The sequence below is a fragment of the Rutidosis leptorrhynchoides genome, chromosome 5 (genome assembly GCF_046630445.1).
Source record: "Rutidosis leptorrhynchoides isolate AG116_Rl617_1_P2 chromosome 5, CSIRO_AGI_Rlap_v1, whole genome shotgun sequence".
NCBI lineage: Eukaryota > Viridiplantae > Streptophyta > Magnoliopsida > Asterales > Asteraceae > Rutidosis > Rutidosis leptorrhynchoides.
Genome location: NC_092337.1, coordinates 79,687,031 through 79,759,119, shown reverse-complemented (window position 1 = coordinate 79,759,119; position 72,089 = coordinate 79,687,031). Strand labels below are relative to the sequence as shown.

Genomic DNA, 72,089 nt, shown 5'->3' with positions numbered 1-72,089 from the left:
TTATTGTAGTTGTTGTTAGGACGTTTGTTGAAGTTGTTGTTGCGATTGATGTTGCGGTTGTTGGGATAGTTATTGCGATTGTGGTTGTGATTGTTGTTATTGTATTGGTGACTCTTGTCATTGGTTTCTTCCCACTTTCTCTTGACTTGTTTCATGTTAGCCTCTTCAGTCATCTGCTCTTTAATCCTTCCTTCGATCTGGTTCACTAATTTGTGAGCCATTCGACCTGCCTTTTGTATGGAGGCGGGCTCGTGTGAGCTCACATCTTCTTGAATCCTTTCCGGTAACCCTTTTACAAATGCGTCGATCTTCTCTTCTTCATCTTCGAACGTTCTGGGGCACAATAGGCACAATTCGGTGAATCGTCGTTCGTACGTGGTGATATCGAAACCTTGCATTCGTAATCCTCTAAGCTCTACCTTGAGCTTGTTGACCTCGTTTCTGGGACGATACTGCTCGTTCATCAATTGCTTAAATGCTAACCACGGTAGTGCGTAAGCAGCATCTTGTCCTACCTGCTCGAGATAGGTATTCCACCATGTTAGCGCCGTACCTGTGAAGGTATGCGTAGCGTACTTTACTTTGTCTTCTTCAGTACATTTACTTATGGCAAACACCGATTCAACCTTCTCTGTCCACCGTTTCAATCCAATTGGACCCTCGGTTCCATCAAATTCCAAAGGTTTGCAGGCAGTGAATTCTTTGTAGGAGCATCCTACACGATTTCTTGTGAAATTAGTTCCACTGCTAGATCCAGAGTTATTGTTATTTTTCATCGCAGCCTGTACTGCGGCTATGTTTGCTGCAAGGAAAACACGGAAGTCTTCCTCGCTCATGTTCAAATTCTGACGAGTCGCCGATGCCATTTCCTTCAAAAATAGCCCAAAAGAATTAAGTTAATCATATAGAATTTTAAGAGTAGTCAATAGTATTTCGTAGCATAGTATGAACTTATTTATAAAAGCTTTTTCTTCATATTAGCATTTTATAGTTTTTAATTCGGGTACTACCTACCCGTTAAGTTCATACTTAGTAGCTAATATACAATTCAACTACTACAATTCGATATGAAAAACTGATTATAATAATATATCACATACAAATATTCTTCAAACTTACAACTTCGCTATATTACATATAACATGAAATATAGTACACTTTGATACAGGACAGTTTTGAAGATAAATCTAGTTAATACGCAAGTTGTTCAGCAAAGGAAATAAAGACACGTAATTCATAAGTCCAGAAACAAGTCATGCATTCTGGTTTTACTAAGACTACTTCCCATCCTTGGTCTTGTGGAAAATAACCGTTATGACCATTGGCTAGCCAGCATGTTGTAATGTCGTCAAAAGGACGAGGGGTTCGTAATGTCCAACAGCCCTAATAATCTAAAAACCTTGTTTCTCACCCCAACTACTGAATCCGTCACTTGTGGGAAGGTTTTATTTAAAAGTTGCAATCCGATGTTCTTTTTCTCACTTTGGTAAGAAGCGAACATCACTAACCCGTAAGCATAACATGCTTCTTTATGTTGCATGTTAGAAGCTCTTTCTAATTCACGAAATCTTATGTTGGGATATGTTGAGTCAAAATAGGTTCTTAACCCGTAGCGTAAAATTGCATTTGGATTCCTCGCATTTAACGCTTTAAAGAAAACACGGCGTAACTTACGGTCTCCCCAATATGATATACCCCACCTATCAAAGGAAAGCCTTTTATAAACTAAGGCATTTCTGGAAAGTCTTTCAAATGTTTGACAAGTTAATTTTTCCATAATTAATTGTGCTGATGAATTCTGACCGACTCTAGACAAGATTTCCTCAATCATATCCTCTGGTAGATCTTCTAAAATATTCGGTTGTCTACCCTTAACTTCCATTTTGTTTTTATACTGTAAAATAGACAAGGATTAGATTCGTAAAAGTTAATTAACAAACAATACTAGCAATTTTTACATAGAACATAAAAGTACAAACACACTACAATACATATAATACACAACATGATTACAACCCTCTAATCTGAATCACCGGTTTCTTCTTCTTCGGACTTGGTTCGTTTTCCTAATTTTCTAGGAATATATGGTGTTCTTCTAATACGAGCCGTCGTTTTCCATAATGGTTTAGAAAAACCTGGTGGTTTAGAGGTTCCCGAGTCATTGTTACATTTTAGGAAATACGGATGTTGCCGATACATATATAGTTTATCGGGGTTGGAATCGGGTTTCTCTATTTTTATACCTTTTCCCTTATTATTTTCTTTCGCTTTATTAAATTGGGTCGAGGTAATTTCTATAACATCATCGGAATCCTCATCGGGATCCGATTCATCAGAAAATTGGTAATCTTCCCAATATTTTGCTTCCTCGGTGGAAACACCATTGACCATTATTAACTTTGGTCCATTGGTTGAGGATTTTCTTTTATTTAATCGAATTACTGTAGGTATCAATATTTCTTCCTCCGAAACCTCTTCTTCTTCCAGTTCCTCCTCTTCCGGTTCCTCCTCTTCCGGTTCCTCTTCTTTCGATTCCTCCTCTTCCAGTTCCTCCTCTTCCGATTCCTCCTCTTCCGGTTCTTCTTCGGGAATTTGTGAATCTTCCCAAAATATATTCGACTCTTCATTATTATTAAGTGAATCGATGGGATTTGTACTAGTGGTAGACATCTATCACACAATATCAAACACATTAAGAGGTTAATATATCACATAATATTTACATGTTAATAATATATAGTTTCCAACAAAAGTGTTAAGCAATCGTTTTTAAAGAAAACACGGTCGAAGTCCAGACTCACTAATGTATCCTAACAAACTCGATAAGACACACTAATGCAAATTTCTGGTTCTCTAAGACCAACGCTCGGATACCAACTGAAATATCCCGTTCATATCGATTATAAACGTTCCATATTAATTGATTTCGTTGCGAGGTTTTGACCTCTATATGAGACGTTTTTCAAAGACTGCATTCATTTTTAAAACAAACCATAACCTTTATTTTATCGACAAGGTTAAAAAGACACCACCTAGATTATCCAGAAATGATAATCTAAAAATATCACACTAACACACTACCAATACATATTGGTTTACAATATTAATATGTTACAACAAAATAAATCTCGAATGCAGTTTTAAACAATATTATACAAGCATGCTGACACCAAATCTTGTCCACATATTAGCATGTAACAGCGGAAGCTCTTAATAATCACCTGAGAATAAACATGCTTTAAACGTCAACAAAAATGTTGGTGAGTTATAGGTTTAACCTATATATTTATCAAATTGTAATAATAGACCATAAGATTTCATATTTCAATATACATCTCATACATAGAGATAAAAATCATTCATATGGTGAACACCTGGTAACCGACATTAACAAGATGCATATAAGAATATCCCCTATCATTCCGAGAAATCCATTGGACATGATAAAACAACATCGAAGTACTAAAGCATCCGCAACCATGGATGGGGTTCGTTAGGCCCAATAGATCTATCTTTAGGATTCGCGTCAATTAGTAGATCGGTTTACTAATTCTTAGGTTACCAAGCAAAAAGGGGCATATTCGGCTTCGATCATTCACCCATATAATGTAGTTTCATTTACTTGTGTCTATTTCGTAAAACATTTATAAAACTGCATGTATTCTCATCCCAAAATATTAGATTTTAAAAGTGGGACTATAACTCACTTTCACAGATTTTTACTTCATCGGGAAGTAAGATTTGGCCACTGGTCGATTCACGAACCTATAACAAATATGTACATATATATCAAAGTATGTTCAAAATATATTTACAACATTTTTAATACGTTTATGTTTTAAGTTTATTAAGTCAGTTGTCCTCGTTAGTAACCTACAACTAGTTGTCCACAATTAGATGTACAGAAATAAATCGATATATATATTATCTTGAATCAATCCACAACCCAGTGTATACACGTCTCAGGCTAGATCACAACTCAAAGTATATATATTTTTGGAATCAACCTCAACTCTGTATAGCTAACTCAAACATTACTGCATATAGAGTGTCTATGGTTGTTCCAAATAATATATATACATGGGTCGATATGATATGTCAAAAAATTTGCATACGTGTCTATGGTATCCCAAGATTACATAATATATTAGAATACATGTATAATACAATATAAGTTAGCTAGGATATGATTTGTATAGAATTGTTACAATATTTCCCGTAGCTAAAACAATCAAAAAATATCCAATCTTGTTTTACCCATAACTTCTTCGTTTTAAATCCGTTTTGAGTGAATCAAATTGCTATGGTTTCATATTGAACTCTATTTTATGAATCAACACAGAAAAAGTATAGTTTTATAGTCAGAAATATAAGTTACATGTCGTTTTTATAAGAGGTAGTCATTTCAGTCGAAAGAACGACGTCTTGATGACCATTTTGAAAAACACACTTCCACTTTGAGTTTAACCATGATTTTTGGATATAGTTTCATGTTCATAAGAAAAATCATTTTCCCAGAAGAACAACTTTTAAATCAAAGTTTATCATAGTTTTTAATTATCAAACCCAAAACAGCCCGCGGTGTTACTACGACGGCTTATATCAGGTTTTACGGTGTTTTTCGTGTTTTTAGGTTTTAAATCATTAAGTTAACATAGCATATAGATATATAACATGTGTTTAGTTGATTTTAAAAGTCAATTTAGAAGGATTAACTTTTGTTTGCGAACAAGTTTAGAATTAACTAAACTATGTTCTAGTGATTACAAGTTTAAACCTTCGAATAAGGTAGTTTTATATATATGAATCGAATGATGTTATGAACATCATTACTACCTCAAGTTTAGTAGGTAAACCTACTGGAAATGATGAAAAAGTAACTTCAGCTTCAAAGGATCTTTGGATGGCTTGAAAGTTCTTGAAGCAGAATCATGACACGAAAACAAGTTCAAGTAAGATATCCACTCGAAATAAGATTTATATAGTTATAGAAATTGAATCAAAGTTTGAATATGAGTATTACCTTGTATTAGAAAGATATCTTACTGTAAATAAGAAAGATTTCTTGAGGTTGAATGATCAATTTACAAGATTGGAAGTAAGCTAGTAAACTTGGAAGTATTCTTGATTTTATGAAACTAGAACTTATAGAATTTATGAAGAACACTTAGAACTTGAAGATAGAACTTGAGAGAGATAAATTAGATGAATAAAATTGAAAAATGAAAGTGTTTGTAGGTGTTTTTGGTCGTTGGTATATGGATTAGATATAAAGGATGTGTAATTTTGTTTACATGTAAATAAGTCATGAATGATTACTAATGTTTTTGTAATTTTATGAGATATTTCATGCTAGTTGCCAAATGATGGTTCCCACATGTGTTAGGTGACTCACATGGTCTGCTAAGAGCTGATCATTGGAGTGTATATACCAATAGTACATACATCTAAAAGTTGTGTATTGTACGAGTACGAATACGGGTGCATACGAGTAGAATTGTTGATGAAACTGAACGAGGATGTAATTGTAAGCATTTTTGTTAAGTAGAAGTATTTTGATAAGTGTCTTTGTCACACCCCCCAAAATGGACCAGGGGTAATTGTGACCAATCATATCATAACACAGTTGTATAAACGAGAACGACTCTATATGAGACTTTTTAAATAAAACCTTTGTTAATAAAATAGCGGAACCAGTAATACATGTTTACATTATTATTAAAACGTAAATTAAATGTTTATGAACTAAAATATAATATGCAATGTGGACTCCATGCAAGCATCAAATCTATCATCACAAAGTTGCAAACAGCTAGCTCAATCATCACCTGAGACAAAACATGCTTAAAGTGTCAACCAAAAAGGTTGAGTGAAATTCACAGGTTTATAAATAATATCCAAAGTTTTAGACCACAAGATTTAGTTTAAAGTTGATTGATATAGAAATATCAATCTAAAAGTGTTGCTGCATTTTGTAATATCGCTACTAAACAAGTTTACCCTATGACACCTTGTACTGTCAGTGTCGTGGAATCATTATTATGTAACCAAAGACCAACGGTCGAATGGTTAGAGACGTTACTCTCAATAGGCCTACTCACAATAATTAAGTTTGCATTTAAACGTAGCAATTGACGATATTACGGTAGGGATTTAGCATGAATCAAAGCATGACAGCATAGTTAACAATTTAGTACTTGTGTCTAAGTGTAAAACAGTTATAAAACAAGCATGTGTCTCACCCCAAAAGTTATAAATAGTTAAGTAAACAGTAAAAAGTGGGGCTATGAAGTTCACCTTAGTAGCACACGAAAGAATTGAACGGAAGGACGTGACCGAGATCTCAACCTAGAGATAGAACGTATGATCAGACATTGCCTAATAGACAATAGTATATAGTACTATATTGATAGTAATGGTTCACTAAAGAATTTCCATTTTCGGAAGGTTACTATTTATGGAATGTTTCCACTTATAGTAATTTTCCAATTTTAGAAAGTTCGGGTTAATCTTTAGCAAGACGTTGTATAACTTTACTCAAACTTCGTTGCTATCAAATAAGTCAGGAATGACCAGATGTAACCGGGGGCCCAGGACTCTTGACCAGAATCTAAGTCATGGCATTCGAGATCCACAAGCTTACCCATAAATGGCAACCTAAACATCATTCACTTACGACCGTGAGTAGCGATGAAGTTCACATGAATTATACATTATCTTTGATTAACCTTCACTTTAGGTGTATACACACAACGAATTATTAATGTACTTAATAATTATATATGTGATAATATAACCTAAGTTTTATTTAATATTTAGTTATTATACCTTAGTATGTCTTATATATATTAAATATAATTATCTTTAAATAAATACCTAAATTACTTCAAAAATAATAGTGTTTTATTAATCGAACATTATTCAAAAATGTCTAAATAATAAATTAAATATCTAAAAATTACATACATAATTTTTATAGTCTTAGTTAATCATATAAATTAGTATAAAAATTTAAGAAAACGTTTTTATTATATTTTTGTATTTATTTTTGTTTTTACCCTTAATGTATTCACAAAACAATTTTAATTCTACATAATTACTAAATAAACCCAAATAATTATTTTTATAATTTTTATAAGTTTCTATCAGTCTAATAACCTGTAGAAAAATATTTAAAAAAAATATTTTTTATTATTTTATATTTATTCTTAATTTACCTTCGAATTACATAATAATAGAGTTTAATTATATAATAAGTACCAATTCTACCCAAGTAATTATTTTTATAATTTTTTTCAGATCTATATAAGTTTTAAAAACTCGGAAAAAAATTATATATATTTTATTTTTTGTTAAAAGTATTTATTACGAATTTTACATTGTTTTTATGTTTAAACAATACATAATTCGTATTTAATTATAAATAATATTCCATAAATTAACAAAATTATTTTTATGCATCATAACACTTATAATACTAATTATAACATATAAACATAATTAATTTCAAATTTTACAAAGAATATATAATAAATATAAATATAAATGACAATATTGAAAAAAATTAATAAAAATAAAAAGTACCTCAAATTTTCTTCAAGGTTTTGAGAGAATAACTTAAGTTTTTGTGTTTGGCAAGAAAAAATGAATGAGGAGCCATGTATTTATAGGTAAAAAATAGTTGGTGAAAAGAAAAAAATAATAAAATAAAGGTGCCAATTTTGACAAAATAATAAAAACATGTTAAAAAAAATTTTAATAAGTTTTTGTTTTTGAAAATATTTAGTCAAAATTCATGGGCTCATTATTTAATTTATAAAAAAAAATCTTATTTCTTTTTATTTTTATTTTTTTATAAGCTAAAAATATATATAATGATTAAAATAATTTATCATTTAATTAATAATTATGTTACATATAGTTTTAAATATAATACGCATTAATATTAACTAAAGTTATTTTATATAATTAGTGTAAACTTTAGTTAACAGAACGTGTCGACTAAAAATAAATATTTGATCAACGTCGAATTTAATTATATATTACGTATGGATAACAACCCTATAGTCAAATTAGTTAATTCAGGCATGAAAATATGAGGGTTGTTATAGTACCTACCCGTTAAAAGAAATTTCGTCCCGAAATTTAGTTGTTGCCATTAATCGGTTTTGTTCGTACATAGACGAGGATATTTACGTTTTATTTGGTTTTCACGTTCCCAGGTATGCTCGGGGCCTTGCGTGAATTCCAACGGATAGAATATTGTTCTGTTTCAAGAATTAAAATCATAAAAACCATAATTTCTACAAGTTCTTCTACGAAGTGCATTTTATTGTTAATGCGGAGATCATTCAAAATGATGATGTTATACAAGTCATTTCAGTAAATTGGATATATAAAATGTGTTATGAATAATATCGAGCTCATTTAAACCTTGAGCGTTTATGCCACCACGCTAGGGTAGACAAAATAGAAAGGAGTTCATGAAAATCATAGTCGTGAAATTTGATAGAGATTGTCATTCTTTACAACAAGAATGATGAATATGAGTTGAAAATATTGTTTTATCAACATTGGGTAATATAGATAAAACGATTCGATTATAGGAAGAGTATAAATGAAGTTATCTTAAAAGTTTGAAATAAGGAAATATCAGTTTGCCTTAACTTTTGACATAATTAAAGGTGATTTCCAGAATTCAAGGGATTTAAAGGAAATCTTTATAATCTGTATAAGATTTGATTCTCCGGTAATTAAGAAAATTAAAATTGCCTTGATTGTTGTGTCTAGAATTTTGCTATAAATTAGCTTCTTTTGTTTCATTATCTTCACCACTTATATACTTTTTTTCTCGATTCATACTTCCAAAGATTGTGAAAATGCTCCATCCAGTTCTTATCCTGGATATTTTTCTGACTATCGTTTCTGTCATTCTTCTTTTTCATTTACCCCCAGAGGAATCTGTTTACTTCTACAATTACTTTGGGGTTATAGTGTTTTTAATTCTCCCGTGTCTTTATGTTGCTATACACATTGATATACACGGTTTGTAATTTCCGTGTTGTTATCGGGCTTTAAATTTTCCCTTATATGTCGGAGCTCTATGCTCTTGTTTTTCCTTCCCGACTTCAAGTCAAACGAATAATGGTCTAGAATTCGTAGGTATGGAGTTTCAAATTATCATAATATACAAAGCAGAAGGAAAGGTAATAGCACGATTTGATTTGTCAAATTACTAGAATTACTAAGGATAGAACTATCAAGAATATATGTTCTTGATATGTTCAGAGGTTAAGTAGAATGTAAAAGTCATGTAACATGGCAAATGATGATTATAAAGTCTATGAATCATCATCTTCCATTAAAAATTTAGCACGACTTACTGTAATATAATCACGTTGGCCTGACATCATTATATTATACTAACTCATGCTTCAATTCCCAACACTACCTCAAATCATTCAAAATTTAAACTTGTATGTTATAGAAATATAGAAACTAAAATAGTTTCCTTTATTATGTAACACATAAAGTGCGAAGTGATAAATAATTTCGGACAAGAGTAGTTATGAATGTATCTTTAGAAATATGGAGGATATTTATAACGAAAGATACGATGATATCTTAGAATTTTCTAAGATCAAATGATAACGAGAAAAATTCTTCTGTAAGGATTTAGAATGCGTAAGGAGATCTTTTGTGATTTTCATCAGAAATCGAATCATCTAGATTCTTTGATTACAGGTTTAATCCTTGTGATTTGTCCACGGTCTCCTTCATGGTTTGCTCAATCCGTTTTTCAGTACCAAATTTTCTATCGAGCGTTCCCAATACCCCATTCTTTATCATCAAACTCCTGGCCATTTAGGCCATCTACAATTTTGCTGTTTCCTCTGCATTTAATGCAGCCATATTTGAATCTTCGGTTATCAATCTGAGATGGTTTCAAGAAATTTCATTTTTAGATGATTGAACGCTGATTGTGATCGTCAAGATTCAAAGGATGTTTTCAAAAATTTTGAATTTGAAGTGTTTAAGCGTAAGATGCATCCATCAATGGATCTAACAGTTGACAAAGAAATGTTTGTGATTTTCAAAAGTAAGGAATGGTAAGTTCGGTGGTTTGATGTGATAATTCATCATAGAATACGAATGAATATAATTCATGAATGTAGTGATCTTTAAGAAGATAACACTTGCTAAAGTTTTACTTAAATTTCGATATGTCAAAATCAGAATATGTATTTGAATTTGTATGAAAATGGTTGTTCTTTAGTGAACAGATACATATGTGGATGTAAGTAGTATAGGTAATGACTGTTGAATCAGAATTGAAGAATGTACGGTGTAACATATTAATGTGAGATATAAATATTTCTCGGGTATTACCTACCCGTTAAAATATTTTCACCGTCAACAGTTTGTACAACAGAATATTTAATTACAATCTTTATGAAAATATACGTACATATATATTTTCTTTCAGATGTAATCATGGATTTAATGAGTTAATATAATATTAAACTCATTTGATTTACGGTTGAAATGAGAATTAATAATCTCCAAAACCTTAGAGATTTAATAATTGTCGCGAAATATTTCGCTAATGAAGTTATGAATCAATACTTCATCGTTCATTGTTATTAATATATCTCAGTATATGATGTTGGTGCTCGTGGATTTCTTGTGAAATTCACAAGGCACGAATAATGTTTTTTAGAAAGTTTTGAGTACATCGAAAATGGAAGTGTAAAATCAAACATGTATTTGAATAATACACTTGATTTATTATGAAAATGGAGTTTAGTGTGCTGAAACAATGATTAACGATTGTTAAGTCATTAACGAAGGATGTACATCATAGCATATTAGTGATATGAATTAACCGAGTAGTATTTACTAGTTAAGATTCACACGTAATAGCTTAGTACGAAAATATTTATTATTGTTCCAAACCATATATATATATAAAGTATACATATATAATTCTTCAGGAAGAATGAGTCAATACATCTTAACTCATTATTACTAATATTCCTTGGTATCTATGGGGCGTATGATGTTAATGTTTGAGGTACTGAGTGTGATGTTGAGGCGTGGAATGCAGATGTTTTTGTTGGTGAAGCTGATGCTGTTGGTGGTGATGCTGATGGTACTGGTGGTGCTGGTTATGCTGCTGGTGCTCGTAGGTTTTGCACCATATTTTCCAAAGCCACTACTCGAGCACGAAGCTCGTTGACTTCTTCTATTATTCCGGGATGATTGGCGGTTCATACAAGGGGATGAATAAGATCTGAAATTCTAGATATTATATATTCGTGACGGGATATCCTGGAAATGAGGGTGAAAATAGTGTTCCGAACGGGTTCGCCGGTAAGTGCTTCAGGTTCTTAGCCAATAGGGCAATGTGGTGGGTGAAAAGGATCACCTTCTTCACTTCTCCATTGATTAAGTAGACTACGAACCCACCCCCAATTCATCCAGAAAAGGTGATCACTAATTGGTTGGTTCATTCCGGTTACGCTGCCATTAGAGCTTGAGGAGTTCAAGGAATCAAGTGAGAAATCCATATTATTTGATCGGAATAAGGGTTTTTGTTATAAGATGAGTGTTGAATATTGAATGATATATTTGTCTTCTTGATATACGTATATATAGCAAAAAGATTTCCGTAATTTACGAAGGAAATTTAGAAAAAGTGTTAGACAAAGTCTATTAAGATAGATATGATAAGATATAATAAGATATGATGTGTCTATACTCTAATAATAGCAGTATGACATGTCGAGATCATAAAATGATAAGTATGTAATCTGATAATCTTTCGATTAAAGACTTTCAATTCGTAATGGCCTATTCAGGTCTACGGCTTGAGCTATAGGATCCTTTAAATCGATAATCCAAACCCTTCTATTCTAGAGTTTCGTAGACGCCATCCGTCAAGAAAATTCAATGATAAAAAAATAACGAGAAATCAAAGATTTAAAAGTAATGAATATGAGTAGTGATGACATTATAATGTCTTTGAAATAACTCAATGACATTTTCCGGTTCACAAACCGATGCATAAAGGCATAAAGCATATAGGTACGTGATATAACAAGGAGGTTATATACGTTTGAGTATGAATAGTAACAAATATAGGAGTTTCAAAAATCATGGATAATATTTCATGTAATACATATGTAATACACAAAACTATGATAGATGACATAGGAATGTCGAGAACGGTGTCGCATTTAAATGTGGTGGCGGAATTGAATAGTACTTAGGAAAGTGAGCAGAGTTCTTAGGTTGGCTCGGCATTCTAAGATAAGTAAAGTTTCTAAAGTATAGTGTAGCATTTAACAGTTTAAGGCAACAATTAAAGGCACTATAGTCAAGGAAAGTTGTAGTCCTACATTGCTAAGGTACCTAATTGTATAAGGCACACATAAAATGCAATCCTGGTTCTCTACATCAGCCTGCTCTAATACCAATCTGTCACACCCCCCAAAATGGACCAGGGGTAATTGTGACCAATCATATCATAACACAGTTGTATAAACGAGAACGACTCTATATGAGACTTTTTAAATAAAATCTTTGTTAATAAAATAGCGGAAGCAGTAATACATGTTTACATTATTATTAAAACGTAAAATAAATGTTTATGAACTAAAATATAATATGCGATGTGGACTCCATGCAAGCATCAAATATATCATCACAAAGTTGCAAACAGCTAGCTCAATCATCACCTGAGACAAAACATGCTTAAAGTGTCAACCAAAAAGGTTGAGTGAAATTCACAAGTTTATAAATAATATCCAAAGTTTTAGACCACAAGATTTAGTTTAAAGTTGATTGATATAGAAATATCAATCTAAAAGTGTTGCTGCATTTTGTAATATTGCTACTAAACAAGTTTACCCTATGACACCTTGTACTGTCAGTGTCGTGGAATCATTATTATGTAACCAAAGACCAACGGTCGAATGGTTAGAGACGTTACTCTCAATAGGCCTACTCATAATAATTAAGTTTGCATTTAAACGTAGCAATTGACGATATTACGGTAGGGATTTAGCATGAATCAAAGCATGACAGCATAGTTAACAATTTAGTACTTTTGTCTAAGTGTAAAACAGTTATAAAACAAGCATGTGTCTCACTCCAAAAGTTATAAATAGTTAAGTAAACAGTAAAAAGTGGGGCTATGAAGTTCACCTTAGTAGCACACGAAAGAATTGAACGGAAGGACGTGACCGAGATCTCAACCTAGAGATAGAACGTATGATCAGACATTGCCTAACAGACAATAGTATATAGTACTATATTGATAGTAATGGTTCACTAAAGAATTTCCATTTTTGGAAGGTTACTATTTATGGAATGTTTCCACTTATAGTAATTTTCCAATTTTAGAAAGTTCGAGTTAATCTTTAGCAAGACGTTGTATAACTTTACTCAAACTTCGTTACTATCAAATAAGTCAGGAATGACCAGATGTAACCGGGGGCTCAGGACTCTTGAACAGAATCTAAGTCATGGCATTCGAGATCCACAAGCTTACCCATAAATGGCAACCTAGACATCATTCACTTACGACCGTGAGTAGCGATGAAGTTCACATGAATTATACATTATCTTTGATTAACCTTCACTTTAGGTGTATACACACAACGAATTATTAATGTACTTAATAATTATATATGTGATAATATAACCTAAGTTTTATTTAATATTTAGTTATTATACCTTAGTATGTCTTATATATATTAAATATAATTATCTTTAAATAAATACCTAAATTACTTCAAAAATAATAGTGTTTTATTAATCGAACATTATTCAAAAATGTCTAAATAATAAATTAAATATCTAAAAATTACATACATAATTTTTATAGTCTTAGTTAATCATATAAATTAGTAGAAAAATTTAAGAAAATGTTTTTATTATATTTTTGTATTTATTTTTGTTTTTACCCTTAATGTATTCACGACACAATTTTAATTCTACATAATTACTAAATAAACCCAAATAATTATTTTTATAATTTTTATAAGTTTCTATCAGTCTAATAACCTGTAGAAAAATATTTAAAAAAAATATTTTTTATTATTTTATATTTATTCTTAATTTACCTTCGAATTACATAATAATAGAGTTTAATTATATAATAAGTACCAATTCGACCCAAGTAATTATTTTTATAATTTTTTTCAGATCTATATAAGTTTTAAAAACTCAGAAAAAAATTATATATATTTTATTTTTTGTTAAAAGTATTTATTACGAATTTTACATTGTTTTTACGTTTAAACAATACATAATTCGTATTTAATTATAAATAATATTCCATAAATTATCAAAATTATTTTTATGCATCATAACACTTATAATACTAATTATAACATATAAACATAATTAATTTTAAATTTTACAAAGAATATATAATAAATATAAATATAAATGACAATATTGAAAAAAATTAATAAAAATAAAAAGTACCTCAAATTTTCTTCAAGGTTTTGAGAGAATAACTTAAGTTTTTTTGTTTGGCAAGAAAAAATGAATGAGGAGCCATGTATTTATAGGTAAAAAATGGTTGGTGAAAAGAAAAAAAATAATAAAATAAAGGTGCCAATTTTGACAAAATAATAAAAACATGTTAAAAAATTTTTTAATAAGTTTTTGTTTTTGAAAATATTTAGTCAAAATTCATGGGCTCATTATTTAATTTATAAAAAAAAATCTTATTTCTTTTTATTTTTATTTTTTTATAAGCTAAAAATATATATAATGATTAAAATAATTTATCATTTAATTAATAATTATGTTACATATAGTTTTAAATATAATACGCATTAATATTAACTAAAGTTATTTTATATAATTAGTGTAAACTTTAGTTAACAGAACGTGTCGACTAAAAATAAATATTTGATCAACGTCGAATTTAATTATATATTACGTATGAATAACAACCCTATAGTCAAATTAGTCAATTCAGGCATGAAAATATGAGGGTTGTTATAGTCTTGAAGTCTTTCAAAAGTGTATGAATACATATTAAAACACTACATGTATATACATTTTAACTGAGTCGTTAAATCATCGTTAGTCGTTACATGTAAATGTTGTTTTGAAACCTTTATGTTAACGATCTTGTTAAATGTTGTTAACCCATTGTTTATTATATCTAAAGAGATGTTAAATTATTACATTATTATGATATTATGATATATTAATATATCTTAGTATGATATATATACAGTTAAATGTTGTTACAATGATAATCGTTACATATATGTCTCGTTTCGAAATCATTAAGTTAGTAGTCTTGTTTTTACATATGTAGTTCATTGTTAATACACTTAATGACATGTTTACTTATCATTTATCATGATTAAACATAGTGTATCAATATCTTAATATGATTCATATGTATTTAGTAAGACGTTATTATAACGATAATCGTTATATATATCGTTTCGAGTTTCTTAATTCAATAAACTCAATTTTATGTATATAACTCATTGTTAAAATACCTAATGAGATACTTACTTATCATAATATCATGTTAACTATATATATAATCATATATATGTCATCATATAGTTGTTACACGTTTTAACGTTCGTGAATCACCGGTGAACTTGGGTGGTCAATTGTCTACATGAAACTCATTTCAAATAATCAAGTCTTAACAAGTTTGATTGCTTAACATGTTGGAAACATTTAATCATGCAAATATAGTTTTCAATTAATATATAATCATAGAAAAGTTCGGGTCACTACATATCTCAAGTCACCTAAATCCCTTAGACCATGCTCTGATACCACTTGTAACGACCCAACCCGTTATCCGGCCAAAAAAACGCCTTAAAAAAAATAACCGATATAAGTTGTATGTCAATATAATATAAGTTGTATTTATAAAATGTATGTCAATAACCGATATAAGTTGTACCACTAACAACATATAGTACATGCGTTTAACAATCAACTTTTAAATCGACAATATAATATTGACATACAAGTATTTAGTAGTGTATTTATAAATCATGATGTAGGAATCACTTCCCTACTTTTTATTGAGCGATGACACGTACAATGTTATTTTTACCCCTACACAGTGGCGAATCTAGCATGAACTCTAAAAGGGGTCACAATTTTTTTCTAATTTAATTATATTTGAAGAGTATTTTAGTGGCTTTTTTAACTCTAAAGAAAACATAATTTTTTTATAAATATATTTGGAGTCATATCGTTAAATTTAGTGGTATCCTACAATATTTGGAGTATACATTATAAAATAATTTACAAACTAGTGGTGTCACCCCGGACCTCACTGCTTACTAGCTAGGTTCACCACTGCCCATCACGAAGAGAGTTTTATAATATTTTCACATTTTAAAATACGTTTAATGGTGTATGACTAATAATTATGTGTATCTGATTTTTCAAGAATTTTTCTAACAACACTTAATATGGATAAAAATATTGTGCACTTAAGTAACCGCCATAAAAATTTATTATTAACTGATATGTATAACATATTTATTTTTTATACGTATTAACGACAATGATAATGGTGGTTGTTACGAGTGATGCACAATGAACAAGAGAAGAACATTACAACAACAACAACAACAACAACAACAACAATAACAACAAAACTCAATACCACAATGAGTGATGCATGGGGGGAGGTGAGATGTAGACAATCCCTCCTCTATCCGAATATAAAGATAAAGTCATTTCTCAATCCAGGGTGAAAAACACTCTCAAAAGTAGAGAAAGTTATCCCTCTCCCTATAAGAGAGAAGAACATAAGTAAGGGCTTAAAATGGATGTTATAAAACCATGAGTATTTTCTCATTATGGAAACAAAGATCTATATATCAAAGCAAAAGCTCTAATAGTTTGTCATTGTGGAAATAAATATCTATATATAAAATCGAAGGCTCTAACTTTTCATGTGATTCCAAACCTACATCAATTTACTTCTCTCTTTCACTTTATCTCTAAACATCTAAAAATAGCTTTAGCTTGTGTGATGTAGGAATAATTAAAGTTGGGCTCGCACATGCAGGATCGAGTGAGTTTGCGAATAGGCTAAGAAATACTTGGCTTGCAAATATTGGGCTTCGGGAGTATTTTCAAGATCTTGTATATGAGCCTAGTTTTGTGCGAATGGGAGTGGGCTAATCAATAAAGCAAGTTGGTCAACAAGATAACAAGGATCGCTTGATTTTTAGTATATCCAATTAGTAATCGTTATCACAATATTAGCCGTATCCGTATTATTTAGTTTAGTTTGAAAAGGGATCAAAAATATAATGAGTTACAATAGTTGCACGTGTACGGGAGTCAAGGGAAGCAACTAAGATTTGGTCAAGGGAAACTAACAAATTATGAATAGAGTTAGAAGTCTAGTTAGACTTTATTTTAAATTAGTTCATGTTTATCTATTCGGGAGTAGTTGCTTTTATTTCCTATAAATTATGTACGTAGAAATTGATTAATTAGTTTTTTTTGATTAAGTTTATTGAGAATAAGAAAAAAAGACGTGAAGTCTTATTTCAACCGTGAAAGTTTTGTGCACTATAAATCGAAAAAATTTATATCTATCCAGTCACACCGAGAAGGTTGACTATCCTATATTCATTATTGTTTAATCACGGTTCTTAATTTCCATTATGTGGTATCAGAGCCAAGTTTATGTGGAAATTTCCATTATGTGGAAACTAACAAAAACTAATTAATCAATTTCTACGTACATAATTTATAGGAAATAAAAGCAACTACTCCCGAATAGATAAACATGAAGTAATTAAAATAAAGTCTAACTAGACTTCTAACTCTATCCATAATTTGTTAGTTTCCCTTGACCAAATCTTAGTTGCTTCCCTTGACTCCCGTACACGTGCAACTATTGTAACTCATTATATTTTTGATCTCTTTTCAAACTAAACTAAATAATATGGATACGCATAATATTATGATAACAACTACTAATTAAATATACTAAAAATCAAGCGATCCTTGTTATCTCGTTGACCAACTTGCTTTATTGATTAGCCCACTCCTATTCGCACAAAACTAGGCTCATATACAAGATCTTGAAAATACTCCCGAAGCCCAATATTTGCAAGCCAAGTATTTCTTAGCCCATTCGCAAACCCACTCGATCCTGCATGTGCGAGCCCAACTTTAATTATTCCTACATCATTGTGCTTTGGTGTAGTTTTTTTTTTTGTTTCGAGCTCATTTTGTTCGGTTATTATTGTTTTTTGGTTCATTCATTTCCCGATAAAGTGTCGTGTTATAAAGTGTTTGTTTTTTAATATATAAATAATAATCCGTAGTATCTAATATCGATATTATATTACTATGTATATCATTATTAAATTATTACATTTAAATTAAATTACCATTGAACCAGTCACTGGCCATATTGAATGGAGTCTAGTTTGGATAAAAAAAAAAAAGGGCACATGTTCGAATCCCTTGAAGCTCAAATGTGATGAGCTAGTTTGGATTAAAAAAAAGGGCGCATGTTCGAGTCCCTCAAAGCTCAAATGTGTTGAGGGACTTTTCATACCAATTTGAGTTGAAGGGGGTCAACTTGAACCTGACATTTAGTAGGGGTCGTGGGACATGGTATAGCGAGGCACGATACTATCGGGTATGGAGTCCTAGGTTGAATAGAAACTTAGGGTTAGCGTGTCCCTGTCGATCTACACGCTTTGGATAAATCTATCTATTCTATATATAATAACAAAAGTAAAAATAGGTCATATTAAATAAAAATAACTAATTCTAGCCCTACATTAAGATAATCCTAACTAATCTCAACCATTTATTTTCAAAAAACTTTCTAATGACATCATAATTCTCACCTTCAATTAATTGATTACCAAAACACCCTTCAAAACGACAATCTGTTCAAAAATCGCGAGGCATCAAAAAAACAATAAAAAAGACGATCACAAAATCGATTAGCAAAAGGAAACGCAAATCATCATCTACCTTCGCAACCGCCAGCTCACCCTCGATTTCCATCCACCATTGGCAGATGCCGCTGCAATCGCTCGCCACCATGACTACAATCAACTACCGGTCACACTTCCCGTCACCCGATGTTCTTTTCTAGGGTTTGTAAGCGGTAATCGCTCGCCAACGTCACCAACTTCCACCACTCGTGAAATGCCCCGTTCATATTGATTATAAACGTTCCATATTAATTGATTTCGTTGCGAGGTTTTGACCTCTATATGAGACGTTTTTCAAAGACTGCATTCATTTTTAAAACAACCATAACCTTTATTTTATCAATAAAGGTTTTAAAAACATTACGTAGATTATCAAATAATGATAATCTAAAATATACTGTTTACACACGACCATTACATAATGGTTTACAATAGAAATATATTACATCGACATATGTTTCTTGAATGCAGTTTTTACACAATATCATACAAACATGGACTCCAAATCTTGTCTTTATTTTAGTATGCAACAGCGGAAGCTCTTAGTATTCACCTGAGAATAAACATGCTTTAAACGTCAACAAAAATGTTGGTGAGTTATAGGTTTAACCTATATATATCAAATCGTAAAAATAGACCACAAGATTTCATAGTTCAATACACATCCCATACATAGAGATAAAAATCATTCATATGGTGAACACCTGGTAACCGACATTAACAAGATGCATATATAAGAATATCCCCATCATTCCGGGACACCTTTCGGATATGATATAAATTTCGAAATACTAAAGCATCCGGTACTTTGGATGGGGTTTGTTAGGCCCAATAGATCTATCTTTAGGATTCGCGTCAATTAGGGTGTCTGTTCCTAAATTCTTAGATTACCAAACTTAATAAAAAGGGGCATATTCGATTTCGATAATTCAAACATAGAATGTAGTTTCACGTACTTGTGTCTATTTTGTAAATCATTTATAAAACCTGCATGTATTCTCATCCCAAAAATATTAGATTTTAAAAGTGGGACTATAACTCACTTTCACAGATATTTCCTTCCTCGAAAATAAGACTTGGCCACGGATCGATTCACGAACCTATACAAATATGTACATATATATCAAAGTATGATCAAAATATAATTACAACCATTTTTTATTATGTTTTAAAGATTTGAGTGTATTAAGTCAACTGTCCTCGTTAGTAACCTACAACTAGTTGTCCACAGTTAGATGTACAGAAAATAAATCGATATATATTATCTTGAATCAATCCACGACTCAGTGTATACACGTCTCAGGCTAAATCACAACTCAAAGTATATATATTTTTGGAATCAACCTCAACCCTGTATAGCTAACTCCAACATTACTGCATATAGAGTGTCTATGGTTGTTCCAAATAATATATATACATGGGTCGATATGATATGTCAAAACATTTGCATACGTGTCTATGGTATCCCAAGATTACATAATATATTAAAATACATGTATAATACAATATAAGTTAGCTAGGATATGATTTGTATAGATTTGTTAAACATTTCCCGTAGCTAAAAATATCAAAAATATCCAATCTTGTTTTACCCATAAATTCTTCATTTTAAATCCGTTTTGAGTGAATCAAATTGATATGGTTTCATATTGAATTCTAATTTAAGAATCCAAACAGAAAAAGTATAGGTTTATAGTCAGAAATTTAAGTTACATGTCAATTACTAAAGAGGTACTCATTTCCGTCGAAAGAACGACATCTTGATGACCATTTTGAAAAACATACTTTCACTTTGAGTTTAACCAAGGTTTTTGGGTATAGTTTCATGTTCATATGAAAAATCATTTTCCCAGAAGAACAACTTTTAAATCAAAGTTTATCATATTTTTTAATTATCCAAACCAAAACAACCCCCGATTTCACTACGACGGCGTATATCCGATTTTATAGTGTTCATCGTGTTTTCAGGTTTTAAATCATTAAGTTAGCATGTCATATAGATATAGAACATGTGTTTAGTTGATTTTAAAAGTCAAGTTAGAAGGATTAACTTTTGTTTGCGAACAAGTTTAGAATTAACTAAACTATGTTCTAGTGATTACAAGTTTAAACCTTCGAATAAGATAGCTTTATATGTATGAATCGAATGATGTTATGAACATCATTACTACCTCAAGTTTTCTGGATAAAACTATTGGAAATGAAAAAAATGGATCTAGCTTCAAAGGATCCTTGGATGGCTTGAAAGTTCTTGAAGCAGAATCATGACACGAAAACAGTTCAAATAAGATTTTCACTCGAAATAAGATTGTTATAGTTGTAGAAATTGAATCAAAGTTTGAATATGAATATTACCTTGAATTAGAAAGATAACCTACTGTAAATAACAAAGGTTCCTTGATCTTAGATGATTACTTGGAATGGATTAGAAAGCTTGGAAGTAGACTTGCAAACTTGGAAGGATTCTTGATTTTTATGAAACTATACTTATGGAATTTATGAAGAACACTTATAACTTGAAGATGGAACTTGAGAGAGATTAATTAGATAAAGAAAATTGAAGAATGAAAGTGTTTGTAGGTGTTTTTGGTCATTGGTATATGGATTAGATATAAAGGATATGTAATTTTGTTTTCATGTAAATAAGTCATGAATGATTACTAATATTTTTGTAATTTTATGAGATATTTCATGCTAGTTGCCAAATGATGGTTCCCACATGTGTTAGGTGACTCACATGGGCTGCTAAGAGCTGATCATTGGAGTGTATATACCAATATTACATACATCTAAAAGCTGTGTATTGTACGAGTACGAATACGGGTGCATACGAGTAGAATTGTTTATGAAACTGAACGAGGATGTAATTGTAAGCATTTTTGCTAAGTAGAAGTACTTTGATATGTGTCTTGAAGTCTTTCAAAAGTGTAAGAATACATATCAAAACACAACATGTATATACATTCTAATGGAGTCGTTAAGTCTTCGTTAGTCGTTACATGTAAGTGTTGTTTTGAAACCTTTAAGTTAACGATCTCAATTAATGTTGTTAACCCAATGTTTATTATATCAAATGAGATGTTAAATTATTATATTATCATGATATTATGATGTATGAATATTTCTTAATATGATATATACATTAAAATATCGTTACAACGATAATCGTTACATATAAGTTTCGTTTCGTAATTCTTGAGTTAGTAGTCTTGTTTTTACATATGTAGTTCATTTTTAACACACTTAATGATATATTTAAATATCATTTTATCATGTTAAATATAGTGTATCAATATCTTAATATGATACATATATATTTAGTAGACGTTATCATAACGATAATCGTTATATATATATATATATATATATATATATATATATATATATATATATATATATCATTTCGAATTTCTTAACTTAGTAATCTCATTTCTTATGTATATCACACATTGTTAATATACTTAGTGAGATACTTACTCGTAATAATCTCATGTCAACCATATATATATGTCTATATATACCACAACATGTAGTTTTTACAAATTTGTAACGTACGTGAATCGCCGGTCAACTTGGGTGATCAATTGTCTATATGAAACTTATTTCATTTAATCAAGTCTTAACAAGTTTGATTGCTTAACATGTTGGAAACATTTAGTCATGTAAATATCAATCTCAATTAATATATATAAACATGGAAAAGTTCGGGTCACTACAGTACCTACCCGTTAAATAAATTTCGTCCCGAAATTTTAAGCTGTTGAAGGTGTTGACGAATCTTCTGGAAATAGATGCGGGTATTTCTTCTTCATCTAATCTTCACACTCCCAGGTGAACTCAGGTCCTCTACGAGCATTCCATCGAACCTTAACAATCGATATCTTGTTTTGCTTAAGTCTCTTAACCTCGCGATCCATTATTTCGACGGGTTCTTCAATGAATTGAAGTTTTTCATTGATTTGAATTTCGTCCAACGGAATAGTGAGATCTTCTTTAGCAAAACATTTCTTCAAATTCGAGACGTGGAAAGTGTTATGTACAGCCACGAGTTGTTGAGGTAGCTCCAATTGGTAAGCTACTGGTCCGACACGATCTATAATCTTGAATGGTCCAATGTACCTTGGATTTAGTTTTCCCCGTTTACCAAATCGAACAACGCCTTTCCAAGGTGAAACCTTAAGCATGACCATTTCTCCAATTTCAAACTCTATATCTTTTCTTTTACTGTCCGCGTAGCTCTTTTGTCGACTCTGGGCGGTTTTCAATCGTTGTTGAATTTAGATGATTTTCTCGGTAGTTTCTTGTATTATCTCCGGACCCGTAATCTGTCTATCCCCCACTTCATTCCAACAAATCGGAGACCTGCACTTTCTACCATAAAGTGCCTCAAACGGCACCATCTCAATACTAGAATGATAACTGTTGTTGTAGGAAAATTCTGCTAACGGTAGGTGTCGATCCCAACTGTTTCCAAAATCAATAACACATGCTCGTAGCATGTCTTCAAGCGTTTGTATTGTCCTTTCGCTCTGCCCATCAGTTTGTGGATGATAGGCAGTACTCATGTCTAGAAGAGTCCCCAATGCTTGTTGCAACGTCTGCCAGAACCTTGAAACAAATCTACCATCCCTATCAGAGATAATAGAGACGGGTATTCCATGTCTGGAGACAACCTCCTTCAAATACAATCGCGCCAACTTCTCCATTTTGTCATCTTCTCTCATTGGCAGGAAGTGTGCTGACTTGGTGAGATAATCAACTATTACCCAAATAGTATCATAACCACTTGCAGTCCTTGGCAATTTAGTAATGAAATCCATGGTAATGTTTTCCCATTTCCATTTCGGGATTTCAGGTTGTTGTAGTAGACCTGATAGTTTCTGATGTTCAGCTTTGACCTTAGAACACGTCAAACATTCTCCTACATATTTAGCAATATCGGCTTTCATACCCGGCCACCAAAAGTGTTTCTTGAGATCTTTATACATCTTCCCCGCTCCAGAATGTATTGAATATCTGGTTTTATGTGCTTCTTTAAGTACCATTTCTCTCACATCTCCAAACCTTGGTACCCAAATTCTATCAGCCCTATATCGGGTTTCGTCTTCTCGAATATTAAGATGTTTCTCTAATCCTTTGGGTATCTCATTCTTCAACTTTCCTTCTTTTACAACCCCCTGTTGCGCCTCCTTTATTTGAGTAGTAAGGTTAGTACGAATAATTATATTCATAGCTTTTAACCGTATAGGTTCTCTGTCCTTTCTACTCAAAGCGTCGGCTACCACATTCGCCTTCCTTGGGTGGTATCGAATCTCAAAATCATAATCATTCAACAGTTTAATCCACCTGCGTTGTCTCATATTCAGTTGCTTCTGATTAAATATATGTTGGAGACTTTTGTGGTCGGTATATATAATACTTTTGACCCCATATAAATAATGCCTTCAAGTCTTTAATGCAAAAACAACAGCACCCAATTCCAAATCGTGAGTCATATAATTTTACTCGTGAATCTTCAATTGTCTAGATGCATAAGCAATCACCTTCGTTCGTTGCATTAATACACAACCGAGACCTTGCTTTGATGCGTCACAATAAATCACAAAATCATCATTCCCTTCAGGCAATGACAATATAGGTGCCGTAGTTAGCTTTTTCTTCAATAACTGAAACGCCTTCTCTTGTTCATCCTTCCATTCAAATTTCTTCCCTTTATGCGTTAATGCAGTCAAGGGTTTTGCTATTTTGGAGAAATCTTGGATGAATCTTCTGTAGTAACCAGCCAATCCTAAAAATTGACGTATATGCTTCGAAGTTTTTGGGGTTTCCCACTTTTCAACGGTTTCGATCTTTGTCGGGTCCACCTGGATACCTTCTTTGTTCACTATGTGATCGAGGAATTGAACTTATTCCAACCAAAATGCACACTTTGAAAACTTAGAGTATAGTTTTTCTTTCCTCAATACTTCTAGCAGTTTTCTCAAATGTTCTTCGTGCTCTTGATCATTCTTTGAGTAAATAAGTATGTCATCGATGAAAACAATGACAAACTTGTCAAGATATGGCACACACACTCGGTTCATAAGGTCCATGAACACAGCTGGTGCGTTAGTCAACCCAAACGGCATAACCATAAACTCGTAATGACCATAACGCGTCCTAAAAGCAGTTTTTGGAATATCATCCTCCTTTACTCGCATTTGATGATATCCAGAACGTAAATCGATTTTCGAATAAACCGACGAGCCTTGTAGTTGATCAAATAAGTCGTCAATTCTCGGCAGTGGATAATGGTTTTTGATGGTAAGTTTATTCAACTCTCTGTAGTCAATACACAACCTAAATGTACCATCCTTCTTCTTGACAAACAAAACAGGAGCTCCCCATGGTGATGTGCTTGGTCGAATGAAACCACATTCTAATAGTTCTTGTAGTTGGCTTTGCAGTTCTTTCATCTTGCTGGGTGCGAGTCTGTAAGGAGCACGAGCTATTGGTGCAGCTCCTGGTACAAGATCTATTTAAAATTCAACAGATCGATGTGGAGGTAGTCCCGGTAATTCTTTCAGAAATACATCGGAAAATTCTTTTGCGACGGGAACATCATTGATGCTCTTTTCTTCAGTTTGTACTTTCTCGACGTGTGCTAGAGCAGCATAGCAACCTTTTCTTATTAGTTTTTGTGCCTTCAAATTACTAATAAGATGTAGCTTCGTGCTGCCCTTTTCTCCGTACACCATTAAGGGTTCTCCTTCTTCTCGTACAATGCGAATTGCATTTTTGTAACATACGATCTCTCCTTTCATCTCCTTCAGCCAGTCCATGCCAACTATTACATCAAAACTCCCTAACTCTACTGGTATCAAAACAATCTTAAATATTTCGCTACCCAGTTTAATTTCTCGATTCCGGCATATATAATCTGCTGAAATTAATTTACCGTTTGCTAATTCGAGTAAAAATTTACTATCCAACGGCATCAATGGACAACTTAATTTAGCACAAAAATCTCTACTCATATAGCTTCTATCCGCACCCGAATCAAATAAAACGTAAGCAGATTTATTATCAATAAGAAACGTACCCGTAACAAGCTCCGGGTCTTCCTGTGCCTCTGCCGCATTAATATTGAAAACTCTTCCACGACCTTGTCCATTCGTGTTCTCCTGGTTAGGGCAATTTCTAATAATGTGGCCCGGTTTTCCACATTTATAACAAACTACATTGGCATAACTTGCTCCGACACTACTTGCTCCGCCATTACTCGTTCTGACACCATTTGTTCCTTTCGTTCTGTTAACCCCTGGTCCGTAGACCTCACACTTCGCCGCGCTATGATCATTTCTTTTACACTTGTTGTAAAATTTGGTGCAGAACCCCGAGTGATACTTTTCACACCTTTGGCATAGCTGCTTCTGATTGTTGTTGTTGTTGCAGTTGTTATTGTTGTTGGGATGATTGTTGTAGTTGTTGTTATTGTTGTTGTGCCGTTTGTTGTAGTTGCGATTGATGTTGCGATTGTTGGGATAGTTGTTGTTGTTTTGGTGACTCTTATCACCGTTTTCCTTCCACTTTTTTTGACTAGCTTCACGTTGGCCTCTTCGACCGCCTGTTCTTTAATTTTTCCCTCAATCTGGTTCACTAGTTTGTGAGCCATTCTACATGCCTTTTGTATGGAGGCAGGTTCATGTGAACTTATATCTTCTTGGATTCTCTCCGGTAACCCTTTCACAAACGCGTCGATCTTCTCTTCCTCATCTTCAAACGCTCTCGGACACAATAGGCACAATTCTGTGAATCGTCTTTCGTACGAAGTAATATCGAATCCCTGTGTTCGTAACCCTCTAAGTTCTGACTTGAGCTTATTGACCTCGGTTCTGGGACGGTACTTCTCGTTCATCAAGTGCTTGAATGCTGACCACGGTAGCGCGTAAGCATCATCTTGTCCCACTTGCTCTAGATAGGTATTCCACCATGTTAACGCAATACCTGTGAAGGTATGCGTAGCGTACTTCACTTTGTCTCCTTCAGCACACTTACTTGTGGCAAACACCGATTCAACTTTCTTGGTCCACCATTTCAATCCGATTGGTCCTTCGGTCCCATCAAATTCTGAAGGTTTGCAGGCAGTGAATTCCTTGTAGGAGCATCCTACATGATTTCTTGTGCCGTTAGCTGTATTGCTAGATTCGGAGTTATTGTTGGTATGTAGCGCGGCCTGTACTGCGGCTATGTTTGAAGCAAGAAAGGCACGAAATTCCTCTTCGCTCATATTCAAGGTGTGTCGAGTAGTCGGTGCCATTTTCTTCAAAATAGTCAAATGAAACAAGTTAATCATACAGAATATTAAGAGTAGTCAATAGTATCTCGTAGCATAATATGAACTCATTTATAAAAGCTTTTTCTTCATATTAGCGTTTTATAAATTTAAATTCGGGTACTACCTACCCGTTAAGTTCATACTTAGTAGCTAATATACAATTCAACTACTACAATTCCATATGAAAAACTGATTATAATAATATATCACATACAAATATTCTTCAAACTTACAACTTCGCTATATTACATATAACATGAAATATAGTACACTATGATACAGGACAGTTTTGAAGATAAATCTAGTTAATACACAAGTTGTTCAGTAAATGAAATAAAGACACGTAATTCATAAGTCCAGAAACAAGTCATGCATTCTGGTTTTACTAAGACGACTTCCCATCCTTGGTCTTGTGGAAAATAACCGTTATGACCATTGGCTAGGCAGCATGTTGTAATGTCGTCAAAAGGACGAGGGTTTCGTAATGTCCAACAGCCCTGTAATAATCTAAAAACCTTGTTTCTCACCCTAACTACTGAATCCGTCACTTGTGAGAAAGTTTTATTTAAAGGCTGCAATCCGATGTTCTTTTTCTCACTTTGGTAAAAAGCGAACATCACTAACCCGTAAGCATAACATGCTTCTTTATGTTGCATGTTAGAAGCTCTTTCTAATTCACAAAATCCTATGTTGGGATATGTTGAGTCAAAATAGGTTCTTAACCCGTAGCATAAAATTGCATTTGAGTTCCCCGCATTTAACGCTTTAAAGAAAACACGGCGTAACTTAAAGTCTCCCCAATGTGATATACCACACCTATCAAAGGAAAGCCTTTTATAAACTAAGGCATTTCTGGAAAGTCTTTCAAATGTTTGACAAGTTAATTTCGCCATAACTAAATGTGCTGATGAATTCTGACCGACTCTAGACAAGATTTCCTCAATCATATCCTCTGGTAGGTCTTCTAAAATATTCGGTTGTCTACCCTTAACGTCCATTTTGTTTTTATACTGTAAAAATAGACAAGGATTAGATTCGTAATAACAAACAATACAAGCAATTTTTACATAGAACATAAAAGTACAAGCACACTACAATACATTTATTACACAACATGCTTACACCCCTCTAATCTGAATCACTGGTTTCTTCTTCTTCGGACTTGGTTCATTTTCCTAATCTTCTAGGGATATATGATGTTCCTCTAATACGAGTCGTCATTTTCCACATTGGTTTAGAAAAACCTGGTGGTTTAGAGGTTCCCGGGTTATTGTCACGATATTGAAAATACGGGTGTTGACGGTACATATAAAGTTCATCGGGGTCGGAATCAGATTTCTCTATTTTGATGCCTTATCCCTTATTATTTTCTTTTGACTCATTAAATTTGGTCGGGGTAATTTCTATAACATCATCGGAATCCTCATCAGGATCCGATTCATCGGAAAATTGGTAATTTTCCCAATATTTTGCTTCCTTAGCGGAAACACCATTGACCATTATTAACTTTGGTCCATTGGTTGAGGATTTTCTTTTATTTGACCGGTTTTCTGTGGTTCCTACTATTCCCCCCTCCGGAACCTCTTCTTCTTCCGGTTCCTGTTCTTCTGGTTCCTCTTCTTCCGGTTCCTCTTCTTCCGGTTCCGTTTCCTCTTCTTCCGGTTCTTCGGGAACTTGTGAATCTTGCCAATATATATTCGACTCTTCGTTATTATTAGGTGAGTTAATGGGATTTGTGCTAGAGGTAGACATCTATCACACAATATCAAACATGTTAAGAGATTAATATATCACATAATATTTACATGTTAATAATATATAGTTTCCAACAAAAATGTTAAGCAATCATTTTTAAAGAAAACACGGTCGAAGTCCAGACTCACTAATGCATCCTAACAAACTCGATAAGACACACTAATGCAAATTTTCTGGTTCTCTAAGACCAACGCTCTGATACCAACTGAAATGTCCCGCTCATATTGATTATAAACGTTCCATATTAATTGATTTTGTTGCGAGGTTTTGACTTCTATATGAGACGTTTTTCAAAGACTGCATTCATTTTTAAAACAACCATAACCTTTATTTTATCAATAAAGGTTTTAAAAACATTACGTAGATTATCAAATAATGATAATCTAAAATATACTGTTTACACACGACCATTACATAATGGTTTACAATAGAAATATATTACATCGACATATGTTTCTTGAATGCAGTTTTTACACAATATCGTACAAACATGGACTCCAAATCTTGTCCTTATTTTAGTATGCAACAGCGGAAGCTCTTAGTATTCACCTGAGAATAAACATGCTTTAAACGTCAACAAAAATGTTGGTGAGTTATAGGTTTAACCTATATATATCAAATCGTAACAATAGACCACAAGATTTCATAGTTCAATACACATCCCATACATAGAGATAAAAATTATTCATATGGTGAACACCTGGTAACCGACATTAACAAGATGCATATATAAGAATATCCCCATCATTCCGGGACACCCTTCGGATATGATATAAATTTCGAAGTACTAAAGCATCCGGTACTTTTGATGGGGTTTGTTAGGCCCAATAGATCTATCTTTAGGATTCGCGTCAATTAGGGTGTCTGTTCCCTAATTCTTAGATTACCAGACTTAATAAAAAGGGGCATATTCGATTTCGATAATCCAACCATAGAATGTAGTTTCACGTACTTGTGTCTATTTTGTAAATCATTTATAAAACCTGCATGTATTCTCATCCCAAAAATATTAGATTTTAAAAGTGGGACTATAACTCACTTTTACAGATATTTCCTTCCTCGGAAATAAGACTTGGCCACGGATCGATTCACGAACCTATACAAATATGTACATATATATCAAAGTATGATCAAAATATAATTACAACCATTTTTTATTATGTTTTAAAGATTTGAGTGTATTAAGTCAGCTGTCCTCGTTAGTAACCTACAACTAGTTGTCCACAGTTAGATGTACAGAAAATAAATCGATATATATATTATCTTGAATCAATCCACGACCCAGTGTATACGTGTCTCAGGCTAGATCACAACTCAAAGTATATATATTTTTGGAATCAACCTCAACCCTGTATAGCTAACTCTAACATTACTGCATATAGAGTGTCTATGGTTGTTCCAATTAATATATATACATGGGTCGATATGATATGTCAAAACATTTGCATACGTGTCTATGGTATTCCAAGATTACATAATATATTAGAATACATGTATAATATAATATAAGTTAGCTAGGATATGATTTGTATAGATTTGTTAAACATTTCCAGTAGCTAAAAAGATTAAAAATATCCAATTTTGTTTTACCCATAACTTCTTCATTTTAAATCCGTTTTGAGTGAATCAAATTGCAATGGTTTCATATTGAACTATTATTTAAGAATCCAAACAGAAAAAGTATAGGTTTATAGTCAAAAATTTAAGTTACATGTCAATTACTAAAGAGGTAGTCATTTCCGTTGAAAGAAAGACATCTTGATGACCATTTTGAAAAACATACTTTCACTTTGAGTTTAACCAAGATTTTTGGATATAGTTTCATGTTCATATGAAAAATCATTTTCCCAGAATAACAACTTTTAAATCAAAGTTTATCATAGTTTTTAATTATCCAAACCAAAACAGCCCCCGGTTTCACTACGACGGCGTATATCCGATTTTATAGTGTTCATCGTGTTTCCAGGTTTTAAATCATTAAGTTAGCATATCATATAGATATAGAACATGTGTTTAGTTGATTTTAAAAGTCAAGTTAGAAGGATTAACTTTTGTTTGCGAACAAGTTTAAAATTAACTAAACTATGTTCTAGTGATTACAAGTTTAAACCTTCGAATAAGATAGCTTTATATGTATGAATCGAATGGTGTTATGAACATCATTACTACCTCAAGTTTTCTGTATAAAACTACTAGAAATGAGAAAAATGGATCTAGCTTCAAAGGATCCTTGGATGGCTTGAAAGTTCTTGAAACAGAATCATGACACGAAAACAGTTCAAGTAAGATTTTCACTCGAAATAAGATTGTTATAGTTGTAGAAATTGAATCAAAGTTTGAATATGAATATTACCTTGAATTAGAAAGATAACCTACTGTAAATAACAAAGGTTCCTTGATCTTAAATGATTACTTGGAATGAATTAGAAAGCTTGGAAGTAGACTTGCAAACTTGGAAGTATTCTTGATTTTTATGAAACTATACTTATGGAATTTATGAAGAACACTTAGAACTTGAAGATGGAACTTGAGAGAGATCAATTAGATGAAAAAAATTGAAGAATGAAAGTGTTTGTAGGTGTTTTTGGTTGTTGGTATATGGATTAGATATAAAGGATATGTAATTTTATTTTCATGTAAATAAGTCATGAATGATTACTAATATTTTTGTAATTTTATGAGATATTTCATGCTAGTTACCAAATGATGGTTCTCACATGTGTTAGGTGACTCACATGGGCTGCTAAGAGCTGATCATTGGAGTGTATATATCAATAGTACATACATCTAAAAGCTGTGTATTGTACGAGTACGAATACGGGTGCATACGAGTAGAATTGTTTATGAAACTGAACGAGGATGTAATTGTAAGCATTTTTGTTAAGTAGAAGTACTTTGATATGTGTCTTGAAGTCTTTAAAAAGTGTAAGAATACATATCAAAACACAACATGTATATACATTCTAATGGAGTCATTAAGTCTTCGTTAGTCGTTACATGTAAGTGTTGTTTTGAAACCTTTAAGTTAACGATCTCAATTAATGTTGTTAACCCAATGTTTATTATATCAAATGAGATGTTTAATTATTATATTATCATGATATTATGATGTATGAATATCTCTTAATATGATATATACATTAAAATATCGTTACAACGATAATCGTTACATATAAGTCTCGTTTCGTAATTCTTGAGTTAGTAGTCTTGTTTTTATATATGTAGTTCATTGTTAACACACTTAATGATATATTTAAATATCATTTTATCATGTTAAATATAGTGTATCAATATCTTAATATGATACATATATATTTAGTAGACGTTATCATAACGATAATCGTTATATATATCATTTCGAGTTTCTTAACTTAGTAATCTCATTTCTTATGTATATCACACATTGTTAATATACTTAGTGAGATACTTACTCATCATAATCTCATGTCAACCATATATATATGTCTATATATACCACAACATGTAGTTTTTACAAATTTGTAACGTTCGTGAATCGCCGGTCAACTTGGGTGATCAATTGTCTATATGAAAATTATTTCATTTAATCAAGTCTTAACAAGTTTGATTGCTTAACACGTTAGAAACATTTAGTCATGTAAATATCAATCTCAATTAATATATATATAAACATAGAAAATTTCGGGTCACTACAACTCGGTACCATAAGTGTTTTCTAGGGTTTGTGTTCTTGATTAATATTTTGCTAAATCAAGGTTAGTATTTCAAGTTTTTATTTACATCAGTTGAGTACTATTTACAGCAGACCGAAATCAGAATCTATCTATCTCGAATATTGTTTCAAAATGAGCACACCAACATGTGATAAAAGTGGGTGCGCAAAGATAGCTACCAAATGGACTGCTACAACACTTAAATAACCAGACTTCTTGATCTATACTTTTGTATATGATTTTCCCTTCAAAAGTTGTTTGTAAGTCAGAATATTAGTCAATAATTTTTAATCTTCTTCAAATATGTTTACAGGGTATATGATGAGTGGGGCTGAAACAAAGACTTCTTTATATATTGAATGTAACATAATGCACACTACTTATTTAATGGCTCTATTGAGTTGACAACAATCGTCGATTTATTGGCGACTTGACTGACTCTTAGAGTTTAAATTAAATTTCATGTAGGATTTAAAACTCATGAAAATTTGATTCTACCATTTTCATGGCGTCTATTATTATTTTTATTTTAGTATTTTTATTTTTTATTTTAAAAAAAAAATACTTTTTCCTACTTAAGGCCGGAGGTCCTCTCGGAAGCAATCTCTTTATTCGTCGAATAAAGAGAGGGATGACTTTCTCTACTCTTGAGAGTGTTTCACTCTGGGTGGAGAAATGACTTATCTTTATTCTCGAATAAGGGAAGGATTGTCTACATCTCACCTCCCCCATACACCACTCATGTGGTATTGGGCTTTGTTGTTGTTGTTGTTGTTGTTGTTGTTGTTGTTGTTGTTGTTGTTATTTGATGAAATGTTTATATCAAAAAGAGCTTAAAAGTTTTATTGATCAGTTTGAGTTTTTTTAAGACTTAAATAATTGAACTTCCCCTAAAATCAATGTGTAACTCTTTTGTGCAGGTTTTGGATTCTAATTATAATTATAGTATTGTATAAATTTGTGCATTTTTTAGTAATTTGTGCAATTTTGGTACTTGGTTCCAGGCACCGACATTTAAGACTTTGATGTAGTGAGTCGTTTGTTGATGCTTTCACTTCTTAGACTAACAATATTTGTTTTTAGTTGCAGATCAGTCAAACTCCTGAATATGCGATGTTCTTGGTCAAAATTTATCTCTTTTAACACAAATGAAGCAATTGGTTAGTTTATATGGTAAAAAATGTAGAAAATAGAACTTGTGGTTAAGTTTTATTATATATTATGGAGGTCAAACAAGTTCGGCAAGTTTGCAATTTTAAGAAAGATTTCAAAGTATGCATGAAGTCTAATCTGATGTATGACAAGTCAAGGTGTGTTTTTTAGTTTAATAGGCAATTTTGTCAAGTTAATGTAGCTATGTGGATTGCTTATCTGATGTTCGTGTAATACACTCGACAAGTTAATATAGTTATGTGGAATGTTAATACAGTTAATATAGTTATGTGGATTGCTTATCTGATGTTATGTGGATTGCAAATTTTTGTGAGCTTCATACAAGTCTAACTGCAGTTGATAGATTGGGCCAAGATGTATCGTCTTTAGGGTACCCTTCCCAAACTACTTTGCCTGGATTTTCGCTAGGTTCGTATCGGAGATCTTGCCTGTAAGGTACAAGTTTCCGAGTCCGCTAATGTTCTCATAGTACTTTTCCTGTTTTAGTTATGATGTTACAACATTTTCAAGCAAATATTTCTTGCTGCAGGTCGAGATCATTCAATTGATTAAAAGAATATCTTTTGATTGGCATAGTCACGTTAAGTATTCATTAAGGCAATTGATAGATGATATTCTCGGAAGTTAAAGAAGACCTTGATATGGTAAAACACAATAGCATTTACATTTATATTTATATTTTTATTAAAATGACTATGACTATATGATATGATTATACTTGAAAGTGTTAGGAGTAGTGTGGTCAAGTGAGTGGGTCATGACAGTTAGATAACATGTAACAGTTGATATGGTTTCTTTGACCTCCAGCTACTATTTTAAATGAATAAAGTAATGGATAAGAAATAGCTGCAAAAGTTGTACTAATGAAATGATCATCTATGCACATTTATATTCTTATTTCTCTATCTCATATTATACACCAGACTTTGTCACGAATTGTTAATGAAAATATGTTTGGTTTTCTGGTTCACCTTTATATGTTTAGTCATAGCAAATGACATGCAATTTCATGCTTTGTTTGATATTATGTATTTATTTATTTATCTATCTTTCAATCGAGATATAACTTGTAGTCAACTAATGATTTAAAAGGTTGGTCAAATAACTTGAGGTATTCTTTTAAGGAATGTCAAAGAATCAACTATATCATATTATGTCTTAGATGAAGGTTAATTTACACAATTCAATTATTTTCTTTTTTTTCTTTTTGTGTTCAACACAAATAGCCCATTTTGACATGAGTATGGATTATTTGTATAACTTTTGTCAAATTATAAGTTGATGGAGCAGATATTTGATGTTGGTTTCATTTTTTGATTGCTTCTCATGTATTAGATCATCCGAGCGCAATTAAAAAGGCATGAAGATTTATTATAGATTGAAGACTAGAGCAGAGTGTGTTGGCCATTACATATTCAAATGCAATAGGAGTGGAAAAGAGAATTTATTACTATGGCTAAATTAAAGTAAGAACTTCTTCATTAAAGTTTTACTGCTATTTATATGAAATGAGTTAATGATAATGATTATCCAACTGTTAACAACAGGACTTGGTTGATTGACATCATAATTTACATTTATTGGTGACACTTTTAAAGCGATACAATTAAGAGACTTAGGATCAGCCCTTACACCCAATTGAAATGCAAGGGCAAGAAAAATGTGGAACTCATACCATCACTCACCCTCGACCTCATCAACCACACAAGTTCAAGCTACCGATGATTCTTTTGAGACAAGACTTAAGGTCATACTAGGTGTAGCATTGGTAAATGTTACCAGAAGACGTTTAGTCATATACAGTATATCATATATTTGTAACAGTTCTATGTTTCAACAAGGAAAATTAGCGGGTCTAATCGACTTCTATTGACTCCTTCATTCAGTTTATTATTATTCCGGTATTAATTTCGCTTGAATTAAACATGGTTGATTTATACAATGGTTTTATCGTTCTTATTTTGCTTCCTTTTTTATCTTTATAAATTAAAAATTATCTTAATTATAAGCCTTTCCTTGCATGTAAAATACAAATTACTTTTAAACTACTTGTGAAATGATTTATTACATCATTCAATTTAATTAAATCAATGGGTATAATTGACTATGTTAGTTTATCTTATCATGATAATAATTGACAAAGTAATAGTTTCTTTCATGTAAAACAATGCTACTAATGTGTCTAATTCTGAATTGTTTGGATCATATTGGTAGGATGCTGCTACCCAACTGTTTACGTAATACTATCTTTAATTAAATTTCAATATAATTTTTATTTTTATTGATTTATTAAAGTTAATAATTAAGGTCGACGAAGGTAATCTGGATACGCACTCCGAAAATGTTTGGGAGATCATAATAACAAGTATGGTGGGATAAAAGGAGTTCCTATCAAGCTCTGGAAGATCATAATATATATATATATATATATATATATATATATATATATATATATATATATATATATATATATATATATATATATATATATATATATATATATTATGTATAACTCATTACTTCATCTTCTCTTTCTTTTGCAATGACTCCCATTTAATATAAGTAAACACTCTTTATCCCACTTTCACTCAACAATATAGAATAAGATCACAATAATGATTTTCGTAAAGCAACCATCACGGTTAAGAAGAAAATAAGCAAGAAGAAGACCATTCACTCACAAATCAAAGAAATACACTTAATAAAGATAAATTCAAATCAAATCATGCTAGAAAATGTTGTGATTTTGTCTACTCTTTTCACTATTTAAACTGCTCAGTATTCTACGCTATCTCATTCACCATTATTATCATCTCTCACTAACCATAATTCATTCTTATCAATGGCTTATGTAGAAGCAGTCAATTCTAAATCAACTCATGAAGAAAGAGAAATGATTACAGGGTTAGAGTGAAGGTCAACTTTGTGTGGAAGAAGTATTTTTCAACAATCCAACTATTGCATCATCACTTGAAAGGTTTCTGGTGGACAAGTAGGTATTGCACTTTGTATGTTCTAATTTATCTATAACAAATCTGGATTGTCTTCACCAAATTATTTGCTGGCAATATTGAAGTTCTTCGATGTGATATGTATTATATTTTGTTCATGTCTTATTTACTATGGGTAACAGGCTGTAAAGGTTGTGAACAGTGGACCGAATGATTTTTTAAAGGACACCATATGAGCTGATTTGAAACATTTGTTATTGGGCTTAGAAAACAACCTGAAGAGAATGGGGGATAAAGTTTGCAAGTATTATATTATTTGAATTGTGTTAGTGATATGGATATGGATATTGTTTTATATTCAAAATGTAAGCACAATACTTCTTAACTTGATTTCTTGATGTTATTTTTATTTCTCCTTTAAACAAAAAATTTATTTTCACTAGCATTACTTTTTGTGATATCTTCTTAATCATGATTTTTTGTACAAGTTGGGTAATGATATTGTACATAAATGGGTTTTCGGTTCACATAGTAATGTAAAGATGATATTTTTCTTTCTATTTTGTAATCGGATTAATGGGTTAGTTTTAACAAAATGTAAGACTTTAGGCAAGTGTTTGATCTTTTGGGTCGAGTTGACCACTTTAAAAATCTTATGTAAATATATATATGGGCTTTCCCCGACCCACAGGCTCTTAAATCTATATAAGATATGTTCGATTGTTGAAATATGTTGTGTAGCGTTTTGCGTAATATGTGATAACAGAATATCATGTTCAAGAAGAAAAGTTTCTTCACGCTGTAAGTTGCACAACTCAACTCATATTGGCTAAAGGTGGCAATTTATATGATTTTGTCCGTTAAGTCGCAACCAAACAAATACTATCATATTAGTTTATGGAGTTTCAAATTTATTCTATATTAGTCTCATAAATAAGCCTCGCGAATTCGCGGGCATTAAGCTAGTTTAATACATATATAATAAATGGAGAATGCTAAATGTAGCCTTAAATACTACGTATTAACGTTTATTTTTGAAAAATGTATTAATTTTCTATATTGTAACGTACTTTTTATAATTAAATTCAAGAGATCAATTTTTTAATGAGAATATATAATTTAATATTAAAGATGTTAAGTTTGCAATTAGTATTATTACATCTACAATAATATATTCATCTCATCACTCTATATTCACAAACACACAAATAACTATGCGTTCACAACAGTAAGGATCTGCTACACACACATGACTAAAAAAGCTTCGTAACAATCGATCTTCGAAGGTAATAACTACTTTCTACTGTTTACTTATACGGACTATTATTATTTATTCGCATTCTCCGATTTAGATCACCAGATTTGTATCTAAACTGTTTTGATTGTCGTTTTAAAAAGACTGAGGTTTTTGTTAGGCTTTAGCTGAATGCTAAATACAAATTGTTAAATACTAAATGCTTAAATGCTAACTGCTTGTATATAGAGTTAAATGTAGAGATTTTATACGCTGAATTAATACTTAAGTTTTGCAATTGAAGTGTATCTGGAAATCGGATTTTGTTTACTAAACCCTAGATGAAGAATGTTGGTTATATCAATAGTTTGTTTACCGTTTTGCCAGTGTGGATTACTGGATTGTACTGTACCACTGGTATACAGAGGGCTATCGATTATGTTATAATTATGTGTAAATTCAATTTTTGATTCTAGATATTGTAGATCTGATTTTGTCTCTAATGTTTGGTAGTTAAATCAGTTACATTAAGAGTAGGGGGAAGGGGAAATGTATAAGGACTTACATATACTGTTAATTTTTGTAAATTTCAGATTTGTGTAAGGGAAGGTTATGCAGGTCAATAAACAGGTTTAAGGTGAGAGTGTTTTGAGTTAGGTTTAAGGTTATGTATAAGGGCTAGGCCAAATTCAGATAGATCGAAGAAGCTGACAGGTTGAATTGACAGTTGCCTTTAAGTACTGGTTATAAGGAAGATTGTCATATTAATGGATATGGTTGTAAAAGAGATAAATCTTGATGGTACCAACACCCTACCGAAAAGTGAAAATTCACATGATTTAGGTGCAACGTCAATGCATTACTTCTTGCATAGTCAGCTACTTTTAGTCATAACCTTACCTTTGATTGCTTTAGTTATTTTCTACATTACGTATTGAAGTTAATCTTGAGTTATACTTGGGTAACATATCTGGTGCATATTCATCTTAAAAAACTCATTTTTGTGGTTACTTTTACATAATGCAGTTTAATTGTCGTCACTTATAGTTTTACTTTACATTCACTTATATCACTGTTTTAGCTATAACATTGATTTTCAAGTGCACTATAAGAGTTTAAGATCTTCTTGTTGTGTTTAGTTTCATAACGTTATTAATACAGAGTAAATTATATTGTACTTTTTTGTATAAGCGAGGTTTGTTTACATTTTTTCTAAATATAATGTGTTTCAGATATGCTATTTGCAGGAGGTTATCTTATAAGTTTAGTATGGTTCAGTAGACCATATATTCATATATTCATGGAATAATATGAATAATATCTGGAATAATATCTGGGCAGGAAAAACCATCTATTCATCCTTAGTCTGAAGAAAGAATGTCACTGTATACTTAAGATCTGTGAATCGACAACAAACTTGTGAATTAAGCTGCCAAAGATATGATTAACAAGTCACTTTTCTTGACTTATCTGTACCTATTAATTTACATTTTGCTCTCATCTGGAGTTATTCTGTACAACAAGGTATCTGATTTGTTCCTCATATCTCAATTTTATTGTCTATGTTACTCGTAACTCTTTTAACAAGACACGTTACGTGTGTCCTCTATCATATTTGCAGTGGGTTCTTTCTCCAAAGTACTTCAATTTTCCCTTTCCTATCACACTTACTATGATCCACATGGGTTTTTCCGGAGCTATAGCATTTCTTCTTGTTCGTGTGTTTAAGGTAAAGTTTTCAATTTGACTTTCAATAAACTTTATTCTTCATACCTTAAATATAAAGCTATAATATGAACCAAGTCTATACTACTTTGCCACTTATCTTCTTTCCATCATGTCACAGATTGTTGCTCCTGTTAAAATGACTTTCGAAATGTAAGATAATTTATCAGATTTAATTGTATTTTTTCTAAGTCTCTGTTACCTTAACACTGAATCACTCTTTTATTGGCAGATATGCAACATGTGTCGTCCCCATCAGTGCCTTCTTTGCATCTAGTCTATGGTATAAACTATTTTTTTTGACCAAGTGTGTAGTTGTTAATCTTTACTTTTTATATATTTCCCAATATGTGTTTTTTTTTTATAACAAAAATGGTTGATATTTCTATCTGGCAGGTTTGGTAACACTGCTTACTTGCATATATCAGTGGCCTTTATTCAGATGCTGAAAGCTCTCAGTATGTATAAGTCATTTGTATATGACCTTTTCAATCAGATCTCATTATGTACCCTAAACCTTATCCATTATTCTTAATTGCAAATTGATACAGTGCCAGTGGCAACACTTATCATGGCTGTCTTGTGTGGGACCGATAAGCTTAGGTGGGACGTGTTCTTGAACATGTTACTGGTCAGCTTTGGAGTTGTGATATCATCATATGGCGAAATCCATTTTAATGTAGTCGGCACACTTTACCAATGCACGGGTATATTCGCCGAAGCTTTGAGACTAGTGTTAACCCAAGTCCTTTTGCAAAAGAAGGGTTTAACTTTAAACCCAATTACAAGTTTATATTATATAGCTCCATGCAGGTATTCAAGTTCTGCTTATAAAAATTTCATCCTTGTATTTTCCTAGACGAAAGGTTCTGTATGTATTATAGCTGGCAATTGAGACCCATACTCTTAAATTTGGGTCAAATAGGTCAAGTTTTCGGGTCATGGGTCTTGAAAAAAATTAGGCGTGACAACGGTAAACCAAAACTTAAAAAAAAAGTCCAATGAATTTTTCTCCAACCTATTGGGTCTTATACAAAATATAAAAGAATGGGTCAAATTGGTATCAAATCCTATAGTTCAATAAATAGAGGCATGTCTAATGGGTCTTATGAATAGGTCAAATGGGTCAAGCATTACAAGTGTCATTGGCCAATCATTTATGAAAGCATTAATGGTTATCAATTATTATGTATATTAAATATTAATCTTTTCTTAAATATTAATCTTTTCTTATATATATAAGGAAAATGCTAAACGTAGCCCTTAGGGCTACCAAATTTAATTTTATTCTATGTTTATAACACAATCCTGCCATGAATAACATTAATTCTCAAATTATATAAGAAAAGTCGATATTAAAAAGGAATATTTATACTTTGTAATTAATTAACCAGAGTTTTTAAACTCAAATTTAGTAAGCTTAAACGTAGCTCTAAGGGCTACGTTTAGCATTGTCCTATATATAATAAGTATTAAGAAAAAAAATAATACCAACTAAAACAATATAATAAATGTAAAAGTATATGACCCGTTTTGACCTGTTACCCAAGCCGACCCGTTTTGACCCGTTTAACATTTTTATCCGTTTGACCCATGACCCATTTAAACCCAAAACTTTTTTGACCCGTTACCCAAACCGACCCAACCTGACATGTTTGCAAGGTATAGTATGTATATAACTTATACGGGGTCTATATGTTTTTTTTCTTCCAATTTTCAGTTTTGCATTCTTGTTTGTGCCTTGGTATTTTTTGGAGAAGACTGGGATGGATGTATCACAAATTCAGTTCAATTTCTGGATTTTCTTTACGAACGCCGTATGCGCGTTGTTATTGAACTTTTCGATTTTCCTAGTAATTGGTAGAACAGGAGCTGTTACTATACGAGTTGCTGGTGTACTTAAAGATTGGATACTTATTGCTCTTTCAACTGTAATATTTCCAGAGTCTCCCATTACTAGTCTCAATGTTATTGGCTATGGAATTGGTATGAAGTTGTTTTTTTAATATGCGTTGTATAGTTTTGAGATAAGCACTATTAATTGTTGGTTGTTTTGTGTGCAGCCCTTTGTGGTGTAGTCATGTACAATGTCATAAAGGTTAGGGATGTTAGAGCAGCTCAAACCGCTACTGATAGCATCCCAGAACGAATGAATAAGGTCAGTTTGCTACTATTTCTAAAACTTTGAAACTCTTGATTATGTTCTTCACATTTCCGATTCACATATGGGTTGATTTGGTTTGTGTTATATCTCAAATGGGTCAAATTAGTATAGCCAAAAGAGAAAAGGGTTGAATCTCAAATGGGTCAAATTATATTTGAAACGGCAGGTTTTAATTCACATGGACCATATAACCTTTTAAAACGGTTATAGTAAAGGATTTAGAATTTTTTTTTTTTTTTTTTTTTTTTTTTAGTGCATTAAGCATTTATAAAAAAAAAAAAGGATTTTTCTATCTATAGGCTACCCTTAAGAAATTAGGACATACTTTGTTTTGTTGTACTTTGTAATTACTACCCTTTGACTTTAAATAACCAACTCACACACTAGCTTTATGCATAAACTTAGAAAGTTGGTCAACATATTAATATGAAATTAGAATAAGATTAGATATTTGGAGTATTTAGACAACTTAATGATTATGCTTATGTTTAGAAAATTATGTTAAAGTTTAAGTTTGTTTATTTTTATATCTATGATATTCTTCTATATTTACACGAACAATGAATCTATGTATAAAAGTCCAACTCAGTTAGTCCCAGAATAATACCCGGTCTGATCTATTAATCCATACAAGGTTTCGATCATTTAATCTTCAATAACGATTTTTACAACCTTGTACCTGACTTGTTACCAAAACTGCCTTTTTGTTAGTAGTTATTTATTTTTGATTGAATTATCGAACACAAACTAAAATCTGATTAGTACGTCATTTTCATAGTTATCTATTAACAAGTGAAAGATTACATGCTCAAATTTTCGTTTTCGATGATCAGGATTGGAGAATTGATAAGAAACCACCTAGTCTATATGCACCCGACATCAACAATGATGATGATACAAGTAGTGGGAAGGTTAGTCCAATGACAGAAGTGAATGTAGACGAACAGATACCTTTAATGGCCTCTTCAAGGCTTTCTCATATCGGACATTCACAGCTTAGCAGTCGAGATGCATAATCATATCATACACCAAATATAGATAAATAGTATTCGATACGTTTAGAGTTATTCATGTGTCTTAGCTTAAACAATCTTGGAAAATAGATCAGTTACATTTTTTTTTCATGCTATAAAAAAGAACAGTATCAGTATTCAAGAATCAAGACAAATATATAGTACAGTATGTCAACTTTTTTCAACCAGTAGAGAGTTCAGGAATGGTTTTAAAAAAGATAAGAACAGTGATAATAAAACCACCAATCATATACATGAGAAACTTACAAAGTAGGATATGCAAATGCAAATCTCAAATAAAGAATCATGAAGGATGAAACTAAACAAAACATTTACATGAAAAACATGTGGGATATGCACATCTCAGATAAGAAAAGAATATGTTTAGTATACCGAAGCCCACAACCATATGAAGTGATAAGAATATAACAATCATTCTTCCAAATACCTCAAAAATAATTTGCAGACCTTAGATACAGTAGTCTCCTTGCAGCTGGAGCTGGTGGAGCCAACCCTGGTATGTCTTTAATGTCTTTGTTGTGGGGATTCACAATCTAATTATTATTTTTTTAAAAAAAACGTATAAACACACGTCACAAACCGCCACCAATAATTGATGATTATTAATCAGGAAACAATGGATCAATGGATGAGTAGATTACCTTCACTACAATAATGGCAATAACACCACAGACAATAAGGAATAGAAAAAGCATGATGCATTTATCCGTGGCCACCTGTATTAAAACACGTGATTTAGTAGAAAAGTAAAGAACAACAAATAACTGATTTTTTGAGCGAAAAGAACTGAAACCTGGCGTCCTATCTCCTTCACAAGCTGGGATGCTTTTTTAATAGAGAATTGAATCGTGTCAAGTTCGTTAACTATACGACCCATTTGATCAGTCTGAACAATATTCAAGATTCGTATTAGCATAAACAATTGGACAAAGAACAAAAAGTAAGGTCCGTAAAAAAAATAATAATAATAAATAAAAGAAACGAAAAATGAAAGATGACATGTATTTACCTGGCCTTGCAATTGGGCAGCAGTATGGGTTCCCACTTCAACGGTTTGATGAACCACCTGTACATATATCATATAAATACAGTATAATTATGATAATAAAAAACTACTACGATACAGATATAAACAAGTCACCTGTTTAGAACGTTCAATGGCTTGATCAGTCTCATCCATTGTCTTATTGCCAGCTTGAATAAGCTCCCGATTTGACATTTCTACACACACCAGTGCATGTGAAATACTATTACATATTTTGTAAAACAATATACGAGCAATTACAAAAGGATCCCAAAACAGTATGTGTGAACTACCACTGCATATTTTGTGAAAAATTACATAAGCAGCTACTATTGCATATTTTGTAACATAAGCTATAAAGAACTACATGTAAAAAAAGGAAATGTTGTTGCATAACAATTGATGTATCTCATTATTGCCCGTTACATACCAAATTAGTAACCCAACATGATATTAATCAGCCATCTTACGAAACCAAAGTTAGTTATCCTAACACTTTAAGGTGGTGTTAATCTAATCTAACCTGATGCAATCTGACCATTGTCTTCAACCATAGGTTCACTAGCACCAGCTCCCATATCAAAAAGCTCAACCCTCTTATTTCCAAGTGTACTTTGATATCTGGACATTGTATACAACAACAAAGATTTATCATATAAATATGCAAGTGAATTAAAAGCTACATATCTTAATACATGAAGATTAAAAGCTACATGATTTAAAATGGCTAAATGAACTTACGTCTTTCTCAAGGCCACATACGAATTCAGCTCTTTAATCTACAAACACAGATGCATTCTCAAAACAGAAATAACTAAGAAGTTATATTAATTATGACAATAATATGTTCTAACAAATCTTACCATTGATTGCTTCTCATCGTTAAGTTTCTTGTTGACCTCAGGAGAATTTTTACTTTCATCCTCTTTAATTTCACGATCAAACTCTTTAATCAACCTAAAAGAAAACAAAGTTATCAACTTTCATCTTTTGAAGAAAGTTACTTCGACTGGAATATTCATATTCTTGCAGTGTGTAAAGAAGGGGCATTTTAGTAATTTACCATAGGGAGAGTGAAAATAACAAAGAGTGCATACCTTTTGCACTCTCTCATCCTTCCTGTAAGATCCTCCAACTGTTTACTTTGTCTAGTGGAATCTTTAATCTTGTCAAGTTTCTGAAAGCCATTTCTGAACCCACAAAAAAAACATATATATGCCGATAATAAACATTAGAATGCTTTAATTTGATGATACTGGCATTTGCAATATATAGTAAAACATTCACTAGGGCCAATAATAGAAATGTCTCAACGGCCTGAAAATTCCCGCAAATTATCTACACCGAAGCATCAGGGCCAAAGTCTCTCATCTAGCACTCTAGTTAGAAATTTTAGATTTCATGGTTCCTATTTTTTATTAACATTATAAAATAAAATAAAAAAATTATGAAATAAATCAAGAATGTCTCCTACTCTGCTCAATCATATTTTGTTTTGAGATGGGCATTTAGGCTACGGCTACGTTGAGTTAGCTTCTTGTATTTCAACTGAGGTTACCAGAAATTGATACACACTAGCAATTCCATATGCTAAAAAAAAAAAAAAATAATAATAAACACTGAAGTTTACGTATTATGCAAATGCTTAGGCTTGTACAATTGTGTTTCTGTAGCTCTGATTGTTACTTATAGGTTCCAACCCCAACTTCAAACAGAGTTGAATTTGACCAATCTTGTACATTGATACCTCCTAAACAGTGGCGGAAACAGATGGGGGCAGGGGGCACTCGCCCCTAGTGGATTTGCAATTTTCAGTGTAAAATTTTGGGTTTTTCGATTATACCCACAGTGGATTCTTTTTTTGCCCCAAAGCCTCCATATTTTGCCCCATAACCTTCAAATTTTGCCCAAAAACCCCCAAATTTTGCCAAAAAAACTCCAAATTTTGCCAAAAAACCTCCAAATTTTGCCCAAAAACCTCCAAATTTTGCCCAAAAACCTTCATATTATGCCCAAAAACCTCCATATTTTGCCCAAAAACCTCCATATTTTGCCCAAAAAGTTGCTATGTTTTTAAAAAAAAATTCGCCCCGGGTGAAATTTTGAAATTTTTTTCTGTTTTTTCGCCGGTGCTCCTAAAGCCTATTATAACACTTCTAGCCAGTAATTATCATTATTACTATACCAAGTAAGAGAAATATAAACAATCACAATGGTCAATTTCTCAAGAACATAGCTCTAAACATGGTTATGATAAATAAAGCAAGAAATTAGTACTAATAAGTAGACTTATAACATGAGTAGCAAACATAAAATCAAGAATCAGATAATAATAACTTACGCTAGGGCACGAAAATTGTCACGAATTTCACCGTAGATCTGCTCCATTTGAGGATTCATTGGCAAATCAGGACTTGCCATTATAAGCCCTAATTACTTACAACTTGCTCAAAACCAAAAAAATAAGAACATTTGTAAATAAATTGTTAATTTTAGTTTCCGAAATCGTTACAGCGTCAACATTGTTGTATTGCAACTGTAAACCTAATCTACTGTACCATAGAAGTAATTTAAATTAATTAAGGATATAAAATTTAGGAGGTTTTATCTGATAACCCTAACAACTAAGAAAAGCAAAAAAGAAAGGGAATTTGTAGGAGAAAAAGGAAAACGATGGAGTATTGGATAGATTACAGATGAAGTAAGTATGTAGGTGTGTTTTGATTGATTGCCTAGGGTTTCACAATGAATTTGGGGAAAAGAGAGAGAAAGAGCAGCAGGTGTTAGCCTGTAATTGCTGTGTCCATCTGTAAAGTTGTTAGAATTTAGAAATTGTAGGTTTTTGCCTTTTGGCATATATTCTGGTATAAAAATTTAGGAGAACAAAGTTAAGGAGGCGCGCTTAGCAGCGGAACTCCAACGCTGTATTCTGGAGTTTATTTTTAAGCGGAAAGGAGTAGAAAAGAAAGGAGATGAGAGTGTTTTAATATCCTTTTTAATCCGCCCAAATATGGGCGGAGAGTGTTGTTAATAAATTATAACTGTACTATCCCCTCTAATCCTCTACTCTCTTCTCCTTTCCACTTAAAATAAAAACTCGAGAATCACTATTATTTTATAATCTGTCTGTTTTCCTTTCCTTTCTATAAAAAAAACTCGAGAATGCAGCGTAAAGCAAGCCCTAATAGAAAACTAAGTGTTTGGGAAAAAAATAATGTGTATGAAAGGTGGTCCAAATCATTTAGCGTTTTTTAAAAGGCATCCGTTTTGTGAGTAGTTAGTTGCGTTATGTTCGTAAAATTATTTCGAGTTTAACGGTATTGTTGGGAATATTTAACTCGCGGCGAGCGAGAAGATATGTCCCGTAAGATTTGTTTTGAAAATTCTGGTTAGGGGGACGATTTGTATTTTGACCAAAGTTGGGGGGTCATTCCATTTGTCTTTTGAGCAAAGTTGAGTGGTTATTTTGAAAAAAATGAATTTTGATAATATAATAATGTTAGGAATAGTGAATTCATCGGGTTGTGGGGCTGATTTGTATTTTGACCAAAGTTAGGGTGGGTTATTCGATTTGTATTTTGAGCAAAGTTTAGTGATTATTTTGTAAAAAGTGAATTTTGGTAATATAATAATGTTAGAAATAGTGAATTCATAGTTTCGGGGACCGATTTATATTTTGATCAAAGTTTAGGGATATTTTGAAAAAATGAATTTTAGTAATATAATAGTGTTAAAATAGTAAAATCATACTTTCTATTGAATATATTTGAATATATATATATATATATATATATATATATATATATATATATATATATATATATATATATACTAGGTTTTTGAGCCCGTGCGTTGCACGGGTGTGTAAAAAATCGTGCAAAAAAATGTAATTTGAAGTTCATATTGGTATGTAAATAACGATACTAAAAAAATAGATTAAGTATAAGAATTAATTAAGAGTCTGTGGTGTTGACAAATTTTAAAAATTCTTTTGAGTTTAAGAGCACGTGATGTTGATAAATTTTAAAAGCGGTGTTAGTAACTTAAGGTTTACAATTTTTTTTAGTTCTCACAATTAATATCTTTTTCATTATACTTTTGAGTTTAAGAGCCCGTTGTGTTAGTACGGGTTTTTGAGCCCGTGCGTTGTACGGGTGTGTAAAAAATCGTTCAAAATATGTAATTTGCAGTTCATATTGATATGTAAATAGCGATACTAAAAAAATATAAAAAGTATATGAATTATTTAAGAGCCCGTGATGTTGACAAATTTTAAAAATTCTTTTGAGTTTAAGAGCCGGTGTTGACAAATTTTAAAAACTTCTTTTGAGTTAAGAGTCCGCGGTGTTGACGAATTTTAAAAGTCCTTTTAAGTTTAAGAGCCCGTGGTGTTGAAAAAATTTAAAAGTGGTTTATAGTAGTATTAATAACTTAATGTCTACAATTTTTTTCTCACCATTAATATCTTTTAATACATAAATTATATATACTACGTAATATTTCGAGTACATTAAAAATTTGTCATGAAACGTAACATTAGTAAAGTATAAGTTATATTATTTTAGGATTATTATATACAATTATTTTTAGAATAAAAGTGTAACATGCTAATTTAATTTTAAAAAAGTTTTTAAATTTCATTGACGTAGTACGTAACACGGATCATTGAATACCCAAACCCCATTTACGTTATGTAACACTTTTCGTTATTTTAACGTATTTAGTATTTGAGATTAGCTAGATTATATAATTAATTAATGGTCATAATATAATTAATGGCGTATTTGGTATTTGGTTATGTATCGAATTATATGATACATTTAGCTAAATCATAGATAAATAAATAATTAAATAATAAATAATAGATATTCCTAATATATGATAATATACTCCTAATATATATATATATATATATATATATATATATATATATATATATATATATATATATATAATATATATAGATACAAATATCTTAAAATAACTTCCAACCATATATATATATATATATATATATATATATATATATATATATATATATATATATATATATATATATATATATATATATATATATATATATATATATATATACAAATATCTTAAAATAACTTCCAACCATAATCAAGAATAACTTTTTCGTTTATATATATGTATAGATATATATATATATATATATATATATATATATATATATATATATATATATATATATATATATATATATATATATATATATATATATATATATATATATATATATCCTATCCTACTATACATTAAAAGAGGGTTTTTATTAGCTAATAATTTTTTCCAGAACCCCCTTTAAAACCCTTAGATTAGAAAATGACTTCACCTTACCCCTTAATCTAATGGTCAAAATTGTTCATCTACATCTATTAGCTAATAAATCAAATTAGTTTCACAATTGTCCCTAAATTACCGTTGGAGTAAAATTGCATACACAATGATTATCTGCCGTTAATACCCTTTTAATTAAAATAAAGACGGAGCTTCTCGCTACAATACTGAGATCATCTTACTCGATTAAAACCTTCGCTAGATGAAGATTCAGTGCTCCCAGTTTCATCATCATCATCCACAACGAATCGTCTTAAACATTTGATTTTAATCTTTTAAAGCGTATTCATCAGTAAATAAATATGTGGAAATCATGATTAAACCCTTAACGAAATCTAATATTCTTGCTTTTCTAAATCTTCTGATTTGAATGGGAAAATCAAATACCCTAATTTGATTTCTTGCCATTATTCGGTTAGTCAAATCTTCGATGTATATTACGTTTTCAGAGTTAAGAGCATATGGATGGCGTATTCATAGCTTTTAATTCAAGAAATCAAAGTAAGTATTTAACTGAATTAGGGTTTGTATTGGGTTAATGAAATTGAAATTTCAGTACTTGTATTTTCTTTTACCATGGCATTTCATATGATATAGTAATGTATAATTAAATCGTTGTAGCAAAAAAAACCGATCCTTAATCAACATCTTCACATAAGCCTCCAACAACGTAAGTGAATATTAATATTATAGTTTCGTTTGATGACTGAAATATTTATTAAGATGTATAGCTCATTAATATAGTTTATGCAAACAATTATTGTGTACTTTTCTATGCAGCACGAAGTGAGGTGTATGCTGCTCCATCGAACTACAAATCTCAATTCTTGGCGAGAAAAATCTCGATACGAAAAGGTTGGAAAATGAGGTAATATTATGATTAATTAATGCTTCTTTACATTGCGAGGTTGACATGACATTTGTTAATTAAAAAGGCTATATTTTTTTGTATGTTCTGTAGGTGAAACACTTGGAAATGCAACGAAAAGATTGTTCATTAAAGGTAGAAAAGTTGATAGAAAAACATGGTTGGATTACTTTTGAAAAACGGTTTTTTGGGAGAAGTGGGAGTGATTACGATTTCACATAGAGCGACCCACTTAAGGCAAGGGAACAATTTGAAAAACAAGGCAGAACAAGCAGGGGGTAACGTTCTGCAACATTTTAATAATAATAATAATGCTTTTTAGACAAATTTCTTTGTTGCAGAAAATAGAAACTGGTTTTATTTATTTGGTTGTTTTTTTACTTGAAGACTTGAGATAAGGATGAACAAGGAAGTTATGGCCATGTTTGAGAAAGCAGAAGAGTACAATGATTTGATATCCAAGAAGAACATTATTGAGGTTACTGAGCATAGATTATCATTTAAAATTCAACTATGATTGTTTGTCACTCACTGATGATTTTGTATAGAATGATAAGTCGAAGATTGAGTTGGTGATTGAAGAGCTTGACGAGAAGAAAAAGGTGATGCTAAAAGTAACCTGGGTTAAGGTGAATAGGTAAGTTTCTTACCATGTTTTTCTTTGTGTGTGATTTGGTTTATTGATCAAACTATAGAATTCGGCTTGACTTTTTTATTTCCAGTGATTTTGGATCTATATTTTCTACTTTATTACCGGGCACAATGACAAAGCTAGATCTACCAGAGGGAGGTGCCTTTTTGGACGGGTTAGAAGTCCGTGTGGCATTTGGGGGTGTTTGCAAACAGTCATTGTCAGAACATAGCGGAGGGCAAAGATCATTACTTGCACTGTCATTAATTTTGGCACTGCTCCTCTTCAAACCACCTCCAAGTTATATTCTGGATGAGGTATTTGAAATTTTTGTATATTTATATTTCTTCAGTTTCAACGTACTTGCAAGTAACATTATGCCATTAATGTTTTTCTTGATAAAATGTCTTTCAACTGTCTTGAGCAGGTTTATGCAGCACTTGATTTAAGTCACAAAGATAATATTGGGAGGATGATCAAAGCTCATTTTACACATTCACAGGTTTATGTGTTGAATTTTTAATTACAAGCCCCACTTTTATTTTGCAAGATGGTTAATTCTAAAACCCCTTAAATTTTCTTCTTTGGGACACTACGTAATCTTAAGCTTAGGTAAGTTCATTACTTATAATTTTGTTAAAAATAAAAGTAACCAACAGTTTTGTTTAAAATTTTTATCATACATAAGAAAGTTAAATAAGTTAGTCAAATGGTTAGTCTTTAAGTGGGGTTAAGTAAAGGGTCAAAATGGGTAGTGTTTTAGGTAGGGTTAAATAAGGCGTCAAAATGGGTAGTCTTTTAGTAGGGTTTAATAAAGTGATAAAGTGGGTAGTCTTTTAGTAGGGTTAAATTTCCACACAAAAATTGCTAGGGCTTGTAGCCAATTCCACGATCATGATTCTAGATCGGCATATGACAGAAAGATTCTGTACCAGCGGTGTTGGTGGTAAGATTTAACGATCATCGTCGTCTTCATAAAGACACACTTTTGCAATCGTCGTATCATCTTCATCAGGTAGTCTTAAAATCAAGGTTACATATATTTATTATTGTAACTTCCGATATTTATTATGTGTTAATTATGGAAATAAGTGTTTGGTTTTGATTGATTTGTTGTTGTTCTGTTACAAAGTGCTGATTCGGTGCGTTACACTTTTGCGATTATAACTTTTTTCTCAGCTAAGATTTTGTTTTTGATTTTGTTTTCGATTGCTTCTGGTAATGTATTTTTTCTGCATTTATCGTTCATGTTAATCGGTATTTGCTTAATTTTTAGGTTTTTGTCGTTATTTTGATTAAAGTTGAAGCCTGCAGTTTGCCTTTAGTCTTTGTTGCGATCGTTAATTTCATATGCTTCCTGTATTGTTATCACTGATTATGCGTTTGAAATTTTTTTTTGTTGCTTTTACACTTTTAAAATTTTGTTGAGCGTGTTGTTCATGATTTTCCTTGCAGGTGTTATGTAAGGCGTTAAAGTCTACCACCACTCAAGGTATGTCTCAAAATGTTAAAATCTCATTTACACCTCATGGAATATTATATTCTTTAGTATGCAATGGGTAATGATTTAATGATGGTCCTTTCACAATGGTTTGTCTGTACTGAAGGAACACTATTAAATCTTTTTTTGCTAGGTATCTATTCGTAGCTGGGAGAGGTCTTTATATAAGTACTACCATAAAGCGTTGTAGGTTGTAACAACCTACAACGAAAATTTTGGAAGGTTTACTCCTTCTATATGCACTTTTTGATGTAATATGTTAAACGTATAGGTGGGGAATGCGGTAACAGATGATTATAGTGATTATGTTTGAACCTATAAATTTTCAGGTTTAGAGTTTAGGGGTTTAAGGTTTAGTTTAGGGTTTTATGGTTAGGGTTTAGAGTTTAGGGTTTTAGGTTCAAGGTGATTTGGATCATCTACAAACGACATCAATGAAGAGAATCTCCTGTAAGGAGCCATTTCGAACAATTTACGCCGAATTTCAATAATATTAGTCCAATTTTGGCTAATGGTAAAGAAATTTTTCGGAATCATGTATTTTGAATAAATTACCAACTCATAGTTTCCTTTGTCAATAGCAGTCAAGCAAACAATATTATATTCTCCAATGTTAAGATCATTAATTATCTTTGTCCAACCTACACTAAGAAATAAGGTTTGACCATCTACTCGGAAACCTACTTTAGAATTATATCCTTCTAGGGTGTGGATCCAAACGTTATGTGTAGGCATTGATTCATCATAATACACTTTCAACCATTTAACTAGCAGAGGCTGTAATAAAAAAATTAATAATCTGATAGTTGATTTTTAACAACTATCATAATACTTCATAATAGTTTTTATTAACTTCAGTTCAATATTTACTTCATATATTGCGCGTGTAACAATTGTTTCCTTAAGTACAGAATTTATTGATCAAACTTCTCAGCCAAACAAATGGGAAACGAGATTGACTTCTCATGGTCCATTGATTTCACACAAGAGACATTTGAAAGACACTGAACTATCTGATGATAGTTCAGATGTTGTAGAAATTAGTAAGACCAAATTCTCAATGCCACCACATATCCCGATGCATCCGATCATACAAGTCTGAATATTAAAGAACAACTCGTTGAAGCTGAAAGACTCCACTCCTGGACCAGCGGTCATACTACATACGTTTTCTTCAAGATCCGAAAAGCAAATCTTTGGGTGAGTTAATTTTATTTTCATACAAAATATACTTTACCAAATATGATATAACCATTGATAGGTTACATTCATAAGTACATTTGAGAATCTTTTTTTTTTAACATGTTATTGACAAATGTTTATGGACTGTTTAACGATTAATATATGAATGTGATTTAGCGACTACCGAAAGAGCTACAAAAACTACCTGAACTACAAAGTAATTGTCATTATGAGTGTCTCGATCTGAACAACAAAACTCATATATGGGGTTTGAAGCAAGAAAAAAATCAAAGAAAAAGTATGTTTCTAAAGGGTGGCTAAAGTTCTTAACTGTAAATGAGTATGTTCCGGACGACAAGTGTTTGATTGTGTTCCTGCATGACGCACGCAAGTTCATCATGGTCCTAGATGGAACTCACCCGGTGTAAGAGTTTGTTTCAGTATCAAAGTCTTTTGATTCTGCAGGTTGTCTGTTAGTTTGTGCATCCGTGTTAATGAATATGGATTTAGTTTCTTTCTTTTTTGATGCTTAGGCATGTAATTATTAAACACTTTAAGATATAACTTATGGTACCTTAGTAACCACTGAATAGTTTGGCATGTAATTAAACTTTATGATATGCCAATCGATGAATTATGGTAATATTGATACGCTACATATATTATCATTAAACACAACTTGGAACTAAACAACTAAAATGTATAATCTTATGTTTGTATAAGATTATTCCTCTATATATTAATAAAAAAATTGCCTATATAAATATATTACAATTCTTATGGAAACATCAACTTCATATTGATCATCTTCTATTGTTATATTGTTTGGATAACCAAATTCAAAGCAAAATAACAAATACAATATAATATGACATTTATAAATGATTTCACCCTTCAAAAACCCCGTGAAATCGCGGGTCTTTAACTAGTGTATATATATATAGAGAGAGAGGATCCAGTGAAAACTTTTTTAGTGTGAGAACTCTAGGAACTCTAAAATACACTAAAATTCGAGCAAAAAAGGGGGAATTCGAGCAAAAAAAATGGTAAGTCGAGCAAAAATTAAAAACACGGACGAACAAAAAAATCATAGTCGAGCAAATTTTTTTATTTTTTTTTGTTCTAATACCAAAATGTAGAACACAAATTGTTCGAATATCAACATGTTCTACATTTTTTTGTTCGACTATCAAAATGTAGAACACAAATTGTTCGCCCGCTTTTTTTTGTTCGAATATCACGTTTTTAGTTCGAATAGCACGTTTTTTGTTCGTCCGTGTCCCATTTTTGCTCGAATTTCACATTTTTTGCTCAAATTTCCCTTTTTTGCTTGAATTTCAATGTATTTTTGAGTTCTCAGGGTTCTCACAAAAAAAAGTTCTCATTTGATCCCTCTACTATATATATATATATATATATATATATATATATATATATATATATATATATATATATATATATATATATATATATATATATATATATATATATATATATATATATATATATATATATATATATATATATGGAGAGTGAGAACTTTTTTAGTTTGGGAACTCTAGGAACTCCAAAGTACTCACAAATACACCAAAATTCGAGCAAAAAAGAGGAATTCGGGCAAAAAAAGGGAAGTCGAGCAAAAATTAAAAACATGGACGAACAAAAAAATCATAGTTGAGCAAAAAAAAAAAAAATTTCTAATACCAAAATGTAGAACACAAATTGTTCGAATATCGCATTTTTTGTTCGAATATCAACATGTTCTACATTTTTTTGTTCGACTATCCAAAATGTAGAACACAAATTGTTCGCCCGCCTTTTTTTTTTTCGAATTTCCTGTTTTTTGTTCGAACTTCCCGTTTTTTGCTCGTCCGTGTCCCTTTTTGCACGAATTTCAGTGTATTTTTGGGTATTTTGGAGTTCTCAGGGTACTCACACAAAAAAAGTTCTCATTTGATCCCTCTACTATATATATATATATATATATATATATATATATATATATATATATATATATATATATATACACACACTCTGTATATAGTAATTGAGTCTTATAATCATAAGTATGGTGTATTAAATACGGTTAACTCAATAAAATTTACTCATATAATTTAATAGACGGGTAAAAATAGTTAAAAATTATTATGGTAAAGAAGTAAAAAAATAAAAACTATATTAAATAAAAACATCATAAATAATTTTAAATAATTAATTATCAATAAATATATAAATCTTTCATCTTCTAAGTAATGTAAGTTAATTTTTTAGCCTATAAATTGTAACACCCCATTTTTCCTTTGGCATGTTGCTTTGGTCAACGTACGAAGTCCAAAGGTGCGTATTCGATCTTTATTGTGTTTGACTTTAGCCACGTTTGTTTAATCTAGTCATAAAACGAAAAAGGGCCTGAAAACCAAAAATTACGGCCACAATTTATGGCCTTACGGCCGCAACTTTTGAGAAGGGTGACATGTTTCTGAAAACAGCCAAGTTACGACCGCAATATTGGGGATTACGGCATCAATATTGGGGATTACGGCCGCAATATTGGTGCTGGCAGGTTGCGAATTTAACCTTAAATTTGGGGTTTTTAAGGGGCTAAATGATCTTTTCCCTTAGGGAACGGTTTGTAGACCACAAATGCAGATTCAATCTTATCTCTATTTCATTTTCACCCACACAAATACTCCCAACCATTTTTAGAGAGATAAAGCCATTCTAGAGAGAGAGCTCGATTTGGGGAAGAAGAAGGTCGATTCAGGTGAAAACTCAAGTGTTAAAGTTGTTCATCTCGTTCTTGACTATGTTGTGGTTGTATTGGTAAGTTCTAACTACAAGTTTTATTGTTTGATTTGAGATTCAATGTTAGGGTTTGAACTTAAATTGTCAAGAAACCCACTTAAACTTAAGAAGTAAGTTTATTGATGTTATTGTTTGGGTTTAAAGTTGATGTTGGCGGGTTTTGGGTTGGTTGACGTTTTAGATTTGATTAGGCTTTGATTTTGGGTGTAATCACTTAGTTTAGTGATTTTGGAAGTATTGGAACCCATTTGAATGCATTTGGTTGACTAATTTTGAAATGGGTCAAAATTAGGGTTTAGGTGCCATTTTGGGTAAGATAAGTGTTTAACACTTATGATTTGGGTTTAATTGCTGTATTAGGACCATTCTCACTTGTGTTAGTGATTATTGGTTAGTTTGAGCGCGGTTTGTGCTTGGAAGTGAATTTGGGTCGTAATTGCACTAAGTGTCAATTTGGGTTGGTTTGTAAATCCACCCTAATGGTGTTGTTTGTTATGTGATAATGGAATAGGTACATTCCATTGGCGATTGCGGATTTTGGTTTTGCATCCATCAAGATTTCAAGGTGAGTGTCAATATACTATGTGCATATGTATGTATAGGATGAGTGCGGGTTGGGTGAAGTGATCCTCGGCTATAGAGCCTACTTCACATATAGGTGGATTTGATTGACTTGTGTAATAGGTCCAATTGGAACGGTCGTACGTTTTGGTTGACCACCTTTGGCGAGGTGCACACTTTGTATGTACGTTATCACATGGGCTTGTGATGTGGATTTATATAACCCCGATGGCGAAGGGTTGGTATTTGAGTTACAGTTGAGTAACCCCGATGATGTGGATTTATATAATCCCAGAACCGTAGGTTTTGATATGGGAGGTGAATCACGTGTGGTGAGGATTCACGATGACGCGTGTAGATTCAGTCATCTTATTGAGGTAGTGGTCACATGTGGTGCGTATTCACTAAGGCTCGTGTAGTTTCGGCCAACCTCGATGTTGTGATGGTATTGAAGATAGTAGTCACGTGTGGTGCGGATTTACTAAGGCTCGTGTAGTTTCGGTCAATCTTCATTTAGTATCGGGTTAAGGGGTTAACCTTAGGCGGTTTACGCATTGTTATATATATATTGTCGTATTGTAGTGATGTAGCTAACCCTCCAGGTGTAGCTTGATGGCGTTGTCTATATCGTTGTTGGTGTAATTACATTGTTGTTATATTATTAGCTTGTTGTATAGCGATCGTACGGTATGCTTAGATTAGCTTGTTGTAAGACCTGTTTATTCATACGATATATATATGTAGAGCACATGCGACATATAACGGATATATATGTAGATGTATGTACGTGTTATATATACATAAATAGCGTACGATGGGTTTAACGATATATTATTCGAATTGTGACGTGAAGTTATGAAGTACATGAATGCATGCAAGAGAATATATATACGTATGCATGTACATGAGAATATATATATGTGTATATGTACGTGCATAAGAGTGCATGAGAATATGTACGTATATATGCATGGAGAGATAATGAAAGCGTTCAAGAATGTAAACGATATGTGTATATATGTATATAAGTTTAGATTATATAGGAGAAGTATATATATATATATATATATATATATATATATATATATATATATATATATATATATATATATATATATATATATATATATATATATATATATATGTTTATGCATGTACGTTGCATGCATGTATATAGAGGGTTCGAGGATGATCGAAGGGAGGTTATACGTGTTCTAAAGTGTATGTATGTTGCGTGAATAAAGAGAACAAAACGTGTACGATTGGAAGGGTGTTAGTAAGCGAAAAATGGACAGAACCCATACTAGGTCGCGGCGCTGCCTAGTGGGATCGCGGCGCGGTATTGCACTCGAAGCAAGATTAGACGGCATGTAAACAAGACCACCAGACCACGTAGTTAGCCGCGGCGCGGACCAGGGTGGTCGCGGCGCGATGGTTCAGTTGAGCTGGTTTCGAATTTTTGCAATTTTAAAGGGAAAGTGAGGGCATTTTGGTCTTTTTGCGTATGGGACAGATTGTATCCCCAAATCTGGTCCATTCATTTCATTTTCTTATTTTCTTTTCCTTTTTTCTTCTCCATTTTCTCTCATTTCCTTCAAAACCCCAATTGATTCAAAGTGTGATTTGGAAGGGAAGAAGTGGGATTCAATCTTTGGAGCAAGAACAAACGTCGTTCTCCTCGTTCTTAGCTACGATTTGATACTAGTGGTAAGTCTCCTATCCGAATTTCGTTCTTGTGATTCATGTTCATATTTAGGGGTTTTTGATTGTGAGTTCATAATGAAACCCCATTAGTTGTTAATGGAAGGTTAACACCTAGATTCGGGTTTATAAGTGATTAAGGCGGGTTTTGGTTTTGGTGAACAAGTTTAACTCATGTGAAACTTGCAAATGAGTGTAATCACTAGTATTTAGTGATTATTGAAGTGATGGAAGCCTTTTGTGCTCATTTAATTGACAAATTTCGAATAGAGTCAAATTAGGGTTTGTTGGGGATAATGGACCGATTAATCGATTGTGTGAGGTTTGTAAACTTAAAATGAGTTAAGTTATAGTACAAAATTGAGTTAATGGTGTTTTGAAGTCAAAACTAGAAAATGTGAGAATTTGACTTTGTTAAGGGTCAAAATGAGTTTTTGGGCGAATATGCGGACTAGTGGGTGTTTAATGGCTATATGTGGTGTCTTTGGGTATTTCGAGAACGTGAAAACTAGTCTCGTTAGTTTTGGACCTTCAGGTAGCGTTAAAAGTGCATAAGGGTGTATTTTACACTTGTTGTTCATTTGGGTGGGTCGAGAGTCCAAATGAGTTTGTATTGATGATTATGTGATAAACGGAATAGGCACGTTCCATTGGCGAGTTGCGGGAGTTGGATTGCACTTCATCGAGGCGTTAAGGTGAGTGGAATAATTATACGTGTATGTATATAATGTATTTATTTGTGTGAAATGCGATGTGGGGTTTAAGTTCGAGCGTACGATACTACATCGTGTTGGCATGGGATGAGGGTTTAAAGTTCGGGCATTCGATACCTCATCATCATGAGTGGAATGTGGGTTTAAAGTTCGGGCGATCGATACCACATTGTACTTTTCATGTAATAAGGGTTTAAAGTTCGAGCGTCGATACCTTATTAACATGAGTAATGCGTGGGATACGGGCTTTAAGTTCGGGCGTTCGATACCCTATCCTCATGTGTATGTGGCGTGAAATGTGGGTTTTAAGTTCGGGCGATCGATACCGCATTGAGCGTAACGGGTGGTTATAAGTTTGGGCATTCGATACCACTCAAGGGGCTAGTGATGCATACTAGCGGCGTCTGCGTGGCTAACGGTTCATTCGTGAGAATCGTTCCCTTTGGATCTTGGTTAACCATGGTTATGTGTTGTAGTGTAGCATATTTTATTGTTCGGATTATATGCTATTGTTTGTGCTAGCTTGCGTATTGGAGATTTTAGCGTTACACTTTGCGATTGTATGCTAATTAAATTGCTAGCGTGTATGCGGTGATTGCAAGTAAGTAGATTATATATATATATATATATATATATATATATATATATATATATATATATATATATATATATATATATATATATATATATATATATATATATATATATGAATAATTATTACATTCACTAAGCTTTATGCTTACCCCTCTCGTTGTTTACCTTTTTATAGGTATTGTTGATGCGGGGTTACCTAGTTGCTAGACTAGGATTGATATACGTTGCTTAAGCTTGGAGGATTAGCTTTTGGATAGTCGGACACAGATTGGGGGATTTGGTAGTCCCCGGAATTATGCTCTTGGTATCGGGTTGGGTTGTCGAGTATTAACCCGTAATTTGTATGATTGGTTCACTATTACAAATGCTTTTGTAATGTGTTATTTGTGTACTAAGGGTCGTTATAAATTACTAAACGTGTCGTTGTGGTATTAAGTATTGGTTAAAACAGAGTTGGAAATATCATGTATTAACGGGACCTAACTTATATAAAAAAAATAGTGCTACGTTTTTGGTAAAGTGATTTGGGGTCGTTACAAGTGGTATCAGAGCATGTCTAAGGGATCTAGGTTACTTGCAGAATAGGTGCCTAGACTTAGACTTTTTGGTGTATGCGTTGTTTTGAGACTTGTAGGATTACGGGTCGAATTATGATATTGTTGATGCCTTAGTTTAGGCGGGATTGTTATGGACTCTCGTTTGTCCAATGCTTTTGAAATAAGGTCTCTATTTATGATTAAGTTTTGCCTTAGTTAGATAGTCGCCTAAGTAGATCGGTTGACTATGCGGTTGCTTTGCGGTTAGATCCTAGCGATGTAGGATTGTTTGCTTTGTCGTATATGTATATTGGTATATACTATCTATATATGTGCTATATACTAACATATTATATAGGTACGTACGTGCGCGGTGTATTGTTTAAGAATCTGGTTTCGGGATTCGGTCGCTTGGTGTTTTGTCCGGTCAAATTCATAGGTGGGATTTTGATCAATTTTGAGACACTTGTGTCCCGTTTGTTTTGTATTCTTGAATGTCGCGCTAGTTCGGGTGAAGTACTTAACGTGGCTATGTGGAAATGGTAAGGTATTCGCTTGTAATAATGCTTGATCACCATTATCACAACCGTGCACCTTAGCAACAAGCATGACATGGAGAGTGCTGAACGGGGGATACGTGACATGGTTGGGGGTAGATTCGACGGTATTTTAGGAATCGGGTAAAGGTTCCTAGGTTGTTTTGATTTCCGAACGATGTGCGGGTCGTCACATCGGGTGCGATGTGGTTTGAAGAAAGTTCATAAGTATATGAATACCTAGGGTGTGTAGGTGAACTCGTAAGAGTGTTGTGGTGAAACCACCCTAAGTAGCGGGTCTGTGGTTGACTTGTACGATTTAGGTTTTCCACCGAAATAGAATGACCGACTCGGGTGTGAATTAGAGACTTTTGAGTTCCGTATTGGACGAAAATAAGTCTCGTGAGTGAGTGTTGTATTGCGATGCTCGGGAGAGAGTACGAAGTTGCGGATTCGGCAACGATTTCGATAGGGCGATGCTATGGTGTCGGTGCGTTTATGGTTATTGGGAAGGGTTCCAGTAAGAAATTTAGTACGATGGCGGTTGAGTTGACGGGAAGTGGATATAGGACTTGTCGCTTCCAAGCATTCCATGGTTATGAGAAAATAATGTCAACCAAGTCGTGAGAAGGACTTGGGTGTACGCTTGATGACGTGTATTCGCTTGCGTGATTGGAAGTTAGCGAACCATAAGGTTCATTGAGTGTGAATGACCTCGGGTCATTTAGTAGAATATTTGGTGACATCGGACGTATGAAACCCTAATGATCGAGACCTTAAATCTTGATAGGTGAGAAGGTAATGGACTTGACGGCCGCTTAAGTCTAGGAGGTAGTGAGACGGTGACGATGTGGGAAGCACATTCATTATACTAACGATTGATCACTCTTTCCCATGAGAGTGAACAACTGTATGTCATGGATTGGACGGTTAAGTAATAAGGGTCGAGAGGACCAGACGGATGGAAGACTTGGTGAAACCAATTAGGGCATAACCGAGTGCAGCTGTACGATTAATAATATTAGCATGTTGGGGGTATGTACATGTTGATTAGTGATTCGTTTTTCGATGGTGGTTAGATACGAAGTAGTGGGTGATGCCGATGAATCTCACTTTTGTAAACCATGATGGCGGTTTTGTGATTGAGTGGCGAGTGTTGTACACTCTTGACAACCACTTTTCTTTTGTTTGCGTGAAATCATAGTATGTCGTTCGACGGGCGTTTTCGTTGACCACGTACGGGTACGAGTAAAGTGACGGGTGTTGACTAGTTTCGAAGTTGTTGATAACCGTGTCAACGGTTGAGATAAATACAGGGTGGAGTATAAGACTTGGTGTTCCCAAGCATCTCCTTAATGATAGGTGGAAGGATATTAGGCTCATTATGCTGCTTAAATAGTTCGAGGCTATCGGTTGAGACTTGTAACATCCCGCATTTTTCCGTTAAATTATTTTAACGCCCGTATTTTTTATTTTAGATAATACTCTTCGTATCAAGATTCGTATCTTTCGTTACTTAGCATTTCTAATATTCACGTTGTTTAATTATAATACCTCTCGTTTACTCTTGCATAATTAAAATATTCGTTCGGTAAATTCCCGCACCCGACTACAAACTTGAGGGACTAATCGTGACTAGTGGCCAAAGTGGTGACTAGGTCAACTAGTCAACCACCTCATCACCACCACTCATTCATCCCCTCCCCTCTTTCTCTCTTCCTCTTACTTCCATCTTTTTCTCTCAAACTCCCATTTCACAATCATCATCTAAATTCGATCTAGGAAGCTTGCAATAAAACAAATTACATATTTGGAATCCTCTCTTCTTCCTCTACAACTTGATACCAATTTCATCTCATTTGGGTAACTTTTATAAAACTCTAGATTTCTCTAAATTCGTTTTATAGACTTGAAATGGTGTTAGTTAGTGTCTATGGCTCGAGTCTAACATGAATATGTGATTTATTTGCTCGATCTTGTTGTTTTGCATAAACTAGCATGAACTTGAAATGGGTGTGTTTAATCTTGAGTTTTGGATGATTAAATGTTGTTTAAATGTTAAAGTTTGTGTATTAAAAGTGCTACTAGCATTGTTAGCTTCGTTTTGGCATGTTGGATGACATGAAAACCTTACATTAACATGAATATTGATTTTGTGATTCTTGGTTAGGGTTTGATAGATCTTAAAATGAACTTTTGATGCATTAAATGCTTTTCAATGTTATTTGTAAGTGTTTAGTTGTATTATATGCGTAATTACCTACAAAACGGCATATTGTATGTGTAAATTGGGTTCCCGAATCATGAAATGCGTTTTACGAACTTGAAACTTGAATAATGAACTTTTAACGATCATTTGATGAGGTTTTTGTTGTTGTAAATGATTAACTTGATTGATGATATGTGTTTAGTTGTATTCCTTGTCAAAATACCTATCCAACGATATAAGATACATGTTTTAAGTGTTTTCGGTTCACAATTTGTGGTTGTTTGAGTTTTGGTTCGAGACTTGTCAAAATTTTCAGCATCAGTAATCTGTAGTTCATTTGGACGCCGTCCCAATTTTGGACGCCATCCAATCCTTCACTGCTGGACGCCGTCCAGCCATTCTGGACGCCGTCCAGATGAACTGCAAGGGGCTGTCCAACTTTGTAAATTTTCGTTTAATTCTAACTATGCTACGCACCTCCGATTAACATGAAACTTGGTCAACATGCTCATATATGATTATATAACTTAGAAAAATTGCCGGATCCCCGACCCGACCCCGTGACTTTGACTTTGACCAAGTTTGACTTTTAGTCAAACTTAACCAAATACTTATGCAATCGTTCTAATCTTTCTTTTATACTTGATTCTTACATGAAACTTGACAACTTGATTCACATGCTATATTAAACGAGTCGTAACGAGCTGTAACGACCCTACTTTTTCCGTTATCTTTTGCCGTTAATTATTTAACGACCGTTAACTGTTATTCTTGCCACATCATTTCTATGACCTATATTATTATTTTTGTAATAATATATTAATTATTATGTGCTATGTGAATATTTGTATTCATATTTTAAGTTATACGTTTCTACGTGTCGCGAATTTCTATTCGGCGAATCTTTTCGGTTTTCAAACCAACGGTCAAGCTTTTGGGATTTTTAAGTCCTAATTATTTTAAATATGATATTTTAATGTCATATGATTATATATAGTGTTTATATATTTTATTCGTCGCGTATTTGTTATCTCTCCGAAAAATCAATCGCGTAGTAGCGTTTTCGCGTTTCGGGCTTCGATCGGGCGTTCGGGCTAAAATAAATTACACATTTATCATTGTGGGCCATGTGGGGCCCACCCCAATTCATTTTTTGGCCGAAATACACCAAGGGAGGGGTGTATAGCCTCATCTTTTCCTCATTTTTGTAATTACACTCTCATTAGCATTTCCCACCAAACCTAATATTTTCTCTCAAGTTTTTCCTCCTCCCTCTCCTCCCTTTTGAGCTGTCGCCTACCACCACCACATTCATCATCATCTTCAACAATCAAGCAAGCAAATCAAAGGGCTTTCATCATTTTCGAATTCACCGCATCGTTCTCTACGCGTCTATACCTTTCACTTCTCGATTAGGGTATAAACCCTAAACCTAGATTTTTAATTTTTATTTATTTTTCTGTATTTTGATGTTATATTGATAGTATTATGCTTACATGTTATTGTATTGATGATTGTATGCGTAGAATTGCTCGATTATACATGTTTTCGGTTTGATTGAATTGGGACAGCAGCATATTCGTCCATTTCTGGTTATGTAACTGTTATAAAAGTGAAATTAAAGTATTTAGATGAGTTCCTCTCATCAAGACATTAATTTTAGACTCCGGATTCATGTCATTTCGATTCCCGGAGCTTAAGATATGATTAAAATGGTGTTTTGTTAAGATTGAAATATGAAAACGAAATTAACCAGGTTTGTTCCGACTTTGTGACCATATTTGGTGTCTTTAGGGTGCACTAGTGTGTTAGGATTGATAATGGGATGAACTTTCATGTTCGGGTCATCCAAATTCGAGCCACGGATCACCCGTTATGGCTAAAACGTGTTTTGAAATGGATTAAAGTTCCATGTGGTGTAATGGCTGATCATCACAACTTGGTTACTATTCTTCGTGTGTTCTTGAGTGCACCAAAGTGTCGGGTGATTTGATTAGGCGGAGATATATATAAGGCTCGCCGAAAACCGACACCCGGGGCTCAAGATATGACCCGATGAACTTTTAATTAAAACTTATGGTTAATTATTAAAACTTATGATATAAATAATAATTTTCATTATTATTAAATTACTTATGATATAAAAAGTAATTATTATAATTTAAGACTTATGATATATATTTATTATATCATTTAATTATTACTTATGATTTAATTAAACTTTTAATTAAACTTATGATTAATAATACTTTTATTATTAATGAAAAATACTTATGATAAGTATTAAACTTATATTACGAAGTTATTATAATAAGACTTATAATAAGGATTAATTAATTATTTAATTATTATAAGGCTTAGTTATTATTTAATTATAATTTAATTATTAAATACTTATGATTTAATAATTATAATTAGAAACTTATGATATGATTAATAATTCATTATTAATTAATAATACTTATGATTAATAATGTTTTTATATGTTTTCTAGCATATAATTTTGTGGTCCAAAAATGAGTTTTTATGTTTTCAAATATAAATTTTTATGGTTTAAATTAAATATTGTTTGCAATATTAAACCTATAATTTACTCAACATTCTTGTTGACAGTTACTCGCATGTTTTATTCTCAGGTTCATGATTGATTGCTTCCGCTGTACTTAGAGAGTCTGCATATTTATGATGACAGCTTTTGTTAAACATTAACTTGCATTCTATTTTGATACATTTAATAGTGGATGTTGTTGACTTGTTTTGGTCAGCTTCTGGTTAAGTCATAATGTATAGTTTTTCTAAACTTACATATTTTGGTATGTTTCCTTTATAGGAAATCATTTTAAATAAAGAATGCAAGGTTATTTATCAAATTCATATAGAGTTATGATCAAGCTATGGGACCAAGATAACGATGGTCGTCAAGTGTACTTTGACGGGTCGTCTCACGAGCCATAGGACTAATTGAACACATTTCGACCGACCTCGTGTCATAACCGGTAATTGATACGACTTATTTGTTTAGGTCAAGGCTAAGCAACTTTCATTGCACAACGTTTAATTACAAGTACTTTGGCATGCAACTACGGTGAGATCATATTCGCACCTTTTCAATAACTTTTATACTTTTAAATTGTGGGCTGAGAAACATATACTTTGTATACATTTTATACGGTTTATACTTTTATATTTTGAACACAAATATGAAAGCAAAGATACATACGAGTTAGAACAAAAATTCTCAAGTCCAATTATCATTAGTTACACTTGTAGGGTGTAAGCGAGTACTTATGTTGTGTGGCCATACGGGTTTAACGAACCCTCATTCGGACGGTTCGCTACCGTTAGCGAATGAAATATAATTTTATCGGAATAGTGTAGGTTCTAACACTATATGCAGAGGTAAGATTCAGTTAAGCTTTGATAATTGGATGCTCGTGATACAAACACATCTTTTGAGATGTATACGCTTGATAATCAGTTGATACTAAATCTTGTGGTTCAAAAACATACTTTACAAATACACCTATGATTTCACCAACGTTTTTCGTTGACAGTTTTCTATATGTTTTCTCAGGTTCATACTTGGCTACTTGATACATGCTTCTGCGTACACTTATACTTGCTTGGGGTCAAACATAGATACATACGCTATTGATAGCATTCGAGATTTACAAGTTATACTATGTCACAAAATATTTCATTTATACTTATCAACTTTTGTAAACTTAACTCGTTGTCGAACTGTTTTGAAACTCAAAACTTTGCAAGTCTTACACGTTTCAAACGAATGCGACATAATTTTGGTCAAACGCGTCTCATTTAGGGACTATGACCACGTAACGGGACCTAAGTTAGCGACGCCGACAATGACGATTTTGCCGGGTCGTTACATATGGTATCAGAGCATTGGTTGTAGGGATCTAGGATATGCATTAGTGTATCTGACAGAGTCGTTAGGACGCATTAGTGAATCTAGACTACAACCGGATAGTTAGCCATTGCATTCTGACATACATTTACTATAGATAGCACTTACTTGACTACTTGTGCATTTATACTTGAAACTTTCTATGGTGAACTTCTTAGTTGTACCTAACTCTCGTCATGCGAACTCGTACTCTGCCACTTTCGGGTAATACACGTAAATTTAAAATTCATACGCGTAAGGATGACGCGACTTCATTCGTTAAACTAGTTTGGAAATTCTGTCTTCCTATGTTATTCGCCGCCATCCCGGCTTACTACCTACCAGTGTGGTGAAACTTTCACAACTATCGCGGTCACTACTCACTACTAATATTACACTAATGCTCCTCACTATATATCATCATTCATTACTACTACCACTACTCTTGATAAGTATCGTCATCACTACCTATCACTACTATTGTGTACTACTCGTTACCATGATTTATTACTCTCTTTATACTCAAGGATGCCACTAATCGACTTTGAACGATTTGACGTGAACAATCAGTTATACATTTCCCCATGGGAAAACACATTTTCAGAGATTGCACAAACTCTTTCGATTAAATACGAGTCTTGTTAAAGATGTCGTTGCACCCTGTTCATTCGCAATCTTCGAAATTACATAGACTTAACCATATGGAGAGGTGTTGGAATGGAGGTACGAACTAACAAAATATAACGACACTTGATCGATGTAGTTATATTACGATAAGTCATACCAAAGTCCCAATGGCTCAAAATGATGGGGAGTAAAGAATTCAAAATCAAATTTATACCTCTAGACCTAGAAAACTTCGATGTAAGTATTGGTATGGATTGGTTATCCAAGACAAAATCCAATATTCCTTATGATCTCAAAACCATTCGTATTTCTATCGAGAACGGTGAACCCTTGATCGTTGTAACAAGAAGGGTTGCACCGGGCGCAACCTCATTTCGTGCCTCAACGTTGAAACTTTCGTATAGGTTGTTTTACAATTCTAGCTAACGTTAAGAAAGTCGAGACCGATGAAAAGCGTATCGAAGACATACCGATTATCAGTGACTTTTCCGATGTTCTCTCTGAGGGACTACCGAAACTTCCACCTCATAGGCCATTGAATTCCAAATCGATCTTATACCAGGAGCTGCACATGTAGCACGTGCACCGTATAGACTTACTCCATCCGAAATGCAAGAATTACAAAGCCAGCTCCAAGAACTACTTGATCGTGGTTTTATCCAACCTAACCATCCACCATAGGGAACTCCAATCCTATTTGTCAAAAAGGGAAAAATGGTTCCCTAAGAATGTATATCGATTATCTTGAACTAAATAAATTACCGGTTAAAAACCGATATCCTCATCTCCGCATCGGTGACCTCTTGACCAATTATAAGGACCTCGTGTGTATTCCAAAATCGACCTCCATTCCACTTATCCTCAATAGAGGGTTAAGGGAGAAGATGTCTCCAGAACCGTTTTCCGAACTCGCTACGGTAGTTACGAATTTCTTATGGTGCCGCTCAGTTTAACCCATGCTCCGGTCGTATTTATGGATCTTATAAATTGCGTATGCAAGCCTTATCTAGACAAAATCGTTATCGTATTCATAGATGACATCTTAATCTACTCCAAATGTGAAAAGAATACGAACAACATCTTCGTCTTATGCTCGAACTCTTGAGAAAAGAACAACTCCATGTCAAGTCAATCTCGCGAAAATCGAAGCCATACGTAATTGGTAAACCACCACGACTCCGACTCATATTTGTAAATTTTTGGATCTCGTCAGTTATTACCAAAGATTCATTTCCGACTTTTCCCGTGTTGCTCGTCCTTTAACCTCGTTAACTCACTAAGAAAAATAATTCGTTTGGTCTGCCGAACAAGAGTCGACATTTCAAATTTTTAAGAAGATGTAACCACCGCTCCTATCTTATCTTTTTCCGAAGGCAATGATGATTTTATTATATACTGCGATGCCTCGAAACCAACGAAAGGAAGTTATTTGCTTATACCTCTCGACAATCGAAAACCTACGAACAAAACCACACAATACACGATCTCGAACTTAGAACCGTTGTCCTTGCACTTAAAATGTGGAGACACTATCCTTATGGAATCAAAAGTACCGTTCTCACCTACTACAAAAAGCCTCCAACACATTTTCGATAAAAACAACTCGACACGAGACAACGACGGTGGACTGGAACATTGAATGATTATAATTGCGAACTTCGTTACTATCCGGGCAAGGAAAATGTTGTAGCCGATGCCTTGAGCCGAAAGGAAAGAGTTAAACCTCTCCGTGTCTGAACCTTGAACGTGATTATCCACACCAACCTCGCTAGTCAAATTCGTGCAACACAAAATAGAACTCAATTATGGAAATATTCCTAAGTGAACACCTGAAAGGCATTCTCTCTTGACTCGAAACCAGAGAAACCGAAATTCGTTGTTTTACCTAAAAATTTTGATACCTAATTATGGTGCTCGATCAACTTTCTCATCGTCGCATACCACGTTACATAACTCTGTTATTTCACTGTTTCCATCTGATATTACCAGAACCCCAAATAACACACAATCCAAGAATACCTTTTCCTTCATTGACATACTATCCTTATGCTTCCGATATATGGCCAACTACTACTCAACTCTGAAATATATAACTACGTGTACTATATCGTCTCCACCAAGTCTCAACATTTGACCACAAGATGCGCGATGTGACTATATCAAAATGAAAACTCCTCCTATTATTATGCTCATACTTCCGTATAAGAAAATCTTTTATCTAAATTCTCAATGGAGGGAGAGACTCTTCACGTTATACTAGTATTCACCACGAGGGTGAGTAGTCCTAACGAACGTTTTCAGAAACTGATAAGAAACTTGTTCTAACAAATGTTTTCAATTCCTAGCAAACTTGTTCAAATATATCTTAAAGGAATGTACCTCGTTTCAAATCGAGATGCTCGTTTCACTCCTACATTCTGGGGTGCCTTACAATAAACTTTAGAAACCAGATTATTCATGAGTACCGCGTATCATCCACAAACCGACGGACCAAGCAAACGTACAATTCAAATCTTGGAAAAACATATCACGAACTTGTATTGTTGCCTTTAATTGATTCCTCTTACAATGATAGTTATCATTCGAGTATTAACGCCGCACCTTTTCGAAACTTTATGTGGCCGCAAATGTCGTCCTCTTAAATTGTTGGGCCGAAGTAAGCGACAATCAAACCACCGGACCCGAACTCATTCATGAAATAACCGTTAAGATCGTTCAAACCCAAGAGAGGCTCAAGACAGCCCGTAGTCGCCAAAAGAGCTATGTCGATGTTAGACGTAAACCTCTCAAATCCCAAGTGGGTAACTGCGAATTGTTAAAAGCCGCACCTTAAAAAGGTGTAATCCATCTCGGGAAACGTAGAAATCTAAATCCGTAATATTCTGATCCTTTTGAAATCTTGGGGCGTATTGGACCCGTTGCTTACCATTTCGAACTCCCAACTCAATTGAATTTCGTTCATCCTACATTCCACGTATCAAACTTAAAGACGTGTTTTGCGAAACAAGAACTTGTTATCCTTTTCGATGAGCTTACTATCAATGACAAACTTCACTTCCTAGGAGAATCGGTTAAAATTTTGAATCATGAAACCAACTTTGAAACAACGTAAAATCCCGACTGTCAAAGTTCATTGGAACGCCCAAGGAAGTACCCTCACTCATTCATAGATTTACCAACGCAAGATCTCGAGAGAGAAACAACAACTACTACTTTCAACTAAATTTCGGGACGAAATTTCTTTTAAGGTGTGGGTAATGTAACATCCCGCATTTTTTCGTTAAATTATTTTAACGCCTATCTTTTTATTTTATATAATACTCTTCGTATCTAGATTCATATCTTCCATTACTTAGCATTTCTAATATTCACATTGTTTAATTATAATACCTCTCGTTTACTCTTGCGTAATTAAAATATTCACTCGGTAAATTCCCGCACCCGACTACAAACTTGAGGGACTAATCGTGACTAGTGGCCAAAGTGGTGACTAGGTCAACTAGTCAACCACCTCATCACCACCACTCATTCATCCCCTCACCTCTTTCTCTCTTCCCCTTACTTCCATCTTTTTCTCTCAAACTCCTATTTCACTAAATCATCATCTAAATTCGATCTAGGAAGCTTGCAACAAAACAAATTACATATTTGGAATCCTCTCTTCTTCCTCTACAACTTGATACCAATTTAATCTCGTTTGGGTAACTTTTCTAAAACTCTAGATTTCTCTAAATTCGTTTTATAGACTTGAAATGGTGTTAGTTAGTGTCTATGGCTCGAGTCTAACATGAATATGTGATTTATTTGCTCGATCTTGTTGTTTTGCATAAACTAGCATGAACTTGAAATGGGTGTGTTTAATCTTGAGTTTTGGATGATTAAATGTTATTTAAATGTTAAAGTTCATGTATTAAAAGTGCTACTAGCATTGTTAGTTTCGTTTTGGTATGTTGGATGACATGAAAACCTTACATTGTCATGATTATTGATTTTGTGATTCTTGGTTAGTGTTTGATAGATCTTAAAACGAACTTTTGATGTATTAAATGCTTTATAATGTTATTTGTAAGTGTTTAGTTGTATTTTATGCATAATTACCAACGAAACGGCATATTGTATGTGTAAATTGGGTTCCCGAATCATGAAATGCGTTTTACGAACTTGAAACTTGAATAATGAACTTTTAACGATCATTCAACGAGGTTTTTGTTGTTGTAAATGATTAATTTGATTGATGATATGTGTTTAGTTGTATTCCTTGTCAAAATACCTATTCAACGATATAAGATACATGTTTTAAGT

General features: G+C 32.7%; 2 protein-coding genes across 6 annotated transcripts; one reads left to right on the top strand and one right to left on the bottom strand.

Moving 5' to 3' along the window:
- Window positions 1-38,030: 38,030 nt before the first annotated feature.
- Window positions 38,031-43,196, top strand: LOC139848100 (probable sugar phosphate/phosphate translocator At3g17430). Of its 5 annotated transcripts, none has more exons than XM_071837831.1 (10): window positions 38,031-38,160; window positions 39,341-39,632; window positions 39,730-39,837; window positions 39,955-39,986; window positions 40,066-40,116; window positions 40,230-40,291; window positions 40,385-40,646; window positions 41,554-41,819; window positions 41,897-41,991; window positions 42,831-43,196. In XM_071837831.1, the coding sequence occupies exons 2-10, from the start codon at window positions 39,549-39,551 to the stop codon at window positions 43,011-43,013; spliced, it is 1,143 nt and encodes a 380-aa protein (XP_071693932.1). In that variant the 5' UTR covers window positions 38,031-38,160; window positions 39,341-39,548; the 3' UTR covers window positions 43,014-43,196. The 5 variants fall into 5 exon arrangements, with proteins under 5 accessions (XP_071693932.1, XP_071693931.1, XP_071693933.1 ...); XM_071837830.1 differs by having other exon boundaries at window positions 38,078-38,160; window positions 39,356-39,632; XM_071837832.1 differs by having other exon boundaries at window positions 38,113-38,160; window positions 39,450-39,632.
- On the bottom strand, window positions 43,192-46,884 carry LOC139848101 (novel plant SNARE 13-like). The gene is made up of 10 exons (XM_071837835.1): window positions 46,397-46,884; window positions 45,153-45,245; window positions 44,919-45,012; window positions 44,797-44,834; window positions 44,579-44,676; window positions 44,173-44,252; window positions 44,041-44,097; window positions 43,825-43,917; window positions 43,673-43,747; window positions 43,192-43,564 (listed from the first exon to the last, which is right to left on the bottom strand). The coding sequence occupies exons 1-10, from the start codon at window positions 46,474-46,476 to the stop codon at window positions 43,460-43,462; spliced, it is 813 nt and encodes a 270-aa protein (XP_071693936.1). The 5' UTR covers window positions 46,477-46,884; the 3' UTR covers window positions 43,192-43,459.
- Between the last annotated feature and the right edge of the window lie 25,205 nt (window positions 46,885-72,089).

Coding starts and splice junctions, on each gene's coding strand:
- LOC139848100 (XM_071837831.1), top strand. CDS start 39,549: ATGATTAACAAGTCACTTTTCTTGACTTATCTGTACCTATTAATTTAC. Junction 41,820..41,896: donor TGTTATTGGCTATGGAATTG/GTATGAAGTTGT, acceptor TTTTGTGTGCAG/CCCTTTGTGGTGTAGTCATG. Junction 41,992..42,830: donor TCCCAGAACGAATGAATAAG/GTCAGTTTGCTA, acceptor TTCGATGATCAG/GATTGGAGAATTGATAAGAA.
- LOC139848101 (XM_071837835.1), bottom strand. CDS start 46,476: ATGGCAAGTCCTGATTTGCCAATGAATCCTCAAATGGAGCAGATCTAC. Junction 45,246..46,396: donor GACAATTTTCGTGCCCTAGC/GTAAGTTATTAT, acceptor TTGTGGGTTCAG/AAATGGCTTTCAGAAACTTG. Junction 44,098..44,172: donor CCATTGAACGTTCTAAACAG/GTGACTTGTTTA, acceptor ATATATGTACAG/GTGGTTCATCAAACCGTTGA.